Genomic DNA, 65,246 nt, shown 5'->3' on the forward strand with positions numbered 1-65,246 from the left:
GGAACTTTGTTACAATTCACGAACCAAAATTATTATAATTCTGTTATTCACCGTAGGAAAGATACTTTTTTGGTCCCCTCTCCTCTTCCTTTTGACACAGGAAAGTTTGAGATCGATCCGCTGCCTGGGGGGCACTAGGGAGCCAAGGAGAGCTCTGGAGCAGGGGAGTTCGGGCTCAGGGCAAATTCGAGATCCCAGAGGTTCACTTTGGGTGAAGGCTGCAAGACTGAAGTCGAGGGTCGCCTGCAAAGCGGGGGGCCATGCACGAGCTCCGGGGTCTTCGGGAAGGGACGGGGGTCGTGCATGTGTCTCTGGCCTGGGCGACCCGGGATCGGGGGTGGGGTGGGGGGGTGGAGTGTCGCTGAAGGTCCCGCCCCCCACCTGCCGCGCCAGGACCCGGATGTGCAGCGCGCGCGGGGCGCCGGGGTCCGCTGGGTCGGCCCCACGCTGCGCTGCACGCCCCGGCGACCGCTGCAGTGGAGCAGCCGCCCCTCTCCCCACGCCGCCGGGCGTCCGGGCGCGCACGTAGCGGCCGCCCAGCACGGGAGCCGCAGCACCTGGTTGCATTGTCGCCGGCCCCGCCGCCACCCCCCGGCTCGGTGTCCCTTCCCGGGACCTACCACCCGGCCCCGACCTGTGCGGGGCTCGTGTTTCTTTAAGAAGCCAGACGCAGCCCGGGGGTGGGCGGGGTCGCCGCGAGCAAAGGGGAGGAGGTGGGGGCGGCCGCGGGCCACCCTGATTGGCCCGAGGCCCGGGCGGCGGCCGCGCGCGCCTGCGCAGAGCGCCGAAGCGCGAGCCCGTGGGGGGAGGCGGGCGCGTGGGCGCTAATTGGCCGCGGCGGCGGCCCCGCCCGCGGGTGGCGGGCGGTCACGTGACGCGACGGCTGGGGGCTCCCGGCGCGGGGGACGCTGGTGGCCAAGATGGCGGCGGAGCTGGTGGAGGCCAAAGTGAGTGAGCGGCGGCGGCGCCGGCCCGGGCGGGCGGACGAGGGGGCGGGGGCGCGGGGCGGGCCGGGAGGGCCGAGGCCTGCGCCTTCCGCCCGGGGGCCCCGGGCGCGACGCGCTCGAGGCTTCGGCGCGGCGGGCCCGGGCCCCGGGGCTCGGGGTGCGGGCGGGGGGGCGGGGAGGCCGGGGGCGGGGCCCCGACACCTCGCCCCGTCGTCGCGCCGGGGGGTCCGGCCCCCCGGTTTGAGGCAGGGACCCCCTTAACCAACCACGAGCGGCCGGAGTCCGGGTCTCCCCGAACCCTAGGGGCCGGGCCGCGCCTCCCCGGCTGAGGCAGCGTCTCCCCGGACGGCGTGCCGGTTCGGGCTTCTCATCCCCTCCGTCTTCCGAGCTGGTGTCGGTGCCCTTTGACCCGGGCTGGGGGGACAGTGTCGGCGCCCCCGCCTTCCGCGGCCTCTGGGGCTTTCCCCTCCGCGCCCAGGAGATCGGGCTGGGGTTGGCGACTCCCGCCACCGGACCGCCCACCGCCATCGGGGGCCCCGGGGGAGCCCCCAAACCGCGTGTGTCCGCCGACGGGGTGCTCCCCAGATCTGGAGCCCCTCTTCAGCACCTGCGGTAGTCCACGGGCCCCGCCCCCCTCCTGACACCCTCTCCCAGCCCCGGAGTGGCCTGGGGCCACCCCTCTGCCCTCATCCCTCTGCCTACCTTCTGCCCCCTTTTCAGTCCTGGGTACTGAGCTTTGCTTCCCTCCTTTTTATTCTCTCTCCTGCCAGCATCCTGGAGCCCATGGGCTGGCTTCTGGGGGCCCTAAACTCCCCACATGCAGGATCAGATCCCACTTCTGCACCTTGGCTGCTTCCCAATACTCCGCTCCCTAGTGAGCCTACTACTTAGGTTAGAGCTCTGGGTTTAGATCTCTTTATGGACCCCCAGGTCTGGCTTCTGAGTCCCTTCCTTTTCTGTCTGATCCCCTCTTTCCATTCTTGAAGGATCTCTAACTGTCTTCAGGATAGGCCTTTTTCTTTAGAGAGCTCCTGCTACTTCTCCCCTGGACTGTAAGTCAAGAGGCTTCTCCGCATTTGTCCCAGGGAAGTTACTTTCCTTTAGATGAGCCTTGTCAACGGTGAGGATCCCCAAACCCTTGTCTCTCACCAGGGTTCCTCTGCCCTTAGAAGTTCACTCACGGCCATTGCTCCCAGGGTGGGGTAGGGACCCCGGCTTTCCTAGGACTGAAACACTGCCGTCCCCTCCCCAGGGTCTTGACCTGTAAATGCTTGCTTTCTTCTCTCCCCTGGCTCTCTTCTCCCTTCCCACTGGGATCTGGCACGCGGCCCTCAAGGTTCCAAGATTATAACATGTGTCCCCCAAGATCCCACCCCCAATTTACCCATGTCATGCACACTCCTGCCCTCTCTAGGGTTTTGAGAAATTGCCGGTCTGCTCTGGAGCTGTGGAGACTGGACTCCGCAAGCCCAAAGCGGCAGCCTCCCCATTCCAAGTCCCCTGGAGCCCTGAAACTCAACCTCCTTGCAGAGCTGTGACTCTGGGCCTCCACCCCCAGGCCCGATGGAGGAGGGTAGGGTCTGTCCCTTTTTTTTTTTTCATACTGTCCAGTGCCTTGAAATGTGATCTCATGAACTCTACTTGACCCGACGGTGGCTGGGGCCCCCCCACCCCATTTAAATCAAGTTGACCCTTCTTTCAAGTTCTATAGTCCATCAGCCTCCATTCCAGCAGATGCAGAACAGCAGTCAAACCTCCCCCAATCCCAGGGAGCCTTTTTGCCTCCACTCTACAGTGCCTTAAACGTAATTGAAACAGCCCTCCTTTTGTCAGGCGTTTTGGGGCTCCTGAGATTTCGCCCCTCTTTTCCCAGCGCCTTGCATTTGGATCTGGAGGTTTGCCTGTTGGGGTGCAAAAGAGAGAACGTGGGGTCTCGGTCGATTGACTCTGAAATCTGAGTCTTAACTTGAGGACCACAAGGTGGGTTAGGGGAGGAAGTCCATGAGCTCCCCGAGCTCGTGTGCAGCATTTTGCGCAGCCCTCTATTTTTCTGGGCAGAGGGGCCTTCGTTTTCCTCCCGTTCTCAGATGGTGTGATGGAGAAGAGGTTAAGTTCAGCTGCTCCGGGCCGGTGTGTCTCCAGTGCAGAGTTGAAACTCTGCTCTGGGGGCCGTTGGGCCAAAGCTGTCGGGGGCCCACAGCTGTTTATAAACACTCAGGATGCAGCCACGGCAGGAAGTGATCTCCATAGCATTTGGGGCTTCTTCCTGAATGTTCATTTACCACCCCGCTCACCCCCACCCCACCAGTGTCAAGGGCAGACTGCTTGGTGGTGGCAGCTGCTGAGAAATTTGAGTCGTGAACATATGGCAGCTTGAGGGGTGTGCCCCTGGATGCCTGTGCGGCAGCTCCCCACGTCCCACCTGGCCAGAGGGGCTAGGCCTGGTTGGGGGTGAGGGCCGGGGCTCCCAGGCACCAGCTGATGTCGGCAGATCCCCTGTGGTCAGACCCCGAGTAGCCGAGCCCACCTGCCTTCAGCTCCATAGCGGTTATTAAGCTTCCACATGACACCGCGTCGCCCTCGAAGGGCTTGGGCCTCTTCCAGAAGAACCATCTTGTCCACAGCCTTTTTTCCCCTCAAGGTAGGAAGGCAGGCTGAGGGGGGCGAAGCCGCTTTGTTTGCAGAGGCATCCTGGACTCTTTGAAAGCCAGCAGGCCTCATGGGTCCCCAGGCATGGGGTGTGCCAGTGAGAGAGGGTCCCGCAGTGTCCCCAGGCAGGTGGAGGTGAGTAGAGGAAGGAAAACGCCCTGGAGAGCCTGATGAAGTGAGCGCGACTGCCCGCCCTGCCACTGACGACTTGGGAGGCCTTGGGGCAGCCTGTCCCCCTCTCTGAGCCCCAGTGTCCTCACCTGCCTCACGGGTGTGGGTTGCCTTGAGATTCGTGGCGTTGAAAGGCTCTTCCTGATGTCTGGAGCAGAGTAGACACTCTGGGTCCTAGCCCTCCATGGAGATTTGGGATTGTACAAGGATGGGAGTCGAAGGATAGCCTTACAGAGGGAAAAGCCTCCCTGTCTCGTGTCTCCCTGTTGCTTTGAGACCAGACAGCCGCCTCCACCTTAGGCAGGATCCTGGCCTTGTAGAGCCAAAAGGATTCTTAGTGCGTTCCTGTCTCATGCTGACAGACGAAGAGACCGAAGGTCAGAGAGGCCTGACCGCTGGCCCAGTGTCGCCCAGAGGTTGAGAGTGGAGCCTGGATTTGCACCCAGGGCTCCTCCTGACTCCCTGGGCCTTCGTCAGGCTCCGAGCCAGAACATGCTGCCCAAGCCCCTTCGCCTTGCTTTTAAACAGCCAGGAAACTGGAAACCCCAGAGCTTTCTGGTGTTGAGACTGCTAAATAAACACCCTAGCGGGTTTACCGCCCAGCTCTGACTGTCAGGAGCTTTCAGGTTGAGCTTAAGCAATTTATTGGTTTCTTTGGGTGATGTCCTGCCCTGCGCTTGCCAGCTTTCCATATCCACCCTTGTCACTTGTACTTTTTTTTTCCCGTTCCCCCCTGGAGGTTTCTTTTTCACACCACATTTCATTCATCAGAGGGCAGCCTCAGGGCTCACCATGGGTGGCCGAAACCCCACAGGCCCGGCCCCTGTGGCCACTTCCCTTACGAAGCCAACCGGGGAGCCCTTACTCCCCTGGTTTCCCAGCATCTTGGGGAGGCCAGGCCACCACCAGACAGCCCCAAATAAAACACTGGGATCAACCAAGCTCTTCTGTTTGGTTTGATTCTGTCTGAGAGGGACCCTGCCAAGCCCTGTTCGTCGCTTTGCTGCAGCTCTGCAAACAGCCTCTCCAGCTGCTGGGTTCCCAATGGCTTCCCTCGGGCCAGCGGTGCTTAGCCAGGGCCGACTCTGCCTCCCAGGGACACCAGGCAATGTCCGGGGACGTTTGGTTGTCCCAGCTCTGGGGCTGCTACTGGCACCCAGTGAGTGGACGCCAGGGCCGCGGACACTGCCCAGCATCCTATTATGAGCAGGACGGTCCCCACTGCAGAGACTGTCCCTGAGCACGATGTCATTTGTGCCAAGGAGAGATGAGCAGACATTCCAGAAGTGTCAGCAGTGCCCGGGGTCACGTAGTGGAACGGATCCCCCTCTAGCTTCAGAGACGGGCCTGGGTTCAAATCTTGGCGTCATCTTCCAGAACCTGCATTTCCTCTTCTGTAAAGCGGAGCTAACGCCAACCTTGCAGAGGTGTTTCAAGGATGGACTTGTATATAATCACGTGGCTGGCGCAGTTCCTGACAGGTGGTTGGTATTTGGTCCATTGTGGCATCCATCTTTTCTACCAAAGGGAAGAAACTTTTGTGGCTGGTATTGAGCACCCGCTCTACCAAGTGCTTTATGTGGTCACCTCATCTGGTCCTTCCAACGTCCCAACAAGGGGGATACCCTTGTCATCTCCACGCAGCTGACGCAGAGACTGAGGGTCAGAGAGGCTCTCAGCATTGGCCGTTAGGAAGCAGCAGACATTGTTTTACGGGTAAAGCAAGATTCCCAGTTCCTGCCCGGGAGATGCTTTCGGGCTTGAAGAGGGGAAGGGAGCACTTAAAATAGAAGGCAGCAAGGTGGCAGTCAGAGGAGCAGGCTTTTGTTGCATTGGTGTTGCCAGAGGAAGGCTCGATGGGGTGGAGGAGGCGGAGGGTGGGGCTTGAGCATCCCTGTAGAAAGAAAGGTGAGCCGGGGCCAAGGCTTGGAACCGGGACCCTGCCCAGGCCCATCTGCCTGCAGGAGGTCTCCTCCTCCCCCTGGGCTCCCCAAGAAGCCAAGGGGGCGTGGGGGCGGGGGTTCCTGCCAAGTAGGTGTGACTCTGGATGGCTCCACTTGTGATGGTCCCCCAATCCGGGGACTGGGGAAGCAGCCACGTCCCCGTGGTGTCTCCTGGCCCCGGCGGCTCTCCCAGTCACATGCCCGTGTGTGTGGTTGCTCTCCCACAGAACATGGTGATGAGTTTTCGAGTCTCCGACCTTCAGATGCTCCTGGGTTTCGTCGGCCGGAGTAAGAGCGGACTTAAGCACGAACTCGTCACCCGGGCCCTGCAGCTGGTCCAGTTTGACTGTAGCCCTGAGCTGTTCAAGAAGATCAAGGAGCTCTACGAGACCCGCTACGCCAAGAAGAACCCAGAGCCTGTGCTCCAGCCCCACCGGCCCCTGGACCCCCTGACCATGCCCTCAGCCTACGACCGTGCGGGCGTGGTGCCCAGGACTCCCCTCTCGGGCCCCAACATTGACTACCCCGTGCTCTACGGGAAGTATTTAAACGGACTGGGACGGTTGCCCACCAAGGCCCTCAAGCCAGAAGTCCGCCTGGTGAAGCTGCCCTTCTTCAACATGCTGGATGAGCTGCTGAAGCCAACCGAGTTAGGTGAGTCGGCCGCTCCCCGGCGGGGAGTCCTGGCTTCTCGGTTCTCCCTGAGTAGCTGCCAGACAGCCACATGATCGACCTTGGGGGATGTTTTCCGGAAAGGGTGGCAGGGGTTGGTGAGGGGTTTCCTTCCCGGGCAGCCAGGGGCCCGCCTTCGGGTCTTCGTATCAGCTGCCTATCGCTGTGTAACAAACGGGCCCCAAACTCAGCAGCTTAAAACAACAGACATTTACGATCTCCCCGTTTCTGTGGGTCGGGAACTCAGGAGCGGCTTGGCTGGGGGGGGCGGGTGTTCCTACTCAGGCTCCCTCGGGAGGTTACGCGTCCGGACATCGGCTGGGTCTGAGGTCATCCGGAGGCCCAGCGGGGGGCCAGGTGTCCCCGGGGCAAGTGATCCGAGAGGAGGGGGAAGGACCGTGAGCACGCACTCATGGGTGCTTGTTGGGAGAGGATTTTGTCCAGTGGACGCCCCTGGGCAGGCTGGTCTAGGTGTTTCCTGGTCGCTCGTGCCGTGGGCTCCCAAGAAGTCAGGGGCGGTCAGGGATGGAGGAATTAATCACGCTCCGGGGTTCTGCCCTTTACTCATTTACCTGTTCCCACACATTGACTGGGCCCCCCTGTGTGCTGGGACTGCGACATACAAGGCAGGGTAGGGTGAGCCCCCTTGGCCCCTTCCCTGGCAGTCTCAGGTCTGGTCTCAGCCTGACCCCCTGCTGCTTCCCTGGTGGAGAAGGTGTCGGGCGTCCAGGACCCCCAGAGAGCCGGTGGTTCACGGGACCCCTTGTCGGCCTGTGTCCAGGCCCTCAGATTTTGCCAGGCTCCTGCTTGTTCCTGGGCCTGCCTCCTTTGTCCCCCAGCCCAGGCTCCACTCACCCCTGCCTTCAGGCACCACCTGTTGCAGTGCCCACTGGTGCCAGGCGCTGTTCAGGCTCTGGGGATGAAGCGGGGACTTGAGGGTACCCTGCAGCCCCGATTCAACCACCCACATCTTTCTTGAGTCGCCAGACCCGGGGCCCAGGCACGAGTTGGCACCCCTAAGCATTCATGGCTGGGTGCTGTGGCCAGTGGCCCAGCTCTCACCATTCCGCGGGCCTGGAAACCAAAGCCCTCCTAACGCTGGCCCAGCAGCCTGCCTTGTGAGACCCCAAAGTCCTCAGGGCCCCCCTCCGCCAAGGGCTCTGTGGCATGCAGTCTGCAGCGCCAGCCAAGGCCCCTCCCTAGCAGGGAGACGGGGCCGCCTCCCCCCCCCCCCCCCCCAGCCCACGGGCTGCCTGAGGTGACCGCAGGGGCCGTGGGTCCTGGGGGGCTTGGCTCAGGCAGCCAAGCGCAGGGCTCTCACCCCGTGGTGGGCGGGTGTGGCAGACTTCCCAGGGGAAAGTGGGGTGGCCCAGTAGCACCTGCCCAGGGACTGCAGGGCCTGTGTTCAGTTCTCTCAGATGACTGCTTGTGCGTTCCTCCCCCAAGTCCGTCTCTAGACTCGGGGCGCCTGTCTGTTTCTGGGCTCCCCAGCTGGCTGGCACTGGAGGTCGGCCTGAGTTTTGAGGCTCTTGAGAGCTGAGTAAGGGCCCGTGGGAGGGGAGGCCGGGCTGCCACCAGGAAGCGGGGGGCAGGCAGGGCCTCACCTTCTCCGCCCACGAGCACTTCCTTCCTGCCCAGTGGGCGCAGAGTGGCTCCCGCCCCACAATGCATCACTCGGCCCCGAGCCCCCAGGGACCCCGTCACCTGATCTCCCGGAGCCTGCTCCCCATCGTCTACACCAGGAACGACTCTGCCAGCTCAGAACAAAGGCGCCAACCCCACCCTGCTTTCCTCCTCCATCTGAAGGCCTGGGCGGGGGGCTGTCACAGGGTGCACCCGCTTCCCCAGATCCACCTGGAAGGGCCCAGCTCCCCAGGAGAGCTGCCAGCAAGCACAGACTCAGGCCCGGAGGGGTGGCGAGTAAAGCCAGCAGACCAGGGGTGCCCGCTGGGGGTGTCGCGGCTGGCTGGGGGCTGCCCTTCTCACCCGGGGCCCATCTCATGGGGATCTGCTCTCCCCAGTGTCTCTTTGCCCCCGGCCATGACCCATCCATCCACATGAGGCTCAAACGCTCGGTCAGTTTCCCCGGAAGAGCCGCCAGCCGCCTCTGGGACGGAGACCGCGCCAGGGACGGGCATAAATCACAGGGAATGGAATGCTGGGGCGGGGGAGGGGCGGGATGAAAGCGCCACGGGCTGCGGGGGCTGCCAGGGCCCTGGGAGGGAGCAAGGGGTCCCCTGCAGCCGGTGGGGGCCGTGCGGGGGGACAGGAGGCCAGGGGGCCTGCCCAGGACCCAGCGTCCCAGCTCGGGGCCTCAGGGCCATGTGCTCTCCTTCTCCCGCCTGCCCTCCCTGGGACTGGGCCAGCCTACTGACCCCCACCCCGTTTCTGGGGCCCAGCTAGGCCTGGACCCCCTTGCTGTGTGCACCTGCACACCAGAGGGGAGACATCAACTCAGAACCCGTCCGAGGTGCTGGGCTCCCGCCATCCTCTTGCCTGGGGAGCCCGGATGCCCTCGTGTTCCCAGCTGGGAGAGGCTCCAGTGGCTGGAAGGCCCAGCTTCCCAGCCCCGGCAGCATCTGGGGGAGCCAGGAGCACAGGATGGGGTCAGAGCGCCTCAGCCCAGGCCCCCCAGCCCGAGCACCTCCGCTGTCTGGCGCCCCCCCTGGGCAGCAGTGGGCAGAGTTGGCCCGGGGGGGCCCGGCCAGGCCCACGGGGAGATGGGCAGCTGTCACGAGGCACGCTGGCGGAAGGAAGGAAGCGCGGGTCTGGCCCGCTGCTTCTCCACGGAGGCCCCCTGGCACTGTGCAGCCAGCTCTCGTGGTCAGGGGCTCCCGCCAACTGAGATGCCGAGCACACCCCAGCTGACACCCACATCCAAACCCCCAGGGGTCTCTGGATGCCCCCAAAACTGGTCGGTGCCGATGCCGGTCGAGAACCACTGCTGTGACAGCTGCTCTGCTGCGGGGACCACTGAGCGCTCTTGTCAAGCCCCTCGGCCCTTTGCTGGCCTCGCCCAGTGACAAAGTGACTGTAGTGGTCCCTGCCCCACGTGCTGTGCCAGGCGGGGGCCTGGGAGGCAATTTGGCAGTGCTGGGAGATGCCTGTTCCCCTCGGGAAGGATGGGGCTCCCAGGGGCTGTCAGTCACAGGAGCTCCTTAGCGCATGGCAGCAGGAGGGCTTCCTGGAGGCGGCAACATTCCGGTCCGGACTCGTGGACGGGTCGTCATGAGCCAGGCAGACAGGAGGGGGCGGGGGGTTCCAGGCGAGGGGCCAGCAGGCGCAGAGCCTGGTGGTGAGAGCGGCCCATTCACAGGCCTGAAAAGGGGCCATTGTGACGGGGTGGGGTGGCCGGGAGGGGGGACAGAGGGGCCTGGAAGTGGGCGCAGAGGCCGGGAGCCATGAGACGCTGTGGGCCCCGCCAGGGAATGGGGACAGCCTCTCCCTAGGGGTGTGGAGGCCCCAAGCGCCAGTGAGCTCTTTGTGGGCTTATCTGGTTCATCTCTCTTTGGAGGTACACATTACCCCTTGATTGTCAGCGAGGAAACTGGGGCGCAGAGGCGGCAGGACGGGCCTAGGTGGGCCCGGGGCCTCCTGGGTCCCCACCTCCTCGCTCCAGCTGCTTCACGGGCCCCGACCCCCCCCACCACCCCGTGACCTGCCAGGGGGCCTGCAGGTGGTTCTGCCCCCTTCTCTGCCTCCTCCACCAGCCCTCTGCTACCTGCCCGGCCTCCTTCCGGTCTCCCTGCTGCCAGTCCTCTCCACCGTGGTGGTCTGCTCTGCCCGTGGCAGCCAGGGGGGCTTTTAAAAGAGACGCCGGCCATGTTCGCCCTTCCTCCGCCAGAGCCTCCTCTACCTGGGCCCCGTCCCCTCCCGGCCCTCCCCTCCTCCCGCTCTCCCCCTGGCTCCCTCCGCTCCAGCCCCACGCCAGGCTCGGTCCTGCCCCAGGGCCTTTGCACAGTGGTTCCTGCTGTCCACGCGCCCTCTCTAGACACCCCCGTGCCGGCTCCCTTGCCGCCTCCCAGTCTCGGCTCCCGTGCCGCTTCCTCCGAGAGGCCTCCCCGGTGGCTTGGTTTGGGGAGCCTCCCTCTCACCCCCTCTCCTCCTCCTGCCACCCTCTCACTCTCCACAGCCCGGCACTGACAGCTGATGTCGTTGGTTAATTTGTACGTTTTCTCATTTAACAACCGGACCTGGGGCTGGCGGCTCCCCGGCGGCATCCCTGGCTCGGTGGAGGGCACGGCGTCGCCGCCTGGGCAGAGGCTCGGGGCTGAGGCCTGCGGGGGCTGCGGTGAGAACTGCAAGGAGGCGGCGTCCCCTGAGCCCTCCCACCACGTGACTGTTTTTTCCCGACAGCCACCTGCCCGCAGTCACGAGCCTTAGGGTGGAGGCGGAACCCCAGCTTCTGAGACCAGAGCCCCCAGATGGGGCTGGTAGTGCCACCCCCGCCCAGGCCCGATCGCCCCGTGTCCCTCTCTGCTAAGGGGGTCGGAGCTGCCGCATCGACCCCGTGCCCAGCTGGGGCTCTCGCCTGGTTTCCCCACCTTTTCAGGGTTCCCCAGTCCCACCAGCCCTTAGACCCTGACCCCTGCTGCCCTGACTCAGTCTGGGGGAACCGCTCAGGGCCCTAGTCCGGCGGCCCAGGGTGGCCCACTGGTGGTGGTGGCTGGGGTGGGGGCAGTGCCAGGATCTCCCGAATAGGTCACCGCCAGGCAGCGGGGTCGTGCCCAGGCCCATGAAGACAGGCAGGAGTGGGAGCCAGAAAACCTTGGGGATGGGCTGGGCGCCAGCCTGAGGAGGGGTCCCTGTCTGTCTCCACCTTGTCACAGCCAGGGCAGTGGCCAGCCGGGCCTGGGGCCTGAGGGGGCAGGAATCTGCCAGCAGACACCCTGGGGTCCCTGGGACGGGAAGCCCCCCACGCAGTCAACCCTTTTCTCCTTCTTTAGTTCTTTTCATTTAAACTTTCGTGAGATCACGTGCTCATCCCACAAGTTACAAGTTAACAGCAAAGAAGCCCCCTGTTAATTCCCCCAGAGCTGGCCCCTTTAAGTGATTTGGGACCCTCCTGCCTGCCTCTCTGCATGTGCAATCGGACAAGCCCGTGGGGGGGTCCTGCCTGCTGCCCCCTCGCTGGACACACCTTTGCTGAGGGCATTTCTGAGGCCCCCCAGCTCCCAGGAGCAGACAAAGGGATGGGGCCCCTTGGCGGTTCCTCGAATCGTCTCTCGAGTCCACTCGCTGCTCCTTGAAGTCCTGCCACTCGGAGTGGGGATCCCTCCCTCTCCCCTGCGCCCCGGAGGAGCCCCTTGTCCCAGCAGGCTCCCCTTGGCCACCCCGCCCCACCGTCGGGATCCCCAAAGCCGGGTGGCACCAGAAGGGCTTGGTTCTCCTTGCCCAGTGGCCGGCTTAACTGTTACCCTCCTTCAGTTTGCATAAATATCGTTTTTAGGCCTGCCCGCTTAGAACACATTTTGTCTTGTTTTTAAAATTTTTTATTTTGAAATAACAGCAGACTTCTAGGAAAGCTGCAAACGCGACAGAAAGCAACACAGAGAAGTCCTGTGTACCCCCACCCAGATACCCAGATGGACCAGTTTTTTAAATTCTGCCACGCTTGTTGTACCATTCCTTCTGTCTGTCATCCGTCGTCACGTGCATCTACGTCGTGGACGCTTGAGGGCGGGCTTTCTGCCTCATGTTCCTTCACCGGTTAACGCTGCCGCCGACGTGACCCGAGAGCAGGAAGCCACGGTGAATGCAGTTAACGGGTTCCGGGAATTTAACACTGATGTAAAGCATATGGTCTAGATGCAGCTTTCTCACTTGTCCCAGCAGGGTTCTTCTGGGCCTTTTCTCCACCGTTACCAGATCTGGCCCAGGAGGACGTTTTGGTTGACGACTTAGCCGCCATCGTGGGCCTGCCATGGGGGCCAGAACAGGGAAGGAGATCTGGAGATGGCGTCCAGTCGTAGAAGAGGTGGGGAACAGGCAAGCAGGGAGGCTTCGTTCCAGTAGCATCCACAGAGGCTGAGAGGACGGGGGCGGAGTGTTCCGGAAGCTGGCCCGTCGTGGGCAAAGGCCCCGAGGCGGGTTGTGCTTGGCGGGCGAGGAACTCGAGGCGGCCAGGAGCCACTGTGGGTCAAGGCCACCGGGTCCCACCTCCTCAGGCCCCGTGTTACCCGGGGACCCCTGGAGGGGGGTGGCCCACCGAGGAACGGGGTTCCAGGGTAGCCTGAGGGGTTCAGTCCTGGGCCAGGGACACCTCCCAGATTCTGGCCCCGAACAGCTGCGAAGATGCGCTGCCCATGCTGGGTGGGGGGGCTTAGGTTTCGGGGAGACTCACAGCCACCCCCTGGCCAGCTGGGGGGCTCCTGTGTCCCCTGCCAGGGACCCTGGGCATCTGTGACCCCCACCCTGTCTCTGCACCCAGCTCGGGTGTCGGCTCCTGAGAGGCCTCCCTGCTCCCCGCCCCACCCCCTAATAATTGCTCCCTGGGCACCTCGGGCAGGCCTCAGCGTGTCTGAGGTCACCTCCGTGGGCTCCCCTCACCCCAATTAGGCACCTTCCTCAGGGGACCAGCGGGCTCTCGGCGAACAAGGACAGCTCGCCGGCCGCAGGGGCAGCGTGGGCAGCTGCTGCCTCGTCCTCCTCGCCCCGTGCTGATGCCCCATTCTCAGGGCCAGGCCTGCCCGGCAGCGCCCCGAGGAGTGGGTTCTAGAAGGACGTGGGCCAGCCGTGGCAGTGCTGGGAGAGGACCTGGTCCCGTGGCTCGGCACACTGGGGCCTGAGGGCCAAATCCCTGTGGCTGCCTCTCTCGGTAAACAGTTTTGTTGTGCGCAGCCACGCATCGCAGTTGTCGCCCGTGGCTGCTCTCACACCACGGAGGACAGACTGGACTCATCATGACAGGGTGTCCCAGACATAAACTCGCCACTCCCTGGCCCTTTACAGGAAAAGTTGGCTGGCCTCTGTTCTGGGGTTCTCTAGATAAAGCAGGACCCTTCCTGCCCGTCCCCAGCCACTTGGGGCCACACCTGTGGCGGATTCTCGTGTCTCCTTCCAGAGAAACTTTCTGGGGCACATAGAAGCCAGTTTGCATCAGTACAGCCTCACTCCCTTCCCTTGTTTACACAAGTAGCGTAACATTCAGGCTGCCATGTACCTGCCCTCACTTCAACGCAGCGTGGAGATTACTCCTTCAGCAGAACCTGAAGAGTTTTCTGGTTCTTTATCATCTGAGGTTGTGTCTACGTAGTTCTCCCTTGTATGACATCCCGGGGTGCAGTTAACTGGCCCACCATGAGTGAGCCACGACACGCACAATCACGCAGATGCATCGCAGCCGTGTGAGTGTGAACGTGTGTATGCCATGCGCACATGAGTGCATCTGCACGGTGTGCGAGTGTGAACGTGCCTTTGCCACGTGCGTGTGTGTGTGGCTGGAGTTGGGGGTCCCCAAACATGGCTGTGCTTCTGGGGCTGCGACTTGGTAAGCGGAGAGCTGGTTGCTGGCTGCTGTTCCCAGGGGTTCCCGGTCCTACAAGCGACCCCCCCATCCCTCTTTATCCAACTTTGTTTCTTCCGTTCCCCCAATCTTGGCTTCTCTGCAGTTTTTTAAAATGTTAAGTTATACACAATGAAATACACAGATTTTAAGTGTATAGTTTGAGTTTTAAGAAACAAATGTACCCCAATAACCCAGCCCCCCGACAAAATAACATTGCCACCACGGAAAGTTCCCTTGTGCTCCTTCCAGTTCAGTCCTCGTCCCCCCACCCTCCCCGAGGCAACACTGTTCCGTTCTCTATCACCGTAGAGAAGTTTTGCTTGTTCTGGAACGTGCCGCGGAGGCACAGGCAACGTGTCCGCCTTTCCGTCTGGCTCCCTTCGCTCAGCACGGTGCCTTCGCGATGCGTCTGCGTGGTTGTGCGTGTCGTCGTCTGTGCACTCTGTGTACGCAATGCCACCGCTTGCTCGTCCAGCCTTCTGTGGATGGCCGTTCGGGTCCGTCTGTGAATTGGCTGTAAGCGTTCTCCTGCGTTCCCTTCATTATAGACACGTTTCCGTTCATTATTCTGTTCTAAATACTTAGCGGGCGCACGCGTAACGGGGTAGGAAACTGCTCGGCGGTTCTCCATCGTGGCTGTGGCACCAGCGTGCGCTCCCGCCAGCCGCGGGTGAGGGCCCCAGTGGCCCCGTGTCTTCCCAGCACCCGGAGCGGCCAGTCTTTTCCACACGAGTTCGAGTGGGAGTGTAGACCACAACCGCGCGTTCCTGGGACGAGCCCTCGGCCACGACTTGGTGCTCTTTCGCTGGGTTTGATTGGCTCGCGTTTTGTAGAGAATTTTTGTTATCTGTTTTAACAAGGGATGCTTATTTACCTGTAATTTAATTTTCTTGACGTCTCTGTTAGCGTGTGCTGGCCTCACAGGAGTGAGACATCCTCTTCCTCCCCCGTTTCCTGGAAGTGTCTGTGTGAAGCATGTGTGGTTCCTTCCTTAAATGTCTGATAGACGTCATTGGTCCAGGACTGAAATTTTCTTTCTGGGAAGGTTTTTAGTTGTGGATTCAAATTTTTTCAACAGATAAAGAGCTGTTCAAATTTTGTTTCAGTTGCATCTTTGACAGAATTTATCTGTCACATCTGAGTTGCTGATTTACTGGCATGAAGCACTTCTTCTCATCCCCCAGTTTGAGCCCAAAGCCTCTAGGATCTGTAGTGATGTCTCCTTCCAGTTCTGATATTGGGAATTTGTGTTTTTGTGTGGTCTTATTTTTATCATTCAGTATAGCTAGGTATTTATCAGAGAGCAAAGTTTAGGCTCTGTTGATTTTCTCTGTTGTTCCATTTATGTCTATTATTTTCTGCCTTCTAATAACTTTTTTCATTGTTTTTTTTAACTTTATCAAAAAATTAAAAAACAAACTAAAAAAAAATTTAAAACAAAACCAAAACAAAGGAATAAGAAAAAACAACCTAAAATAACTACATTGCTTCCAACATATTCCTTCCATTCCCCAAGAAAATGAACAAACCACAGTTGTTCCTGAGCATTCCCGTAACATTGTCAACCCCCCATAACTTATCTGTTCTTACTAGATTATCGTTCTCCCTTCACTATTTGCTGTCTATCACTAGGTTCTCTACGTTCTGCAATATAAACATATAAACAATATAAATATTTTACGTTTTCCATGGTGTTCACATTAGTGGTAATACACAATATTTCTCTCTCTGTGCCTGGCTTATTTCGCTCAGCAGTATGTCCTTAAGATTCATCCATGTTGTCATACGTTTCACGACCTCATTCCTTCTTACTCTTCTAATAACTTTGGCTTTAATTTGCTGTTTTCTTTCTAGCATCTTATGGAGGAAGTTTAAACCATTCTTTTTACTTTTTCTTCTTCTTTATAAGCACTTAAAGCCGTAACTTTCCCTCTGAGCACCGTGTTGGCTGCCTCGCACCAACTTGGGAATGTTGTGTGTTATTGTTTGGTGGAAAGCAGGTTCTGGCTGCCCTTGGGATTCTTGGAGGCGCGGTGGGGATTGAGTGAAGAGCCCAGACTTGTAACTGCTTTGGCCCCAACTCCTCGCAGAGCCCCCCGCCTGCTTTGCAGCTGCTGCATGTTCTCCTGGATCCCGCTCCCCTCCCCCTCTCCCTGGGCCGCCCCCCAGTGGGGGGTGGGGAGCCCTTTCTCATGGCTCCTGGTTTCACCCCCAGTCCTCCCGGGCCACTTCCTTACCCCCTGAGCTGGCCTGTGAGGGCACCAGCACCCGAGCCCCTGCCTGGCATTTGCCGTGTCACCCCCGGCCTGTGTGCTGAGCCGCTCACACATGAGCACAACCACTCAGTCTCCAGCAGAGCACTTGTCTGGGGCATGAGCAGGCTCAGGGCACCAAGGGGTTGGTGCAGGGCATGCAGAGGGCACGGGGCAGGCAGGCGGGCACCCTGCCGGCTGGGCCCTTCTTCCTGAGGGCTGTGAGCCTGCGAGGAGGAGGGGGTCACGACCCCTGAGCCCTGGCAGGACCTGGGTCCCGTTTCCTGTCTCCAGGGCAGCCATGGAGATGGCCACGGGCAGCATGTGCGTCAGTGACCAGACAGGACCTGACTCCTTGCTTGTCTTCAGTTCCACAGAACAACGAGAAGCTGCAGGAGAGCCCGTGCATCTTTGCGCTGACACCAAGACAGGTGGAGCTGATCCGGAACTCCAGGTAGGCGGGGACCGGGCCCCCATGCAGAGGGATCCGTGGCCCAGGCGGGGGGCATGGCTGTGTCCATCCTGAGGCCCAGTTAGAGTGGCTGGGCCTGGTGCGCGCAGGTGCGCCCCGAGCAGGGATTCTCCGCCATGGCACTGCTGACGTTGGGGCTGGATTGTGGGGGTGCCTGGGCCATCGGGGAGTGTGCCGTGCCTCCCTCCCCACCCCTGGTCACAACAACCGCAGACGTCCCTCAGAATGTGGTCTCCCAGGCGAGGACCCCTGACCCACGTGGCAGCTGTGCCCTGGCCGTGGCTCACGGAAGCTGCCCCCCACCCCCGACGCCTCAGAAGTCGCCTTGCTTTAGGCCCCCGGCGTGTGCCTTGTGCCCAGGAACCTGTGGTGTCCCCCAGCAGCCCCAGGGCTTCCCAGAGTGGGCACTGGGGAGCCATCGGCAGGGCTGGGGTTGAGCCCGTCTCTGACCCCCACACGCCCTCTGCCTTGCTGTGGCCCCCACGGGAACATGGCCTGGACCCAGGACCATGGGGCTCTGATTTCAGAACGGTGGCCCCAGACCATGCGCTCGGCCTGCGTGACCCCAGATGGGTGACCCCACCTTTCCCAGCCGGGTTCTCCTCATCCCTAAACCTCTGGGTGTCGGGAGGTTCAAAGCCATCCTCGTTCAGAGACCTCGGTGCCCAGACGGGTGCTGCAGGGGTTCCCAGGGCCCCCGAGGGCCTTCCCCCAGCCCCAGCTCTCCTCTGCTGCCCCCGGCACCGTTCCGCTGCTTCTACAAACGGGGGGTACCCATCCCTGTGGATGGCTGGCCCGCCTGCCTCTGGCCGTCGGTGTTTGGTTCTGTCTCCACACGGCCCTTGCACGTTCCTTTCTTCTTGTTTTTAAAAATTGAAATGTTTTCCACACCCACGAGATTCTCTTTTTGAAAAATGCATGCAGTTCAGTGGTTTTTAGTGTATTCACGAGGGTGTGCAACTAGCATCACCAAAGAAATTCTAGAATGTTCCGTTTCCCCAAAAAGTAAACCCGTCCCTGTTAGCAGTCACCTTCCTCCCTGAGGCCCTGGACGCCACGGATCAACTTCTTGCCTCTCTGGACTTGCCTCTTCCGGGCGTTTCCTATCGGTGGATCATGTGACATCTGTCCTTTTGCGCCCAGCTTCTTTGCTGGGTGTCACGTCCTCACGGTTCACCCCCATCAAGGCGCGAGTCATGCTTCATTCCTTCCGATGGCTGGATTCCAGCTCCAGGTCCAGCAGGCCATATTCTGTTTCTCCTGTCATTGCGGACAGATGTCCAGGTGGCTTCTGCTCGGGGGCAGCACGGCCAGGGCCGTGGTGAACCTCCACGTGCAGGCCTTTGCGTGGGTCCGTTTCTCCTCACAGCCCCCCCAAGGGCTCCGTGGTTCCCGCTGCTGGGAACTGGGCGGCTGACGGTAGTGGGTGCGTCCATAGCCCCATTCATTCTGTAAATCCTGCGAGCTCCTCCAGGCACTTTCCTGCCTTCTCTCATCCTAGAGCTTTTGTGACCAACTTGTGCATTTTCCAAGGAGGCAGGTCCCTTCCCAGCAGCCCCACAGATCCCCCGGTCTCACCCAGCCTGCACAAAAGGTGCTCGGGCCTCAGTTTCCCTGGCTGAGAGGAGGGGCGCCTTGTCCAGCTGAGCCCTCACCCCTTCTTGGACCCAGGCTGAGCTCTGGTGCCACTCTGGGGGCACATGAGGCCGGAGCGGCCCCACCGCAGGCCTGCGCCCCACAGTGGGACCAGGGCTGGGCTGGCAGCCTGGGGCGCACGGCCAGTGGGTGCCTCTACCTGTCGGTGCTTTGCTCTCCCCATCTGTGGGGGCCAGTGGCCAGCCTCTGCTTGCTGGCCTTGGCGACTGGTGCCATCAGTGCAGGTGAGAGTGTTCTGGGTGGTGCCCTTGGGCCTCCGGCTGCCGAGGCGGCCACATGCTGTGTCTGGGCTCACCTGGAGAGGCCCTCGGTGCCCCTGGGCGCAGCGGCCACGCGGCCCAGAGCTCGCTGTCCTCACCAGCTCCTCTCCTCAACTTCCGCAGGGAGCTCCAGCCCGGGGTTAAAGCCGTGCAGGTCGTGCTCAGGTAAGCCCTGGGGCTGGCCCGTGGTCCCCTCCGCCTGCCCTGCAGGTGACCCCTTCGCTGGAGGCCGCAGCCCCCCACGTCCCACCCCAGACCCCAGAGCCAGCTCCTCGGCTGCCCCTCACAGAGCCCTTGGCGGCCCCTTCTCCTGTTCTGCCATCTGTCCTCTGCTGTCCTCCGTCCACCCACTTGCGCAGCCTGGGGACCCGGGGTCTCCCCAGATTGCCTGTGTCCAAGCCAGCATCAGCCGCTTCTCACACCCTCCGTTGCCCCTGTCACCCCAACCTGGTCCCCCAGCTCCTGCCCATCTCCCCTCTGCCCACGGCCCACCAGGGCTGCCGCCCATCTCAGGGTAAAAGCCCCTGTGCTCCCCACGGCCCACCAGGCCCCGCGTGCCCTGCCCAGTGCCCAGTCCCTCAGCCAGTCGGGAGGCCCCTCCTCTGCCCCCAGCTACCCCCGGTCTGGCCCCTTTGCCTCACGAGCACAGCCCCTGGCCCTGCCCTTGCCCCCCCACACTGTCCCCCCACGGTGGTCAGGGGGTCCCTGCTCTGCCTGAGCCCCCCACGCTCTCCCTTGTCCTTGCAGAATCTGCTACTCCGATGCCAGCTGCCCCCAGGAGGACCAGTACCCGCCCAACATCGCCGTGAAGGTCAACCACAGCTACTGCTCCGTCCCGGTGAGCCCGTGCGGGGGGCAGGGCCGGCCCGGGACCTGCTGTGGCTCCCCCAGGCTGGCATGGCGGCCCCAGGCCTGTGGGTGACCCGCGTGTCTGTCCCAGGGCTACTACCCCTCAAACAAGCCCGGAGTGGAGCCCAAGAGGCCCTGCCGCCCCATCAACCTCACCCACCTCATGTACCTGTCCTCAGCCACCAACCGCATCACCGTCACCTGGGGGAATTACGGCAAGGTGAGCGGCCCGGCTGCTGCGTGTCTGTCCTCCCTCCCGCGTGCCCCTCCAGGCCTGGCCCAACGTGCGCCCCTGCTCTGTCCCCAGAGCTACTCCGTGGCCTTGTACCTGGTGCGGCAGCTGACTTCCTCAGAGCTGCTGCAGCGGTTGAAGACCATCGGCATCAAGCACCCGGAGCTGTGCAAGGCGCTGGGTAAGCGGGGCCCGGGTCAGCCCGCGGGCGGAGGCCTGGGATCTGCTCCAGGGCAGGCTGCCTCCGTCCTCGGTTCTCCGGGCGGCTGCAGCCCACCAGGCCTGTCGTCCGGGGAGCAGCCCGGCGTGGACACGGGCCTCCCGGGGGCCCAGCTGGGGGACCCTGGGCACGGCTGGGCACGCCCACCCCAGGGCAGCACCCGCCAGGTATCAGGGTGCCAGGCGGAATGGGGTAGGTTTCCGGAGGAGGGAACTGCAGGCGCAGAGGCCCGAGGCAGGGGTGGTGTGGACGGGTGTCGAAAGGCCTGTGGGCAGCCAGCGAGACCCAGGCGCCTGGCAGAGCAGCAGGGCCTCCTTCGGCAGGGAGTGGGGAGCTGCGGGGGAGCCCAGGGGCGATGGAGACTCCGAGCAGGTCCTCTGGCTGCGGCCGTGCTGAGAGCGGGGGCGTGTGGGGGCGGCAGGGTGATGACAGAAGATCTGACCCTGACGTAGGGGGCCGCTGTTGCATTTATTTTATTTTTAACAACTGAGAAAGACCAGAAACGGTGACCCCTGCCCTACGGGGCCCAGGCCAGCCCCCTGAGGGGTGCACACCAGGGGTGGGGGACACTTCTGGCTCCTTCTCCCTCCCACCCAGCACCCCCTCAAGGCCCTCCCGTGGGGGCCCCGCTTTCCAGTGCCCTAGAGGAACTGAGGCACAGAGAGGCCAGGCTCGGAGAATCCCATCCTCAGGCTCCCACGCCCACCCGCCCGTCCCCGTCCCGGCCTGCTCTCAGGGTCTGCCGTTGGCCTGGGCAGCTGAGTGGCCTGAGGTGGCCATGGGGGCAGGGCTGACCTCCGCCCCAGCAGGCCGCAGGCTGGGGAGGTGTCTGCTGGGGTCGGGACTCAGTCCCCCGGGTCCTCTTGGCTGGGGCCGGGGTGTGTCCACAAGGTCTGAGGTCCACTCCAGGGCCGGGCACACGGGTGTCCTCTCTGAGGCAGGCCCAGCTCCGGCCCCTGTGCGTCTGGGTTTCTCTCTAGGTGCCTCCAGGAAGTCCTAGTCCCTGTCTCGCTTGAACACTTCCTGCTGCACCTGTCCTCCCTCCACCCGGGGGAAGGAGCAAGACCCCGTTTTAAAGCCAGTTCAGCTGCTCTGGGTCCTCCCGACTGACCAAGGCCCCGGGGTTCGCCATTCACACTCGTCAGCCAGAGAGTGGGGCCCGCGGGGTGGGAATTCGTCCTGAGGCGCGAGCGGCTGATGTGGCCTTGGCCGCCAGGAGGAGGCTGGACCATGGGGGTGTTGGGGGTGCTGCAGGAGGGGAGGCGGGCACCGGGGGGCTGTCCTCTCTCCCTCTGGATGGTGGCTCGCTCTACGCGAAGGCAGGTCCCCTCGGCCTGCCCCACACAGCTCGCTCACACTCAGGGTGGGGTGTGGAGCCCACCAGGCTGGGGATCACATGAGACAGTGCAGCGGGGGGCCTGGCTGGGCCCCGAGCCAGGGTGGGCTCTGCTCTGTGGGGGTCCCTTCCCTGCCTACCCCCACGGCCCCCAGTGGCTCCAGGCCACCCCTGTTCCCGAGGCTCTCCCAGAACCCAGAGGGTGCCCTGGCCCCATGTCCCCCACTCTGTGAGCAGAACCCGCCAGGAAGCCGCAGGGGGAGCTGGGGTTTCCCAGCCAGTGGGGTTCGTGGTGGAGAAGAGGCTGCGTCTCCCTCGGGCCCCTTCGTGTCCCGTCATGAGCCTTTGTTGGTGGCACTTGGAGCGCCACGGCCCCATCTTTTCCTTTATCGTAGCTGTCGGTTCAGCGTGCGAGGAGGATGTGCTCGCGGTCGGTGAACCTGTCCTGGGCAGCAGCTAGAGTCGGGGGGCAGCGGGGAGCGGTTCCATCCGTCACTGTGGAGGGGGCCGTGGGAAGCTCTGGGCCTGTGTTTGGCTTCTGCGTTCCCAGCGGATCCCTCAGGCATGGTTCCTGGTGGTGGAACTCAGAGGCTCGGCTGCCTGAGCCTTTCCAGAACAATCTGTGGGTCGTGATGGGCTGCGTGGGCCGCCTGCTCCTGGGTGGGGCCTGTGGGTGCTGCCAGGTTGTCAGAAGTCACGGGTTCTGCCAGGGTCTCCTGGAGAAAGAGCCCTGGGCCCAGAGCGTCCCACTCTGGGGGCATTGCCTCCTGTCCTGGGAGATGAATGTCAGGGGGCCGGGTGGGGTCTTTCCACCTTGGCAACGTGAGCACAATGAAGGCCAGAGCTTAGAGCCAGGGAGCCATCTTCATGGCCACCCTCACCAGCCCGGAACCTTCTGCCCCTTCCCCTCTCATGAGCCCGTCCCTCTTCTGCAGTCAAAGAGAAGCTGCGCCTGGACCCAGACAGCGAGATCGCCACCACCGGCGTGCGGGTGTCCCTCATCTGCCCCGTGAGTCAGGGGCCCTCCCCTCGGCCTGCCCTGTCGTCCTCCCCGAGCCATCTGTCGACCTCGACGTGCTCCCGTCCAGCTGGGCCCCCAGCCTCGGTGGCCCCTGTCCCTGCCGGGTCATGCCGGGTCGGGTGCCTGTTCCTAATCACCGAGTTGCCAAGGGCAGGGGTGGGCTGGGCCAGGGTCCCCCGGCGTCCCCAGTGCCTGGCACAGGTGGGTGTGCCCCGGGAGGGTGGGCAGCTGTCGACACCTGCTCACACCTGCTCACATCTGCCCCCGCCCCCAGCTGGTGAAGATGCGGCTGTCAGTGCCCTGCCGGGCGGAGACCTGCGCCCACCTGCAGTGCTTCGACGCCGTCTTCTACCTCCAGATGAATGAGAAGAAGCCCACCTGGATGTGCCCGGTGTGCGACAAGCCGGCCCCCTACGACCAGCTCATCATCGACGGGTGAGGGGCTGAGAGGGACTCGGGGCCAGGCCCTGGGTTCGAGCCGCCCCGCTGTGTGCAGACAGAGCCGGACAGCCTCCGCGTCACATGGGGCACGGTGGGCAGGAGGCTCGTAGGTGGGCATGGGGGGGCCAGGCCTCAAGATGCAGCTGCTTCCCTGCAGGCCTCATCAGAGCCTTCACCATGTCTGAGCAGTGGGAGAGGCACAGGCGCAGGTGCAGAAGCAGGCCTGGGGTCTCAGTTTCCCCACGTAAACGGGGTCGTGAGAGCCCGGCCGTGCCAGGCCATCCAGAGTAACATGGCCGTAGCTGTTCCTTCCATGTAGAAGTGGAAAGGCGGCCCTTCGCCAAAGTTCTGGTTGTGCCCACTCATGCTCCTCTTGGTGACGCCGCCCAGGCCAGGCCAGCGCCACGCCAGAGGGGACACGGGAAAATGTCCTTTCTGCCTGAAAGGAGACTGGGTCTTGGGTTTAAGTTTCCAGAAACCAAGCTCTGCCATCTGTGGCACCTGCCCCAGCCCCTGCAGGAGCCGGCCACACCCACCCATGTCACCGGTCAGCCGTGTGCTGGGGGGAGCTGTGTGCTGTGCAAGGTGGCTGCCAGCCCTGTGCGCATGGGAGCTGCAGGGATGCAAGAGGCTTCCTAACCCGGAGGCCGGGCCTTGTCATGCCGTGGGTCCTCAGGTCCCCCCAGTGCAGTGCCCAGTGGGCTGTGGGCTCATCAGGCCTTCCCAGGCGGCGGCTCTGATCGCTCCACAGAGGGCAAAGCCGAGGCCCAGGGGCAGCCGCCCGCCCGGGGTCTCCCGGCTTGCAGGTGGCCAGGTGGGACATGAACCCAGGTCCGGCCGGCTCTGTCTGGGCCCTCCCGAGAAGGGCAAGGCTCCGCCCCCAGCCGTGGGGCTTAGGGTGCGGCGAGGAGCCCCCGGAGCCAGGCGTGAGGGACAGGCCTGAATGGCTGCTTTGTTCCCTGCCTGGCTGCTGTGTGGCCTCCCCCTGCACACACAGACCGGAGCAGGCTGCTGGGCACAGGGCTGCAGCAGGGGTGGCTCTGACGGCTCGAGGGGCAGGGGGCCTGGGGCAAGCAGGGGTCTTCCTGGAGGAGGGATTCTCAGGTCAGGGCGTTAATCTCACATGAGCTCTACTCCTGTGTCCATTCTTACCTTGAGCTGGGTAACTTGGGGTCCCCAGGCCTGTACGCCAGACCCTCTCTTGACCAGGGAAGAAGAGCGGTGGTGGTGTGTAGAGCTGGACCCATTGTGATGGCTGCTGTCTTGGGGAGGCAGGGCAAGGGCACTGCAGGCTGGGGCCTTGGAGGGTGGGTAGGAGTTTCCCAGGAGGGGATGTGTGTGGCAGGCGGAAGAGCTAGGTCGCCACCCAGGGGGCCCGTGGCTCTGTGGGTGCAAGGATGGAGAGGAGGCCTCCAGCGGGGCGGGGGCTGGCGGGTGGGAGAGGACCGGACCAGGCCGGCCGAGTCGGGGGGAGCCAGTGCCAGTGCGCTGCCCAGCAGACCCGAGGGGCGTGTCAGTAGGGAGAGCACCTGGTCACTTCTCTGGGGACAGTGGACGCTGCACCTGCCGCCTCCGTGGAGGGGTAAACCGAGGCAGGGGCTTGGGGTCAGCTGCCCGCTGTGCGGGGGTCCGGCCTGCTCCAGCTCCGCTCTTGGAAGTGGTGGTGGGCGAGGCGGCCTGTCTTTGTGGCTGCGCCTTCCAGTCGCCTGGAGAGGGCTGACGGTCCCTCTGCAGCACAGCTCCGGGCAGAGCAGGTTGCGGGGCCCCGGCCCCCAGCGTGTGCCACTGTTGGTGGCGGACAGGGGCTCCTCAGGTGTGAGACAGCCTCTTTCCCACTCCCGGCTCTGCCCTGCGGCTGGAGCGCGCCAACCCCTTCCACCCCGGGCCTCAGTGTCCTCGGAGGCCCTCGTCCCAGGGTCACCCCTCAGGCCTCAGCAGAGAATCTGGGGGGGGGCAGCTGTCCCAGCAAGGGACACCGCTGGCTGCGCCACCCTATCGGTCTCTCAGAGCCAGGCCCCAGGACTGGGGGCCAGAGGTTTAGGAACAGGCACAGGCAGCCCAGCCCCCTTAGGAGCCCTGCGTGTCTGTGTACATGTGTGCGTGTACGTGTGTGTGTGTGTGTGTGTGTGTGTGTGTGTGCTTGAAGCTGGTTTGGAGGGAGCTTGGATGGTGTTTGGCACGTGTCTCTGCCCGACCTTCGGTGCAGTTAATCGGGGTTTGGGGAGGGCGGGGCCCGGGGCGGGGGGTACAGGCCTCAGCCCTGCCCGCCTCATCCCCAGGCTCCTCTCCAAGATCCTGAGCGAGTGTGAGGACGCCGACGAGATCGAGTTCCTGGCTGACGGCTCGTGGTGTCCGGTCCGCGCCGAGAAGGAGCGGAGCTGCAGCCCGCAGTGCCCTGTCCTCGTCCTCGGTGAGCACCCAGGCCTGGGGGCCACCCGGAGGTCCCTCCAGGTCCCACAGGCCGCCCGGTGGCCTTGCCTCTGGGTCCGTGCCGCGTGCTTCTGCGTGTTGGTAGATGTGCCACCCTGGGGGAACGGGCTCGCTGGGACGGGGGCACCTCGGGGCTCAGGCTTGGGGGTGTCCCTGTGCGTGTGCCTGTGTGCAGGGCCCTCCCTGCCACCAGCCGTGTCCTGAGGTCCCGCGCCCTTGCCCGTCACCCGCAGGCACCTCGGATGCCAACGGGCTCCTGGCCACCCCCAGCGTCAATGGCGGCGGCAGTGCGGGCAGTGGCCCGGGCAGCGGGGCCGGCGCGGGCAGCAGCATGGAGAATGGGAAGCCGGGCGCGGACGTGGTGGACCTCACGCTGGACAGCTCATCCTCGGAGGAGGAGGAGGAGGAGGACGAGGACGAGGAGGAGGACGAGGAGGAGGACGGTCCCCGGCCAAAGCGCCGCTGCCCCTTCCAGAAGGGCCTGGTGTCGGCCTGCTGACCGCCGCCGGACATGCAGCCTCGGGGAGGAGTGCTTTCTCTTTTCTTTTCACTGTTGTTCATTTTGTTTTCCACCCCCGCCCCCGGCTCCCAGCACTTGTACCTCTGGACACTCCTATCAGAGGATTAAAAAAGTAAAATGACAAAACCCCCCCCCCCCAAAAAAAGTTGAAAAAAAAAAGCCCACAGGAAAAAAAAAACAGAAAAAAGAAAAAAAGAAAGAAAAACGAAACACACACAAAAATCAAACTCTTACCAACGAGGCGAACCCCCCTCGGAGCCGCTTCTCCTGCAGTGTCCCGGCCCAAGACTGCGCCAACCCCGGCCGGGGGGCGGCCAGGACCCCGGGGAGCCACCGCCGCCACCTCCAAACCCGCTTCCGACGACATTCCAGCTGGAGCACGGGGGACCCGGGGCGGGCGGCCCCATGGACGGCGACCACGGCGTCCCCGTGCGTCTGTCCCTTTGCTTTTCTCTCTCTGCAAACGCGTCCTCTCGCCCGGAGCCCCCCGAACGCGCCGAGCCGCGAGCTGTCTCGGCCAAGAAGCCATGGGGAGGGGATTTGGGGGTGGGGGGCGGAGCGGCCCGGGAGGGCGTAGCCACAGATGCGTTGTATTTTTCGAAAGTGCAATAACTTGGAATCCCGGAGGCCTGGTGTGGGCGTGGGGGGGGGGGGTCTCGGTTTTTTAGCCAGCTACCTCGGTAAATCCAATTCAGGTTAACTTCCCCGCGGAGCGGGCTGGGGGCTTGCCGCCAGCCCCCCTGCCCACCCCGGGGCCGGCGGGGCTCTCCATTTGGGTGGGCTTGTTTTCGTTCTCGCTCTTGGGTTTTCAGACGGGTACGAGGTCTGCCCGGCACCCCCTCCCCTGGGGGCCGTGCTCTCGTCTTCCAACAGGACCTGGGGGGACCGTCCCCCGGCCACCCACCAGCCCGGCCCCCGGCGGCCCCCTGGCCATGCCCCAGCACCCCCTTGCCCCCCAGAGCCCGGGGTGGGGAGGGCAAGACGGCTCCCCTGGGATCCCCAAACCACCTGTGCCCACCCTTTCGTCTTGTTTTGCTTTTTCTCTTCCCTGACCCCGGAATGATTTTCCTTTGTATCCACAGAACTCTCCTAGTCAGGAAGCAATATTATTTCAGGTTTCAAGAAGAAAGGGAAACAAGATCTGGTAGAGGGCAAATTCAGTTTCACTGTATAAACGCAGTCGTGCAGCTCGGCCCTCTCCGTCTGCACTGGCAGCCGGGGGCCGCAGTTTTCTAATATTTGTATTCTAATTTAATTGTTTTTTAAAAATGCAAATAAAAACGGTCAAGGCAAAGCTGCTGCGGCGCCCTGCTTTCCTGTCCGTGCCTTTTTTCGTTGTGAAGCATGTCGGGGCATCAGCCCGTGGGTGCCACTTTCTTCTTCCCCTTTGTTCCTCGAGGTTCGAGACTCAAAAGGTGATGCATTTTGTCAAAGGAGAAAAATTCTGTGACTGCCCAGACTCTTGCTGGGCTTGGGAGGGTTTGGGCCGGCAGAGACTTCACCATCAACTCTGTCTGCCTGGCAGAGTGGCCAAGCCATGCTCTGAAAAGCAAAAAGACGCCCTGCATCATTAGCCACTAGGGAAACGCGAAGCCAGGCAGGAGTGAGACCTGCACCTGCGCCGGCGTGGCTGACCAGGAGCCCCCGTACCTCGCTGGCGGGAACGTAAAACGGGGCGGCCCCTGGAGAACAGTGTGGCAGTTCCTCAGAAGGTTGAACAGAACTGCCATACGGCCTGGCCACCCCACTCCTGGAGACCTACCTGAGAGAAATGAGAACAGACACACGTAAAAAGCTGTGTGCGTGCGTGACTGATGATAGCCGAGAGAGGAAATAACCCAAGTGCCCGGCATCAGAAGAACAGAGACACACAAGTAATCTGGCCGTGCCGTGGAGTACTAGCCAGCTGTGGCAAAGAAGGACGTTCTGACATGGGCGACGTGGATGGACCCTGATGATGACATGGTGAGTAGCCCAACGCAAAAGGCCACCCCACTGGTGTGAACCGCCTGGAGACAGGAAGTGGATCTGTGGCTGCCAGGGGCTGGGGAACGACAGCTAATGGGGACAGGGTCTTTTTTGGGGGAGATGAGAATGTTCTGGAATTTGTGGCGATGGTCGTATAACCTTGTGAACAGCCCGAAACCCACTGGGCTGTACTTTAACTGGGTGAAAGGTATCTTGGGAAGAAAGCATCTCTCCCAGGGTGCTGGACGCCCAAAGCTGGGTGGCGGCTGCACCTGCTTCCTTCCCGGTTTCTGGTCTCGGAGGCCTGGGTCTCCCGGTGACCTGGGCCCTGCACACGGCATGGCCTCTGGCCGGCATCTGTGACGGGGGTGTTCAGGGCAGTGAGCAGCGTCGAACACACCCAGAAGTCAAGACCCAGGCCACTGTGGGACACTGAGGTTCAAATCCCATGACTGCCTCTCTGCTCCATCACGGCCACCCTGGAGGTCAGGGCTCCCTGGTGGGCTTGGTGGTTTAGGGCTGAGTGGGGCCCCACCAGTTCCCTGGGGCTGCTCTCAGGAGCCCAATACCCAGAAGAGGAAACTGAGGTTCCGAGTGGATCCAGCCATGGAGTGGGGTGGCCGCAGGCACCAGGCCTATGGGCTGAGTCTAGCAGGGGCCCAGAAGGGAGGAGGGGGCTGTGTTTGGTTTGGGGGTCTGCAGTCCAAGCCTCCCCTCCCCAGTGGGGCTGGGGTGGGGGGTAGGTGGCAGCTCTGACTTCTTGCCCCAGGTCTTTGATTGTTTTCATGGGGCCTGGCGGCGGGCAGCCCCTTGGGGACATCAGCTGGGCTGGGGCACCCAGGGGCCTCCGGAAAGGGTTTGGAGGTGTTGGAAGCCGAAGCCTGGCGCCAGCCATGACCTTGGTCACAACCTGCCGGGCTGGTTTACCCGTCCGCCCCTTCCTGGTGCCGCTGCTTGCACCTGCCCAGCGGGACGCCCCCAGCCACCCGCAGCCGGAGGGCCCCAGGCCGGGCACACAGTGTGCGGGCTAAGTTTGGGGTCCTTTCCTGGGCACCCAAAGACCCCCCGAGTCAAGCAGACGAGGGACCCAAGCCCCAGGGACTGGGCAGCCCCGAATCCTCGACCGGGGAACAGAAGGGGTCCCCCCAAACCCCCAAACCCTCCAACCCCACTCCCCAGCCTCCCCCCAGCAAAACACACAAAAAACATCAAAATCAGGCACGGGAGGCGGCCACGGTCGTAACAGGCTGCGTTTAGTGGTTTTTTTATGTACAAGAAAAATGATATTTTTTTTCCGGTTTTTCATCATCTTTTGTCTCTTTTTGTTTTTGTTTTATTACTTTTTAAAGCTTCCCCCCCAACCGCCAAAAAGTGCATTTTTTTGTCCATTTATGTATTCATTTTTTATCTCCCACACTTTTTATAAAGACTCTCAAATACAGTCCGTGGAATGTGTCTGTGCTGTGTGCCCCGCGGGCACTTCTCCCCATCCCCCCAAAATCCAAGGCACCTCGTGTCCGGCCCCGGCCGCGGGATGGGGTCTCCCGGCCCCCTCTACCTCCTGGCCCCGTCCTCCCCCCCCAACCCCCCCGTAAATCCATATATTTAGTGCGAGATAGTCTCATCTTGGAGGTGGTGGCTCCTGGGGTGCCGACCCCCCAGGTTCCTGACCCGTCCTTTGCCAGCCACCCCACCCCCCCACCACCACCTCCGGGAAGGCTGCTTCCTCAGCTTAAATAACTTTTTAAAATAAAACTGCAAATATAAATATCTTTCTTTCTCAAAAAATAGGACTTTTTGCTTCTCTTTTTTTTGTTATTGGTTTTTTTTGTTTTTTTTTTTCTCGTTTTTCTCCTTTTTAATTTTTTTTTCCTTTCAGCCGTGGAGGAGGCTTGGTCTCCCACAGTCCCAGCTGCCTGAACTAGCTCGGTCTTGGGGGGCCCCTGGCGGGGTGGGGGGGACGGAACTTTAGAGTGCAAAGAACCCCCACACCCCACCCTCCTCCGGGGAAGGCCCTGAACGAAGCCGGGAGCCCCGCTGGGCCCCCGAAACAAAGCAGAGGAACAGATACTACAAACAGGGTTACGAGACTAGTGGCCTTGCGGGGTCCCCCGGCAGAAGCCACGCGGGGAGCAGGCTTTGGTTTCACCTGCTGGAGCCCCGTGGGTTTACATTCACTGGTTTGCTTTTTTTTTAATTAAAAAAATTTTTTTTTGCCTCCCCCCCACCAAACCCCCAAATCTCAAAAAAGGCGGCGGGGTGGGGGTGGCTCGGCAAGGACAAGCAGCAGCTCTCTGTAGCTAAGGTGTCACGCTCCCTTGCTCCTGGGCCCCCAGGCTGGTGACGGCCACAGATGGGGGCTCCCTGGGGCTTCTCTGGGCCGAGACACCCCCCGACACCCGGAGCCCCACCTGAAGCCTGGGCCGGGCCCGGGCGTCACTCACCCTCTCTCACACACACACACCCGGCCACACAACTTCACACTGATGCAAATAACAATTTCGCTTTGTCTTTTTTTTTTTTTCTATTTTTTTGTACCAGGCAGTTAAAAAAAAAAAACACCCCCCCCAAAAAAAAACACAAAAAAAACCCCAAACAACCAAACAAAAAAAGCTTTAGCTCTGTCCTTTCTGACGAGTCGGCACGACCCTCCTCGAATCATTTTTGTTTGTTTGTTTGTTTTCCTGAAAAGCGAGAATTCAGCAGTATCTTTGGCAACACTTCATCACGACCTTAATTTAAAGAATAAAAATAAAATTGATCCACGTCTATATACAGTATGTGATGGCGTGGGGGGGAGCGGCGGCGGGGCGGGGGGCAGGCCCGGCTCTGGGCCCATGCGGACGCACGCGAGCGGCAGGAGGGAGGTTAAGGCAAAATGGGGGGGCAGGGGGGCGCGACTAGCTGAAGCTGAGCTCAGGAGCTAGGGGGCCGGGGGTTTAGTGCAATTCCCGAGGAGGAGGTGGGTGTTAAAAAAGAGCGTTGCCCGGTCGGTTTCAGAACCCCAGAAAGTCCGGCCGCTGCCCCCCCGGCCCCGCTGGCTAGGACGACATCTGTGATTTTTGTTTTTCAATTGGTTTTATTGCGAGGGGACCTTGGGGACGGGGGGTCCGGGGCCCGGGCAGGACCCCGCCATGTGCTCCCGAAATCACCTCGCGCCGCAAGGAGCAGGTGCGCGGAGGCTGCCAGTTCACTGCCCCGGTCCCCCAAGTGGATCCTGAGACATCTGCGGGGGGGGGGGGATTGACAGCTGACAGGCTGGGGAGAGGAAAAGAAATCTACCCTACGGGAAAGATGGTGGCAACTGCCTTCTTAAAAAGCTTCCCTTTAAAAAAAAACAAGGAAAAAAAAAGACGCGTGGGTCACAGAGGGCACCGGGGAGACCGGCCAACGGCTGGGGTGGGAGTGCGGCGAGCAGAGATCACACCCCCACACACACACCCCACCCCAAGCTTTGCATATGCAGGAGGGAGTCGGGGTGGGGGCCCCCCAACCCTGGTCCCAGTCCGTGGCCTGAGGCCCGGTCAACGCCGGGCCTTTGGGGAGCCAGAGGTTGGGGGAAGCAGGTACCAGCCCCTGGGTTACAGTCAGTGCCTTTGAGTAAAAAGAGGGGCGCCTGGGCCGGGGGGGGGTTGTTGGTTGTAAGGCCCTGGAAGTGGGGCTCCATGGATGGGGGCGTCCAAGATGGCGGCCGCTCGGTGGCCACACATGTTGGGGGACAGGTCCTGAGGGGGGAGGCCCGGAAGTGGGCAAAGGTGGGGGGGGGGCTGGGGGGGAGTGGACGGGACGGCTCCGGCTCAGGCCCATCCCTCAGCTGGGGGGTAAGTTAAGGAAGGTGCCCCCAGATAGAGAGACAGCCCCTCGATGGCTAGCAGGCCGCGGGACACCGTTCCAATGGGGGAAGCCAAAAAACAAGAAAAGGACAGAAGGGGGGGGGGCACGGTACAATCACAGGGGAAAAAAAAAACAAAAAAAACCCCACAGCCCTGCCTTCGAGGGTCAAGTACAGATACTCCGGCCAACTTTCCGGGCCCTTCCGGAAGCCTACCTGGCCTGGGCTACCCCCCACCTCGGGGAACAGAAGTGGATTCTACGTTTGTGGTGGGTTGTTTTTTTTTATTATTTTGTACAAAAATAAATCGGCTTTTAGGAATTTCTTTTGCTCTCTCTCTCGCTCGCTCTCTCTCTCGCTCTATTTTTTTTTTTTTTGTCTTTTCAACTTTTCATAGAAGTTGGTTGCGACTTGTAAACATGTTTTTAAATTAAGAATTAAAGATAAAGTGTAGTACCCGTTCTCCTACAAAGTGCCAAGACATCAAATATGGTTGGTGATCTTTTGTTGTTGTTGTTGTTGTTTTTCTTTCGTTTTGTAAAATCTGGTTTTTTATTGCTTTTGTGATATTGGAACTTTGGACCCTCTCTCTCCCCATCTTCCCTGTGGCCCCTGGTCCTTCCCTGTGTGCGTGGCTGAAACGCCCTGGGGTCCCTCTGCTCTCGGCTGCAGCCCCCCCACACTGCTACCTGCTCCTCTGAGGAAAAGCATATTTTTATATATATATATCTATATATATCTATATATAAATTTTGTTTTTCAGGAGGAAAAGAGGGGGGAAAAAATCTAAAAAGTGCTTTTAAAAATGGGGAGAGGGTGAAAAGAAAAGTTTTCTATCTCCAGATTGTGGGGGTCTTGTGGGGATCCCCAGGCGGCCTGGGTCAGGGACGCAGGTGGGGGAGAGGGGCCCGCCCGAGGGTGTAAGTGCCATGAACGAAGGCGGTGGGGGCCCCTGGGAGGCAGCCCCGCGTGCCCCCCGCCCCCCACTGCTCCCCTACCCCCAGCACCCCAGTCTTCTCCCCTCTCTCCCAGCCTGGAAATAAATAGATTTGTGTCTCAGGAAGGGACGCCACAGGCAGGACTGGGAGGTGGGGAGGCCCTCCGGGAAACTGGGGTGGGGGGACCCCCCTTATAAGTGCCCTGAGGAAGGAGGGTGGGGGAGGGGCCCAGGACCATTTTTAACGTCCGCTCACAGCGGACAGAGATCATTTAGGGTCTTGTCTGAAAGACTCGTAGAAACCAGCGAGAGGAGGAAAACGAAAGCCCACGCGGCCCCGGCAACCCCCGTGTCCGCCCTCGCCTCAGCCGGGGGTCTCCTTGCCTCCAGACCCCAGATGGAGCCCCGAAACCCAGCGCCGAGGAGGGGAGGGGGCAGGAGGGGGGACAGGGCGGGTGCAGGGCCCTGCGGAGGGAGAAGACATCGAAAAGGATGAAAAAAAAAAAACCTAAGAAAAGCGGCTACCCTAGATTCTAAGACGCTTCATATATATATATCTGTATATATATATATATATATAGATATAGATATCTGTATATAGATAGATTTTCTTTTTTTGTGTTTTTTCGGGGGGTGGTGGGTGATTTTCTCTCTCTCGCTCGCTGGCTCCCGCTCTCGGGTTTCGGGGTGCTCTTTTTTTTTGGTATCTAGGCAAGTCCGGGGGCGAAGTTACCGTCTGTGGCGCTGCCACCGCTGCCACCATCGCCACCGCCCGCTACATTCACCCGGCCCTCGGCCTCGTCCTCGTCCTCGTCCTTAAAGTGCTTCTCCTGGCCGTTGCGCGGGGCGTCGGGGGCGCCGGCGGGTGGGCCGGCGGGGGCCCCCGGGGTGGGCTCGGGCCCGCCGCCCCCGCCGAGACCCCCGCCCCGGACGCGGGGCTTGCGGCCGCGGCGCGAGGGGACGCCGTTGCAGCCGTCCTTCTTGAGGTGCCTGTGCAGGTGGTCGGAGCGCACGAAAGTCTTGCAGCAGCTGTCGCACTGGTAGGGGCGCAGGCCCGTGTGCACGCGCATGTGGTTCTTCAGGTCGTAGTTGTGGGCGAAGGCCGCCCCGCACTGCTGGCACTGGTAGGGCTTCTCGCCCGTGTGCTTCCGCATGTGCACCTTCAGCTTGTCCTGCCTGCGGGGTGGGGCGGGGCGTCAGCCAGGGCCCCCCAACACCAGACACCAGGGCCCCCCACTTCCCAGCCCGCCCCCCCAACACCAGACACCAGGGCCCCCCCCAACACCAGACACCAGGGCCCCCCACTTCCCAGCCCACCCCCAACACCAGACACCAGGGCCCCCCACTTCCCAGCCCGCCCCCCCAACACCAGACACCAGGGCCCCCCACTTCCCAGCCCGCCCCCCCAACACCAGACACCAGGGCCCCCCCCAACACCAGACACCAGGGCCCCCCACTTCCCAGCCCGCCCCCCCCGAACACCAGACACCGGACGGTGGCCCCCCGCAGGGAAACGGCAGCACCTGCCAGCCCGCGGAACCTTCTGGAATTACTCTTGGTGGCACAAGAAAGGTGGGCCAGGATAGAATTTCCCACGGGGAGGCGGGAGGCCCAGTGCTCAAACCCGGACAGACGCGGGCCACCAGCGTCCAAAAAGGGTTCACAGGGACATCAGCGGGTGGGGGGAGTGGGATCGATTAGGGGCCAGCATTAAGAAACGTAATTTTTACATCAGAAAAAAAAAAGGCACTACTGGGACACAGGAAAAAGCTGAAATATAGAATACACTTGATCAATGAGGACATTTTTGAACGTAGGATCTACCCTCAAAGGTTTAGAAAACTGACAGATGAATGGACAGATGGATGGATGAATGGTTAAAAAGACAGACGGATGGGTGGGTGGGTGGGTGGATGGAGGGATGGATGGTTGAAAAGATGGACGGATGGGTGGGTGGACGGATGGATGGACAGATGGATAACTAGATGGATGGATGGCTGGATGAAAGGATGATGGATAGAAGGATGGATGGTTGAATAGATGGATGGATGCATGGGTGGAAGGATGGATGGACAGATAGAAACTGGATGGATGGATGGATGGATGAAATATAGCAAATATGTAGCAAAATGTTAAAAGTTGGTAGACTGAGTTTCTGAAGAGGAGATATGGTGGAGTTGTCTGTCTGGGTTTTGTATTATTTTTGCAACGGTCCCATAAATTTGAAATTATTTCAAAATAAACACTTTTTAAAAAACAAATCCATACTACAGACCGTACGGCACTTAAAAAAACACAACAAAACAGCTGAGCCCCTCAGAGCCCCTCTTTGCTTATTCCAGAAGGAGGAAGGTGGCAGAGCTCTCACCCTGTTATTATTGAGTGTCTGCTGAATACTGGGCCCTGTTCCAGGTGCTGAAAATTCCACAGGGACCGGGGCGGGCAAACATCCCCACCCTCCCGGACTGGCCTCACCGGGGTGTGGTATCTGGAGGCTGACGGGGTGACCGACAGTTCCCAGACTGCCCGGGACTTCCCTGGTTTGTGCCCTTACAAGCCCCGTGTCCCAGGCTAACTGGGCCAGTTGGTTACCTTAGTAACAGAGGCCCCAGGTCATGTCCCCCAGCCCCAGCCAAGTCTCCCCTCAGCTGCCACAGCTTCCTGGAGGCAGAAGGGCATTTGATGTGAGGCTTTGCAGGATGAATAGGAGTTGGTTCTGAAGCAGGCTTTCAGTCTAGTTGAGACCTAGTGTGGCTTAGACGTGGGACATAAGAGGCAGCAGCCCCTGCCTGGTGGATTCCAGGGAGGGACCTGCCCCCATCAGTGTGGACCACTGCTTTACAGTCAAAATAATGTGCAAGCCACATCGCCCAAGTATGGGCTACCGCAGAGCCTTGGCATGGCTATCCCCCTCTACCCAGAACATTTTTCGCTCCCAGATCTTCACAGTCAGCTCAAATGTCACCTCCTTGATGAGGACACCCCCCTACCCACCGCGGTCTTCAGTGCTCAACCATCCAACTCTGCCATTTGTGCAGCATTTCCTGGTTTCTCATCTGTGCTCCCCTCACTTGACCGTGAGCCCTGAAATGGCGGTAACTGGGCATGACTCAGCCAACTGCTGCCCCAACGCCTAGGAAGCCCCCCAGGAGCCACCATGCCTGTTGGGGAGAAGTGGGAGGTCCGAGGAACCCTCCCTGCCTGGCTCACTCCACGGGACCTGGCAGGGACAGCCGCTGGCCACACGTGGTTCCCTGAGCCCTGGCAACACAGCTTGTTCAAATGGAGATATGCTGGCAGTTAATTTGTAAAAGCCCACGGAAAATAGCTCACTAATCATTCTGCCTATAGGATTACACATCGAAATGACTGGAGTTTAGATCTACTGGGTTACGTTAGATGTACAATTTTAAAATGAATTTCACTCCATTCTTTTCCTTTTTTTTTAAATGGCTGGCTGAAGATTTTAAAATCACATGATGTGGTTTGCATATTATCTTCACTGTAAAGCACTGGTGCATACTGATGGGGGCAGGCGTCCCCCTGGAATCCACCAGGCAGGGGCTGCTGCCTCTTAATGTCCCACGTCTAAGCCATAGTAGGTCTCAAACAGACTGAAAGCCTTCTGTAGGACCAACTCCTATTCATCCTGCAAAGCCCCACTTCAAATGCCCTTCTGCCTCCAGGAAGCCTTTCCCAAACCCCAAAGACCTGCGCTCCCACAATCCTAGGTTCCTCCCTCTGGAACAGCCCACAGACTTGGTGGCCCTGCTCACTCTTCCTTCTCCATAGCTCCCTATCACCCTCAGGATAAAGCTGCTGGGCCTGACAACAGAGGCCCTTTCAGACCCCTGCCTCACTCTCCAGCCCTGCTGCCCTTGCACGAGCCAATGGAACCCGGGCTGTGACGAAATCATCACCCCCTGGACGGGCGAGGACGGCACCCAGCCTCCAGGCCTTCCCACCCACCCCCTCCTGCAAAGACTCCTCAGCTTACAGAGGCTCAGAGAGGGGAAGTGCCTGGCTCGGAGTTGCACAGCGGGTCGGGGGCAGCACCGAGGCAGGGTGGGGGCGGAGGCAGCCCCAGTTTCGTCACCCCAAGCCTCAGCCCGGGTAATTATAGCCCCAGCCGCCACCGGCCTGGCTTACTCAACGCCCCGGTGTGAGTCAGAAGGGCCCCTGGGCCGGGAGGAAGGGGGTGGGGGCTGGAGCCCCGGGTGGGGGGCGAAGAGGAGCCCGAGTAGGGGTGTGGAGGGGATGAGGCCTTGCCAAGGGCTTCTCCATGCCTCGGTTTCCCCACCTGTCAAGCAGGATCGTCTCTGGGTTGGGAGCGGAGGTGCCAAGAGGGCTCTAGACTCAGCGTGAAACTGAGCTTCGGGCCTGGGGACGGGCTCTCTCTCGGCCTCTCCTGTCCCTAGATCCTGGTTCCGGAGCCTCGGCCAACAGCCCTGGCGAGCTGTCCCTCTGGGGCCCAGAGATCCCCCGGGAGCAGGGCTGGCAGCAACCTCACGACCCCTCCTGGAGTGGGGAGGGAGCCCCCAAGATCACTGTCACCCCGATCTCCCCATAGGGGCGGGCCTGCCAGCTACACCACCTTCCTCCCAGTCGCTGCCCTTTGCCCCCACCCGGCCCAGTCAGGCTCCGGAGTCCAGGGGTGCCCGGGGAGGGGGTCAGCCCCAGTTCCTGTCCCCACGGGGCGGGGCCGGGAAGCTGGGACAATGGCCTCTTTCTTTAGCCCGGGCGGGCGTGGCTGGGGGAACCCCAGGGCGGGTGAGGGGTGAGGGGTGATGCTGAGTCACCCAGCCTGGCCAGGCCCCTGCAGGCCACCCCCGGGCCGGCCCCTCCTGGGTCCGCTTGGCCCCATCAGCCGCCTCCGGACTCACTCCTTAGCACTGAATTGCAAACTCCCCCCAGCCTGGCCTCCACCTTCCTCACCAGCCAAGGGGACACGGTGCCCCCTCCTTGCTCCTTCCTCCTCTGGCCTCCGGATTCCCCAGGCTGGGCTGGCCTCAGGGTCCTTGCACTGGCTGTTCCCTCCACCTGGGACGCCCTTCCCCACATCCCCCCACAGCTCCCGGCCTCGCCTCCTTCAGGTCTCAGCTCAAACGTCACCACCTCAGTAAGGCCTCCTGCTTAAAACAGCAACATCCAACTCTGTTCCCTGCTCTTTTCCTTTTAGCACTTTCCTCGGATCAGTTTCATAAATGTGTGGCCCGTGGAACATCAGCCCCATGAGGACGGGGGTCTTGGTTTGTCTTTTCACTGCCACGTCCCTAGAACCGGGCCTGGTACACAGCAGGCACTCTATAAATGCAGGCGGAACAGAACAAACTACCCTGGCGCAACTCTAGCAGGCTCCCGGGAGACTGAGAACTGACCCAGCAGCCAGAGCTCCCTGCTCCCCCGGGGGGCAGCAAGGAGGCAGGCAGCACCCCACTTCCTGGAGCAAAAATCAGGCAGCCCCCATCCCCTTCCCTTCCACCTCTCGTCTTCACTGTCTGACAGGTTTTACGTTTTGGGGGTCACCCAGCACTGCACCTGTGCTCTCCCTCACAGGAATGGCAGCTCTGAGGGCAGGGGCTTGGCAGTTTTGTCCTCCACGGGCACAAGGGGGGCCCGAAAACGGACAAGCAATTCCACACCAGGGAACTGTCTACTTCTCCCCAAGGGGCAGTGCAGGGAGGGGAGAGGGAGGGTTGGGGGGCTGGGGTCCAGGGGTGGCTAGAAGTTGGGGCCACACAGCCCTGGATGCCCCCTTTCCTGCCAAGGCCACACCCCCACTGGCTTGACCCCACCCATACCACCTGGCCCCACCCCCTTGGGCCTAGACCTGCCCGCAGGATGACAGCCTGCCCTTCTCCTGGCTCCACCCACAGCACCTGGCCCCGCCCCCGCCAGACAGGCCTCACCCTCACAGCAGTGACACTTTCCTCTCCTGGCCCCACCCACAGCACTTGGCCCCACCCCTGCCAGACTGGCCCCGCCCTCAGCAATTGGCACTTTCCTCCTGGCCCCACCCACAGCACTTGGCCCCGCCCTTGCCAGGCTGGCCCCGCCCTCAGCAATTGGCACTTCTCTCTCCTGGCCCACCCACAGCACTTGGCCCCACCCCTGTCAGACTGGCCCCGCCCTCAGCAATTGGCACTTCTCTCTCCTGGCCCACCCACAGCACTTGGCCCCGCCCTCAGCGACTGGCACTTCCCTCTCCTGGCCCCACCCACAGCACTTGGCCCCACCCCTGTCAGACTGGCCCCGCCCTCAGCAATTGGCACTTCTCTCTCCTGGCCCACCCACAGCACTTGGCCCCGCCCTCAGCGACTGGCACTTCCCTCTCCTGGCCCCGCCCACAGCGCCTGGCCCCGCCCTCCCCCTCCAGGCCCCGCCCCCGCTCACCTGGTGAAGCGGACCTTGCAGATGTTGCACTCGTAGGGCTTCTCGCCCGTGTGCGTGCGGATGTGCCGCGGCAGCTTGCCGGCGCCCTGGATGACCTTCTCGCAGATGGGGCACTTCTGGAAGGCCTTGGCCCGGATCTTCTTCTCCACCTTCTGCGACCAGGCCGGGTAGACCTCGCCGTCGTGGCTGCCGCTGAAGTACTTCAGGTAGTAGTCCATGACGCCCTTGTCGTCCGCCCGCGACTCCTCGTCGCTGTCGCCCGCCGCCGCGCCCGCCCGGCCCACCGACGACATCATCTGCTGCAGCAGCGTGCTGGCCGCCAGCCCGTCCACCTCGGGCCCGTCCCCGTCCCCGTCCTCTGCCGGCCCCGACAGGAAGCCCGGTGAGTCGCCCGGCTCGGGGGCCGCCTCGGGCAGCGAGGACGCCTCCTCCTCGGCCCCGGCCCGGCCGTAGTGGCCGTTCTGCGTGGCAGCGGCGGCCGGCGCCGGGGGCCCGGTGGGCGGCGGGAAGAGGCCCCCAGCCTGGGAGTCCTCGGCACGCTCGGGCCACAGCCCCGGGTTGCTGTCACCCTCGTCCCCGTCGCCTGTGGGCGGCCGCTCGCCCGGGGGGCCTGGCCCGTAGAAGTCCAGGCCGTTGCAGTCGCCGGCGGCCACAGCAGCCACAGCGGCAGCCACGGCCTCCTTGGTGGCGTCCAGGTCGTCGTCAGAGGCACCAAAAGCAGACCACGGGAAGGAGGCGGCGGCGGCGGCGGGGGGCAGGCTGTTGATCGGGTTGCTCTGGAAGAACTCGAGGTACTCTTTGGCCCGCAGGAGGTTGCGCCGATCGAGCTGGTCCACGAGGTCCAGCTGCCCGGCATCGGCCCCGGCGTCGGCTGCCAGGATCTGGCGGTCCAGCAGGTCGGCACACACGTGGCTGACGGCGGGGATCTCCAGCAGGCGGGCGGCGCTGAGGATGTCACTGACGTTGGCCGTGCTGACGGTCAGCGTGGCCGTGTAGGCGAAGTCCATGAGTGCCGTCAGGGCCTCGGCGCTGACGAAGTCGATCTCGTAGACGTTCTGCTGGTCCACCACGGCGCCCGAGGTGAACAGCTTCTTGAAGTACTGGCTGCAGGCGGCCAGCACCGAGCGGTGCGTGGGGAACTCGCGGCCCTCCACCAGGATCACCACGTCGCACAGCAGGCCCTGCGTCCGCTGCTCGTTGAGCCCGCTCAGGATGTCACTGCTGTGGTCAGGGAACGGGATCCCGATGGGGCCGTCCACTCCGCCAGCCATCTTCCGCGCCGAGACCTGCCGGGCCGGAGGTGATGGGGAGGGGAGGAAGGTGGGCGTCAGGCGTTGGGGACGCCTGCCCCCCACCTCGGTTTCCCCGGCTGTGCTGGCCCCCTCCCTCCACAGTGGGACGCCGCCTCTGAGATGTCCCTGGGGCACACAGTAGGTGCTCAATAAATGTGGCCTGCTCCGAGTTGCTTTCCTTGGTGCATTGGGATGGCACCTTTTCTGGGTGTCTGTGGAGGGCCCGTTTGCAAAGCACCTACTGTATGCTGCTCACAGCGGGTCCCCTTTCCAGAAGGCCCCGTCTCCCTGGTGGAGATGAGGGGTCAAGGCTCGGAGATGCGAGCCCACGGTGAGGAAATGCTGGTGCCCAGGCCTCCCAGAGGAGCCAGGGCTCTGGGTCAGCTGGAAGGGGTGCAGTGGGGACCCATGAGCCTGGGGCCAGTGGTGACAGGGTCAGTGTGGGTGGGCCCTGCTTGCCCTGTGGAGCCCCCAGGACACATCTTGGTGCTGGGGACGGATCATTCCGGAAACCAGGCCGCCACTGCCGGCCGCTCCCTCTCCCCACCCAGCTGGCCAGCGCCCCCATAGAGAAGCGGGAACCTGGGGGAGTCTCGGGTCCGAGTGTCCCAGAAGGCCCTGGCACTCTCCAGGCCTCAGTCTCCCCATCTGTCAAATGGGCAGGGGCCTTGGGGAGAGGCAGGAGCTGGCAGAGGATTGGGGGGGGGGCTCGGTCTGCCAGTCCCGCCCCCCTCTCCCCACCCCCTCCTTTTTTCCGCCTTCCCCTCGGTGTGACTCATCCACCCACTCGGGTACTTGTGCAACCCTCTGGCTCCCGTCCCCACCCCTGTGCCCCCTCCAGGGGGCCCCGGCAGGCCCTGAGCTACCCCGCACGGCATGTCCTCCTCTGCACCTGGAGCTCGGTCAACGTCCCTGGGGGAGAAGCCCGAGCTTGGCCACTGCACCCCCACTCCCCCCTACACCCGTCACCCCCTGGTCCCCTCCCTGGCCCGGGCACTAACCCGGAGACCTCGCCCTCCGCCTCGGCACCCTGTGGACGCGCGGCTGCTTGGCCAGGGAGGGCGGCTGGGCCCAACGTCCCGACCGGGCTGTCCTGTCCCGGGGGCGGGGGGGGGATCCAGGCTGCGGGGCTGACACAGAGGCTTTTGTGCGGCCTGCTCGGGGACTACATTTCCCAGGATGCCTCTGGCGGCAGCGCCCCCCCACCTCACCCCCCCACCCCACTGCCTCCCGCCCGCCCTCCTTCCCGCTGCACCAGCTGCTCGGCTCCTGCTCGGCTCCCCCCGCTCCTGCTCCGGCCTGCAGTGCTGGGGAGGTGGGGGGAGCTCAGAAGCGGCTGCTGGGAGCGGGGTGGGGGGGTAGAGTGGGGGCAACGACCCCCACCGAGGTGCTGACCCTGGAAGCCCTGGACTCGCCCTTCCAGCAGTTTCCGCCCTCTGCCACCATCTGCCGTCTGGCCTCGAGGGCGAGCGGGCAGACGGGGTGTCGCGGATCAGACAGCCTGGGCCCCTCCTTGCCTCCCCACCCACCCACCCACCCCACAGCGCAGCAGGGAAGCGACCTCTGACCCGGGCCACCAACACCCCAAGATGGCCGCTGGGGCCTTGCCGGACGGCCTCAGGTGAACCAGGCCCCGTTTTAGGTGTTGGAGAAACGGGGGCTCGGGGAGCTGGGGCCGCTGGCCATAAGTCTCCCACCCTGGACCACCCCTGGGCCTCTCCTGGGGTCTCTAACCCCCTCCCCGCAAAGGGCGAGGCCTGGGGAGGCCCCAGACAAGGAAAGCCCCATGACAGCCTTGCGACTCCCACTTTACAGGCGAGGAAAGCAAAGCCCAGAGAGGGTCAGCACCCCAGCCAAGGACACACAGCACAGCTGGTCCCCCGGAGCCTGCCTCCCCCGTCCCTCCCTGCCCCAGGGGCCATCGCCGCCTCCCTCGCTCACACTCTGGAAACTTCACACTGGCCCCGCAGACTCCTGCCCCCCACACCCCCTCGCCGGGGACACTGGCCGCCGCCCCCACCCGGTCCTCCCCTCAGAAAACTGCAAACCCCCAAAGGCCGGGGAGGGAGGACAGGGGCCTAGCAACTAGCCTAGGCATTTATTGAGCGCCTGCTGTGTACCTGGCCAGGCTGGGCTATGACAGGAGCAAACTCGGGGCCTCTGCCCACAGTAGGGGCTTCCTAAGGGGCAGCTCGGCTAGGGGACAGGCACCCTCTCCCCCAGGAAGCCCCACACCTACCCTCTCCGCCAGGGTCCCCCACCCCGAGCCCTCGCAGCTCCGCCCCACGCTCGCCTCCGTGGGATTTCCGGGTGCTGACTCGGCGGCACAGGGGCAGGCCCCGGCAGGCCCCTTCTGGGCCGGAGGTGGGGCGCCCTCCTCCCTCCTCGGCCGCTCCCAGGCCCGCCCCGTGGCGCACAGTAGGGACGCAGGAGGCCACCGGATGAAGCAAAGTGCAGAGAACTGGGCCGGAGTGGGCCCACACCCAGCCCCACCCGCCCGGCTGACAGGCACACCCTGCGCTGGGGGATTGAACAGCCTGCCTGTCCCACCTCCCATCTAACCTAAGGTCACTTGCTGTAACTCCTTCCAAAGGCAACAGGATCCGGGCCTGCATGCCGTCCTCCCCTATCCCCAGCCTTTCTTTCTGGGGACCAGACCCTGAGCAGGGGGCCCCAGTGGGCCCCCCTCGTTTACAGCCTCATCACAGGCCTGGGTTGTCCAGACGAGGAAAGCTGCTGATCGGACCAGGCCAAGGTCACACAGCAAATGAGCGGCTGGCTGGCTGGGGACACCAGATGAGTGGGGGGTCCCTGGCGCTGCAGGTGTGACCCAGGAGGGCTCCCGGGAGGAAGCTGGTCTCGGCACTCAAGAGCCATGGGAAGGGCACTTGGGCCCCGGGGAACAGCAGACGTGAAGCCCTGGGTTAAGGTGCAGAGGAGAGGGGAGCAGGGGGGAAGGAGGCTGTCGCCGGGGAGACACAGGGGCCTCCCCAAGGTCACGGTGAGGGCCGGTCTGGGCCCCTCCCACCCACTCTGGGCAAAGGAGAAGGGCAGCTGGCAGGGAGCGGGTCGTGGGGGGAGAGGGGCGGGTAACTGGGGACAGCCTGATGAGAGAAGACAACAGAGGAAACACAGACTTCTTTATCATGCCTACTACGTGCCAAGCGGGGAGGCCTGGGTTCGAAACCCGGCTCCTCCATTTCCAAGCTGGGTGACCTTGGGCGAGAGGCAATGCTTCTCTGTGCCTCGGTTTCCCCGGGGAGGAGTGGGGGCAGGACAATGCCACGGACGGGGCTACTCCAGAGCCGGGGGGAGCACAGCCAGCCTCGCCCGAGCACCTACTGTGTGCTAGCACCAGCTCCCCAAGGTCCCACACGCCCCTTGCGGGCTCCCCGCTTTCTCAGCTCCGTTTTTTGCCTGTTATTCCAGGAATTCGGCTCTCTCCCCAGCTACTGAGTGTTGAGGAAGTGGGTGGCAGGGGCCCGAGGAGGAAGCTGGCGGAGCCATCGTCTGGAGGGAAAAACCGGGTCCAGAGAGGGGTCACACAGCGAGCCTGGCAAGCAGGTGCGGCCGCCGGGCCCTCCGCCTGCCAGCCTGTGTGACAAGGTCCGTCCCAACGGGTTACCCCACCCTCACCCGGTGCCAGCCCCCGCCTGGCCCGCACCCCAGGCTCGGGGTTAATGGGGCAGGAATGTGGAGCCCCAATCGGGGTGTTGGGGGGCCACCCACGGCCCGGGGCGGCTGCCAGCCTGCCCCCTGCCCGCCTGCCCTGGCGGGCCTCCCTCCCAACAAACAGGCCCTCGGCCATTTTCCGTGTCCATTTATTGCCCTAAATGGGGAGGGGCTTCCTGTTCGGGCCTTAAAGGGCCAGAAGCAGGAAGGCCGTGGGCCTAGTGGGAAGTACGTGCCTGCGTGTTCACGGGGAGGGGGGGGGCAGGGGGTGAGGAGGTTGTGGAGATCCCATCCGATCCCCAAAGTGAACCTCAGCCTTCCTCTGGGGATAGCCATGCCCAGCCCTGAGACTAAGGCCTGGCTCACAAGAAGCCTCAGGAAGCCAGGCCCATCCATGGTGAAGGTGGAAGGAGTGAGCTCCCCGTCCCCGGGGGTAAGCAAAGCCAGGCTCCACAGAATTCTATCCCTGCCCAGCCTGCCCTGGGCTCAGGCTGCACCTGCTCATTCTCCATTGTCCATCAGGGGCCAACGGCGAGTTCTGAGAGCCTCCGCCCCCTCCTTTCTGTCCCTCCCCGGGCCTGCTTGTCACCTGGTGGCACCCGCACCCCTCCAATCTGAGAAGCCCCAGATGAAGGTGGCAGCCCGGCCAGGAGGCCGGAGGGGCTGGTGCCCACAGAACCCGGCCAAAGCCTCCCATGAAATGCTCCCCGATGGAGGGGTAGGACTGGGCCTTCTTTTCCGGTCAAACCAGAAATGTGTGGGTGGGGACACCTGCACCGAGTGGCCATCCACGGCCTGCTGGGGGGACAGATGGAGGGGCTGGTCCTTTGGCCAGCCTCCCCCCGGGTGCCAGATTCTCCACAGGGCACCTGCTGTGCCTTGGCGCTCCCCATTCCCGAGGGCAGGGGGTGGGAGGGGTGGCAAGGACTCCTCAACCAGACTGGGGGACCCTGGCCTCAAGGGTCAAAGAGAGAAGCCCCTCACACACACTCAAACCACTGATCCTCGCAGCTCGGGGAGGCAGGCTCTGGAATCGCTGGACTGCTGGAAAACTGGGGCCCAGAGAGGGAAGGCGACTTGCCCAGGGTCACACAGCAGAGGCTGGATCTGGATGCAGGCTGGACACCTAGTCCCTGCCCACGAGGCCTCCCTGGACCCCTTTCCCCATGACACTGCCCGGAAGGCTGACCGCCCCCGTCACAGCCCCCGGATGCCAACAGGAGACCGAATGCCGCCACCATGGGGTCGTCGGAACCACCTTCCAGGAACTGGTGGTGGCCCAGAAGGCGCTCCCCAATCGTTCCTGGCTGAAGCCCCGAGACGATGCCCGGGGGCTGCGGGCAAGCTCCCCGTGGCACCGATGGGCAGACCGAGTTGGCAGAGAGGAGGGGACCTACCCCAGGTGGCCCGCAGGTGGGGCCGAGGGCCGGGCTGGGATTGGACCACGCTGGCCCCCACCCAAGCCTGCTCCTCCAGTCCCCACCGTAGGGAGGTTTATGGTCTCAGGTGCCTGGAGCTCAAGGTGACAGCTGGGGGTGGGGCCAGGTGGGAGGGGGTACTGCCACCCCCGCCTGGCACTCGGGCACAACCCCAGCCGGGCCCAGAGCTTCCTCCCCAGTGGAGGGAGAGAAAGAGAAGGCAGGTGGGGACCCCCACAACAAACCCATCCTCCAAAAGGGGGGCGCCCCGGCGGTGCCAAGAGATCAAGGGGTTTGTTGTAGGTAGGTCTCGGAGCGGCGGGCCAGGGTTTGAACCCCAGGGCAACCTCTTCCCTGAAGCCAGCGCCGCTTCAGGGGGGCTGCCTCTGAGCCTCCGCCTCGGGGTGCCAGTGACTGTCCCCCTCGTTTTGCTGGGTCTAATGGGGTTATAAAACCCAGAGCCCTGCCCCATTCCGAAGGCTAAGGAGCGGGACTGTGGCTCGGAAGGGGCAGGGGAGGGAAAGTCTTTGCAGCCCATAAAAGTGAGGCTGGGCAGCGGGAGGCCTGGGGCTGGGCGCTGTGTGACCTTGGGAGCCTGGCTGTCCCTCTCTGAGCCCCGGAGAGGCTCTGGTGAGCTGGCAGGGCTGGGCACAATGGGCAGGTGCCTGCCGTGGAGGCCGTATCCCTGACCTCCGGTCCCTCTCGCAAACAGGTGGGCAGGTGCCCCCCGGGCCCGCGACGCAAGGAGGACTTTGTACGGGTCCTGGCTGGGATTGTGCCGGAGTGGTCAGATTCAGCTTCAGCCAGGTGACCTTGGGCTGCAAAAAACTTCCTTCCAGGCCTCAGTCTCCCCTGCCCTGCCTGGCACCTGCTCTGGAGCTGGCTCCAGACACCTTCTACCCCCTCTTCCAGGAGCCTTGCCTCCTGCCACCCTTATGGGCCTCAGTTTCCCCCTCTGGCAACAGGAACCATATCACCCACCAGGCCAAGCTACGGAAGACAGCGAGGGCCTCGAGGGAAAGAAAATAACAACTCCAGGACTTGCGAGTCCCCCAGGAACACAGCCCACCGGGCCCAGGCTGGGTACGGTTCGGCGTGCCTCAGTCTCCCCCACGGAGGAAAACCTGTGTCCGCTCCCTGCAGCTGCCAGCTCCCAGGAGGGCCCTCCTCCTTGGGGCGCCCGGCCCGGCCAGGGTGCTGACTGGTCACCCCACAGCCAATCAGAACTGAATAATACATGCCCCCCTCGAGTGACCCACGAATTAAAATTTCAGTGTCCCCGTTGGCTCCTCTTTCCTCTAGCAGGCCCGCGAATCCCACGGCTCAGCTTCTCCGGCACCCAGCTCCTGCCCCCCCTTCTCCCCCAGGCTCGTCTCCACAGTGATGGCTGGCGGTAAACAGAGCCCCGAGCCCAGCATGCTCAGGGGTGGCCCTGGGAGGGGGTGGGAGGGGGAGTCAGGGATGACCCCTTGCTTAGATCCCCTAGGCTGAGGCCCCTACCCCGACTGCCAGGCCAGGGGGACCCTGGGATTCTCCGAGACCTCTCCCACACAAGCTCTGCCAATAGGAAGTGATCGCCGGTAGTGGGGAGCCCCCCCCCCAACCAGTGGGGGAGCGGCAGTCTCAGGGTTACGCCCTGGCCCTGCTGGGGAGGGGGGGTGCTGCTGACATGGAATCCCGGACGCCCTCTCCTCCAGCTCCTGCTCCGGGAGGCAGCTGGCAGGGTGGGGGGGGGGAGCCCAGCGGGCCTCCCGTGGGTGAGCCAGGTGGGCACCGCTGCCCCGGGGGCATCGACACCTCTCTCACTTCCGCAGGCTGCCTTGGTGTGGGGGGGGGGGGAGTTGCCTGCCTCCCCCTGCCGCGCCACCAACTCCCGGCTTCATTCCCCCAAACATTTCGGGGGCGCCCACCGAGTGCCCAGGCCTGGCTGGACAGCACCCTGCTACTGCAGCTCCCCCCCCACCCTGGACTGGGGCTCCCCCACCCCCACCCCACCTCCAGCGCTTCCCAGGAACCCGCAGAGGCTTGGGCCCTTCGGGGTGCACCGGCTCCCCGGCTCGGCTCAGCCCCCCGCCTGGTTCCCAGGCCCGGGCTGGTGGGGGGCGGCGGGAGAGAGGGAGCCGGATCCCCCCAGCTCTCCCCCTCCCCTGCCCCGCTCTGGAGTCGCACGTGGTGGTGGCGTCAAGGGGAAGGGAGAGGGGAGGGGGGTCCGGGCCAGAGGAGACGGGGTCACGCGCTCTGGGGGGCGGCCCACGCCCCGCGTCCCCCGGCGGAGCGGGACCCGGCGGCCGCGCGGGCAGGACGAGGGGCCGGGCCGGTCCCCCCACCCGGGGCTGAGTCAGGCCCGGGGCGGGGGCAGGAAGCGGCCCCCTCCCCCGCCCCGACCGCAGCGCGCGGCCCCCGCCCCGGCCCGCGGGGGCCCCCTGGGCGCCGCCCGCGCGGGGGGCTCCTACCTCCTTCCCGGGGCAGCGGCGAGGGGGCCCGGGGCCCCGGCGGCGGCGGTGGCGGCGGCTGCGGCTGGGCTGGCTCCCTCCGAGGGGCCGGGAGGCGGCAGTGAGCCTGGCCCCGCGCCACCCCCCGCCGCCGGCGGCCAATCCCCACCCGGGCTGGGGGGAGGGCGATGCAAATTACCCCGGATCTGGGTCCGCCCGCCCGCCTCCCCCACGCCCGGGCCCGGCCCGCACCAGGCCGCGCATCCCCGGGCTCGCCTGCGCCGCGTGGCCGCCCGGGCCGCCGCCCTCCCCGGGGAGCGCCGGGAGGCCGACCCCCCCGGCACCACCCTCACCCCAAACCCGGGGCGGGGGGCCGAGGGGAGCCGGGGGGTGCTGGGGACGGTTACACAACCAGGCGGGGAGGGGCCCCGGGGCGGGGAGGGGGGCCGGGCCGCGGGCCGCGCAGCCGGAAGCCGGGGACCGCCACCGGCCCCCGGCGAGGGGAGCCCGGCTCCACGCCCCGCCCCCGCGGCCGCCGGCCCCGCCCCCGCGCCGCGCCGCGCGATCGGCCCGCGCCCATTGGCTCGCCGGCCCGCCGCTCACCGCCCCTCCTCCGCAGCGCTCCTCCCCGCGGGCCGCGGAGGGCCGCCGGCGCGGGGCGTCCTGGGACTTGGAGTCCGAGCCGCCTGCCACCTGCCCGGCGCCGGCGGCGGGGGGACTACGCAGCCCAGAAGCCCCCGCGGCCCGCCCGCCCACCCGGACACCCCACCCCTTCCCCCTCCTTTGCAAAGCCCCCCTCCCTGTTTTTTCAGCCCCCTCCCCCATGGAGCTCAATCCTGGCGGACTCCAACGTATGCACGCAGCACCAAATAGGCCCCCGTGGGGCGAGAACGCCCCCCGCACCCGGCTGCAAACTTAGCACCCTCTGTGTCCCCACGCCGGCTCCCCCCCACCCTCAATGCAGACCCGCTTCCCCTCCCCCGCTCCCCGCGCGCCTGGGAGCCCCGAAAAGCCATGCACCCGGGTGGAGGGGGGAGGGTGCTGGCGCCCAAACCCATGCTCTTCGCCCCCTGAGCCCTCCGCTCCCGGGCGGCGCCCCCTGCCCGCGCTCGGGACCCGGGGCGCCTCCAGCCTCCCGGCAGCTGCCAAGCACCCCCTCCTCTCAAACTTGGGGAACGTCCCCGGCTCCCCGGGTCTCCGCGGCCCGAGCGGCCAGGGGTGGGCGCAGCGCCCCCGGCCTGTCCCCGCCCTGCAGCCGGTCCTGGGTGGGGGCTAAGGTGGGGCGGGGGGGCCCGCGCCGGGCGCTCACTTACCTCGCGGGGCCGGGCCGGGGCCGGGGCCCGGAGTTGGCTCTGGGCTCCTGGCCGCTCGCTCGCTCGCTCCGGGGTCCGCGGCGCTCGCTCTGCCCCCCCACCCGGCGCTCGCGCTCCCCTCGCCCGCGCTCCCTCGCTCCGGCGGCGGCGGCGTCACTGCCCCTACAGTAACTACAGTACAGCCAAAGCCCCGTATGATGCTCGCGACTCCCTTCCTGGTTTCTCCGAGGGCAAGAGGGGTCCTCCCTTGTCTTAAAGGTGCCGCAGCCGCCGGGTCCCCCCCCCCACGCCCTGCCCGCCCCCCCCACCCCGGCCTCGGAGGCTGGAACAGGCTCGGCAGGTCCCCTCTTGCCACGTCTCTGCCCTCCCGTGGGGCTTCGCCCGCTGCCCCGGGGAGACCGGGCTGTTATTAGGTTTTGTGAAGTTGGGGGGGGGTCCAGCCCCCCCCGGCGCGCCCCCCCCTCTGACCTCTCCGCCCCGCTCCGCGGCGCCGTGCCAGCCTGCCAGCTTATCTGGCCCCAGAGCTCCCCGGGGCGTGGGGGGAGCGGGCCCCCCGGGGTGGAGGGGGGTGGGGGCCTCCAGATAAACAGGCCCCCAGCCTCTGCGGAGGGCGGGGTGCCGGGGGGGTGCGCGGGCTGTGCCCCCGACGCCTGGGGCGTGGCAGGATGGCAGCGGGGGCGGGGAGGGCTGTGCGGCCGGCGAGGACGCGCGCGGGCGTGGGTCGCGGGCGCCCCGGCGGCTGGGGTGGGAAGGAGGGTGGGGGGGGTAATGGGGGGGGAGACCCCCGGGCCTCAGTATGGGCCCAGACGCGGGGCGAGCTCTCAGTGACGGCTCGGGCTTGGCTGCCCTCGTCCCTAAATGCCACTGCCAACCTGTCCTCCCGCGATTATATAAAGGAGTCGTCTCCACCCGCTGCGCCAGGGGCGTCGCGGGGCGCGGGGCTGGCGAGGGGCGGGGAGGGCTGTGGTTGTCCCGCTTCTTCTCCAAGTTCCCCCCCACACCTCCCTCCTACCCGCAACCGCGGGCCGCTGGGCGGGACGGGGACCCGAATCCGGGACGCCAGGGTCCGCGTGGCTGGGGAGGGGCGGCGGTGGGGAGTGGGGCAGTCGGCTCGGCCCAACTCGTTTTTGTTTTTTTTTTTTTTCCCCTGTCCATTTTCTCCCACTTCCTCCCCGGTGGTGGGAGAGGGCCGGCGGGGGACGGGGGAGGGGACAAGCGGTGAGAACAGCGTGATCCCGGGCGGCCGGCGGCCCGCTGCGCACAGTAGGCGGGAGCCCTCAGCTCCCCGGGGAGGGGCGCCCTGCCTCAGTTTCCCCTTCCTTGCCCGAGAGGGCCCGCACCGCTTTAGCGGCGCATTGGTGAGTAGCTGGCTCTGTCCGGGGTCCTGTTTACCTCCGTCTAACATCGACTCCCATTGGCATCGTTATTATTATTATTATTGTTATTATTATTATTATTATTATATTTATTATTATTATTCTTTTACTTTACTGCCACGGGTGACATCTACCCAGCCTGTCCGACTTCAAAGCCTCCCTCTTTCCCCTCTGTGCTTTATTGCTTCCCCGGCACAACATTTTAAACGCAACTTTCAAGTCCCAGACAGGTTGAATTGGCTTTTGTGACCGTAATTTGGCTTCAAGGGGAAACGGGGGAGGCCCCGAGAGGGGAAGTGACAGGCCCCGGGAGTTGGAGCCTGAAACCAGGGCCCGGTGGGTTGGGAAGAGGGCCCGGGGGTGGGTGGGGCCGCCTGAGACTTTGCCCTAAGGGCCCTGCCCCCCCACCCCCCGGGGCTCCAAGCCCTTCTTCCTCAAACCACTTGCCACCAGCCTTGGGAACAGGAGGCCAAACAGAAGCCGGATTCTGGGGTCCAGCACTTGCACCTCGATTCCTGCAGATAATTTGAGGCTCACTCCTTTTTAAGCCTGAGTGATCTGGCTTCCACAGGGAGCTGCCGCTTTGCACTTTGGCGGCTCAGCCAGAGCAGTCGGGTGACTCAGTTTCCCCTGCTGCACCACCCAGCCTCAGATATTCGGTGCAAAAGGATCTAAGTTTCCCTGACCTGCCCCAGAAGGGGAGGGAATTCCTATGCAATGAGCAGAATGTTGATCTAATCTTCACTCCGCCCTTAGAAGCAGGGGTGAGGATGCCCAGCTTACATTTGGGGAAACTGAGGCCTGGGGAGGGAGAGTGAGCAAGGCTGTCCAGTCCAGCACACCCCTGGCTCTGGATCCTGCCACAGGGGGTGGGGCTCGGTAAAAGGTCCTTCAGGAAATTCCATGCCATCCCTCTTCCTGCAGTGAAAACAGAATGAGGGGGAAAAAACTGTCCTGCCCCCCGCATACCTCATGCCCCACTCCCTCCTCTACTCCTCCCACCCACACACACCCCAAAAAACACCCAGAGAAATACTCTTTTAAAACCCAGTGAAGTATAAAAGATTGCATTGCTGTGTGACTTCGGGCAGGTTACTTGACGTGGCTGATCTTCAGAGGCCTTTGGAAAAAATCACGGCAGAACCTCCCTGGAATGGGAACGAGGGGGAAGGCAAGATGGTGCATGTGATTTCGCTCCCACATCACAGCGCCCACACGAGGCAATGCCTCACTACGTGATCGATGTGATATGATGCATCACGCCCCCTTCCCACATTCCTGGTGAAAGCAGAGAAGAAACCCACATCTTTCCAAAGAGGCGATGCCCGTAAGATGCTTGTTCACAGGGTTTGGGGAATGTATCGGGGCCACCGCCCTCTTAGCAATAAAACAGTATAAAACTTATTAAATAGTGGGCACTAAGTCCACTAAGTTGTAATAACAGCTCCTGTTTTCTGAGATGCACCTTTTTGTGTTCCTTTAGCTTACCATGTAACAGGAGTTATCATCCTTGATTTAGAGATGAGGGAACAGAGACTCAGAGAGGGCAAGTAACTTGCCAAAGACACACAGCAAGGGAGTGGGGAAATGGAAATTCAAGTTGGGTCAACCCTATTGTTAACCCCATACCCTTTGTATCTTCTGAATTTGGTGTGGTGCATATATCACTCATAATAAAATTTAAAACTGTTTAAAAGATGGTCACTTAATTTTTGCATTATAAAGGACATCATCAAGAAAATGGAAGAACCAAGCACAAAATAGGAGAAGCTATTTACAAATCATATATCCAGTAAAGTACGTGGATGAGAATATAAAACAAGCTCTTACAAGTCAACAATAAAAACAAATAACCCAATTTAATAAATAGGCAAAGGATGTTTCAAAAAAAAAAAAAAAAAAAAGAATCTACACATGACCGATAAGCCCATGAAAAGATGCTCAACATCAGTAGTCATTAGGGAAATGGAAAACAAAACCATACTGAGATATCCCTTCACCCCCACTTGGGTGGCTGGAATCCAAAAGACTTTCCACAGAGGCTGCCCCATTTGTTGTGTCCTAACAAATGGGGTAGCCTCTGGTGGAGAGCCATCCAGCAGTTCCTCAAATGGTTAAACATACACGTACCATCTGACCCAGCACTTCTACTCCTAAGTATATTTGCAAGAGAAATGAAAGCATGCAACCCCTCCAAAAAACTTATTCATAGTGGTGTTATTTATAATACCCCCAAAGTGGAAACAACCCAAACGTCCTTCAACTGGTGAATGGAGCCACAAATGTGGTATCTCCCTAAGATGGAATATTGTTTGGCCATAAAAAAGGAACGAAGTTTTGATCCACACTACAATGTGCTCAGTGAAAGAAGCCAGACCCCAAAAGACCACATCTTGTATGATTCCATTCATATGAAATGTGTAGAATAAGCACATTTGTAGAGACAAAAGCAGTTTAGTGGTTAGTGCCTGCCTGGGGCAAGGATGGGGGGTGATAGCTAATGAGCAGAGGTTTCTTTTTGGAGGATGATGGAAATGTTCTGCCATTCGAGAGTAGTGATGGTGGCACAACCTTGTGAATATCTTAAAAACCATTGATTTTATACCTAAAAGGGTGAACCATATGGTATGGGACCCAAATCGCAATAAAAAGTAAAAATATATAAAATCCAGAAATACACTTAGAAATGTCACTACTTTATAGCTTACGGCATACAAAATCCTGATACATTCCAGGGGTTCCTGTCTACCTTCTGCCCCAGACCCCAGCTCCTGGCAGCCCCTGGGGGTGACTGGCTGAACCCCTAAAGAGCCAGGCATGAAGCTAGCATTTCATAAAACCACTCCTTCATTCTAATCCTGTGGCCTGCCCAGGCTATTTTCCCTTTCCAGGCCTCAGTTTACCCGTGGGGCATGCTGTAACTCCCAGGGTGTGATTTGGGTGGCTTTAGGTTTTTCAGCTGGGATTGACTGTCCCCAACCATACCCCAGGAGAGTGGGGGATACGGAGCCTTCCCTGGCTGCCATCTGTGCATTGGGGGGCTGCAGACCCAGGTGCCCTATGCCCCAAGTTGTTAAGAGAGTTTGCACACAAGCTTTGGGAATCAGAGACAGTATTCCTGGAGGAATTACCAGGAGAGAGAGAGTCAAGGGTAAGCATTTACCCAGTTTAGAAAAAGGACGGATGGAGACAGATTCTAGAACCCAGGGGCCACTGAGCTGGTTGTGGACTCTGAGGCCATTCTAGAACATTCTGTTCAGCCAGCAGTTGGGCTGCCTGGAAGCCCACAGAACCAGCCCACTCCTTTGCAACAGGTGGCCCAAGTCACCGAGGAGGTCTCCGTGACTCCTCAGGTAAGGGAACGTCCTCCACTACTTCCCATCTCATTTGGGAAAAAATGGATGGGGCACCACCCTTGGGTCAAGTTTCTACCCTTTAAATCACGTTCCAGTGGGGGATAAAGATAATAGGCGAGCACACAAACAAGTGCAAAGGGCTCAGATGGTAGTCAGGGCAATGGAGGAAATAAGCCATTGGAATGGAACAGACAGAGTGGGACCTGGGGCTATTTTCTTTTTTAATGAATGAAGGAACTGGTAAGATGTTACAGCTGGTTCCAAGGGAAATTTGAAGCACCATTCCTATAGGCAAATAAACGCTGGGATGAATTTACAAATAGAAACAAAATGGGACCGTACACGGGCCTGATGAATTGCAATCCACTGGATCTGATCGATTTGAATTTCTATGGACAAAGATTATTGCCATTATTATCAGTTTGCTACAAATTTGCAGAGTTGTAAAATAGCTCAAAGATGGCAAAATGACACGGAGACCCCATAGAATCAGACAACCAGGAAACACTGGGCTTTGCCTCAGGTTACTTTTGAGACGATATCTGAAAGAGCAGACATTTGTCCTGGATCTGGGGAAGAATTCCAGGTCTGAGGTATGGTGAGGACAAAGGCCCTGAGTTGGGACTGAGCTTCATGTCCAAGAAAGAGCGGGAAGGCTGGAGCACAGTGAGCCTGAGGAAGTCAAGGGCCAGTGTTCAGACTTGATTTAACATTTATGGATTCAGCCATAAAAAGCAACAACATTCGGATACACACTACAAGTTCTGATCCTCAAAGGCTTGATGCTTGGTGAAAGAAGCCAGATAAAAAAGGCCACGTACTATCTGATTCCATTGATATGACTTGTCCAGAACAGGCAAATCCAAGGATACGGAAAGTGGATTAGTAGTTGCCTAGTGCTTGGAGGGGTAGACCTGCTAATGAGTATGGGTTCCTATTTTTTTTCCCCCAAACAAAAGGCCTCACATATATATTACTGAACCAACTTATTTATGCAGAAGCATAAAAATAAAGAAAAACCAAGTTTTCCCCCAATAAAATAAGTCCAACTGTTCAGAAAGGGGTACTTTTTCAAATTGAAGGTGCTGGTGAACTTGGTACAGAACCAACATGTGTGCCAACACTTGCCATTCCTTACAAACCCAGCTTCATTCTTCTCCAATGTCTCCTCTTGGAGTTGTACCTGATTTTATTGCCAGTTTTCATTCAAATCCACTGAAGAATGGGATGATTCTGTTTTTGTTTCTTGGCCAGGAATCACTTGATTCTGAAAGTCTGATGAGAAGACGCGGCAAAGATGACAGACAAAGGCCCCCAAAGTGATGGCAGATGAAGAGAGAGAAAGAGCTGGGGATTCTTTTTGAGGTGATGAAAATGTTCTAAAAGTAGAGAGTGGTGATGGTCGCTCAACTTTTGTGACCACTGAATTGTACATTTTAAAGGATAAATATTGTTTTTAATTTTTAATTTTGAAATAATTTCAGACAGTTGCAAAAATAATACAAAACCCACACAGAGAACTCTAACAAACACTCCACCAAGATACTCAGATCCACCAGCTTTTAACATTTTGCCACATTTTGCGATATCACTCCATCCATCCATCCATCCATTCATCCATCCATCCATCATCTATGTATCACTTTGGAGAGTGAATATTCTTGTATGTGAATTGCATCTCGATTTTTTTTAAAGGAAAGGAAAAAAAAGAAACAACATGGAATGGTTTTGAGGTTGGCAAAGTGCAATCTGATTCCAAAATTTGAGAAGCTGTACAGTGTCCAATGCATGTACACATTTTATTCTTAAATGTGGTTATTTAAGAATAAAAGAAAAACATCTTTTTCTTTCAAAAAAGAAAAAATTATAAAATAAAACCATCCCCATGAAAGTGTGAGAGAAGGCTGGAAGCATGGTTTACGCAGATGAGAGCTAAGATCTGCTTTATGTTTAAAAAAAAAAAAAAAGAAAGAAAGAAAAGAGAAAAGAAATCACTACCATGACTAACAAATGGATTAGGGCAAGAAAACAAGCAGAAGAAAGACTGCTTAGGCTAGTAAATCAGAAGGCTAGTTAGTGTCTTTAGTTCTAGGTACATGTTTTCCTTTGGCTCATCAAGTATCTTCAGGAGCATGGACTCAACAAGCTTTGATTAGTAAAGCCAACTTCTGGATTTCCTCAAGGATGGTTTCTGTCATTTTATCTTGTTCCTTTCCATAAACTACCCTTTCTTGTCTCTTTGTGGTGCTGTGCAGGTGAGCGTAGATGGTGATAACAGTGGGGAAGGAAGGAAATGACAGCTTCAGCCCTCGTTGGGGAGATCAAGTGGTCAGGACCGGTGCTGGGTCAGTAAGGGCTCAAAATGGAGACCCAGTTTTCCCTGGGTGCACCAGGGTGCTATCAAGAGTTGAGGAAGACAGGTGGGGTGGACATGGAAATCAAGAGGTCTGTTTTTGCCCCATTATGATGAGAGGCTCACCAAACAGGCCATAGAGAAGATGAGTGGGCAGATGGATGATGAGCTGACAGTGTCAGGGGACAGCGTCAGCTTGGAGCTATGCGGCGGTCTTCCCGCACTCCCTAGCTCTAAGACAGAGAGCTGACTCTGGGGTACTCCAAAGTGGGGGCCCCAAGAAGGAAGCCTGGCAACCTAAGACAGAACTGATGACATCTTTCTCCTGATTGTTGAGACCAATTTGCGTGGTCTTCAAAGCACTTATAACTCTTGACATGCCCTTGTTCACCTTCTCTCTCCTTGCTCCAGAGTGCCAGCTCCTTGAGAAAGACAAACGGGCCCGTGTGTTTGCTACTTGAGTCCCCAGGGCTCAGAAGGTTGTCCCAAATCCTAGCACCCAATAAAGATTTGTTTAAAGAATGAGCATTTGCCTGAAACTGTTGAACTGCAATGCAGTAGCCTTGACTCTTGAAGACGACTAGATAGCAATGTAGCTATGTACATGGTGTGAGGGTGTGATTGTGAAAACCTTGTGGCTCCCACTCCCTTTATCCAGTGTATGGACAGAAGAGTGGAAAAATGGGGACAAAAACTAAATGAATAATGGGGGTGATGGGGTAGATGGAATGCTTTGGGTGTTCTTTTTTACTTGTCTTTTTATCCTTATTTTAATTTTTTTGGAGTAATGAAAATGTTCAAAAATTGTGTTGAATGCACAACTATATGATGGTACTGTGAACAATTGATTGAAAACTGCGGATGATTGTAGGGTATGTGAATATATCTCAATAAAACTGAATTTAAAAAAAAAGTATGAGTATTTGTCTCTAAACAATCAGAAAAGAAAATAGAGGGTTCCCTAGACTTAAGTCACACCCGTGGGATCTTCTTTTGCTTTTCCGGACAGAAAAATTGAGAATGATAGACAGAGGGTGTCTGACTTTCAGCCAAATTTGTGGACTGGATGATGCAGGTAAACTTCGAAGAGAAATTCCTAAGGAATGTCAATAATCAAATAGATTGTGGTTCAAAATGGATTGTTCCTAGACCCGCTGGAGAGATACATTATGTACCTATGTATATTATATATGCATCCACGTATGTACATGTCAATGTGTGTGGGCATATACATGTGTACTTGATTCATAGAGCTATTGTCGGGGATCTGATCACATCCCTCACAGAAAACAAGCTCAAGGCTTTCTTCATCCCTGCTCCTGTGGGTGTGAACTTATTTGCAAATAGGAACTTTGAAGACATTTATTATTCATTAATGGATAGACTCGTTTGTGAAAACAATCTTCAAAGATGCTATTTAGAGGAGGCCAAGTTGAATCAGGATGGGCCTTGAGCTGTAAGACTGGAGGCCTTAGAAGAAGAGAAAATTCAGACACAGCCCGTCAGTAGAAGCCAGATGTCAGAAGATGCCGGAGAATGTGGCTGATCACCCAGTGACGGAGGCTGGGATGCAAAGCCAAGGAACCCCAAGGACCGCGGCCAGCCAGCACCAGAAAGCTACAGACTCTGGGAGAGAATACGGCTGTCGAGGACTTGATATCAGACGTCCAGCTTCCAAAGCCAAGAGACAACAAATTCCCATCATTTACACCAACCGGTGCGTGGTGTTTGTCATAGCTTCCCTGGCAAACTAAGACTGTCTATCTATCTGTCTATTTATCTATCTATCTATCTTTCTATCTATCTGATCAGTGACTCAGTTAAAGATGTTCAATGGAGTACACGCTAGGGAGGATGGAGATACATTCAACTGTCAGTCTTGGATTCAAGATGAACCAAAACAAACACACAAATAGTTTCTCCAGGAAAGCTGTAAACTTCTGTCGATTCTCTTAAAAGTCAATTGACCAAAAGGTGGAAGCAACCCAAGTGTCCGTCAACAGATGAATGAAGAAACAAAAGATGGTCCATCCAGACAATGGAATATTATTCAGCTGTAAAAAGAAGTAAAGTTCTGGTTCATGAGTTGATGTGGATGAAATCTGAAGACATCATATTGGGCAAAAAAAGCCAGACATGAAAGGACAAATATTTTATGGTTGCTCTTAGATGAAATTCTTGGAATAAGCAAATTCATAGAGAAGGAAAGCAGAAAAATGGTGACCAGGGGTGGCAGGAGGAAGGAATGGGGAGTTATGGCTAAATGGGTGTGAGTTTTGGTTTAGGATGATGAAAATAATCTAGAAATAGATCTATCTATTTCACCACTATCTATTAGTGAAAATTCCACAGTCTCGTCAATGTACTGAATGTCAAAGAATTGTCTGCTTACGATGCCTAAAATGGTTTTTAGGTTACATAGGTTTTACCAGAATTAAAAATAAAATTAAAAATAAATAAATTTTTTATAAAGTCAATTAACAAGGGAGAGAGAAATGGGATGTCTGCTTTGTGAGAATGGGGCTTTCAACTGGGGTGATGAAAATGTTTTAGAACTAGATAGAGGTGGCGTTTGCACAATATGGTGAATGCGCTAAATTCCACTGATTGAACACTTTAAAATAGTTAAATTTTCTGTTATATGTATCTCACTTCCATTAAAAATAAAAAAGTCAATTGACTAAATGCAAGATGGGTCCTGGATTGGATCTTGAAACAGAACATTTGTGGAAAAACTGCTGAAATCCAAATAAAGCCTGGAACTTGATAAATAGTATTCTGTAAACATTGGTGCCTGAGCTGTGACAATGTACTGTGGCAGTGTTAAAATGCTAACCTCGGGGGAAGCTGGGTGAAGGGCTGTAGTATTTTTGCAGTTTTTCTGTAAATTTCAAATTATTCCAAAATAGAAACTTTATTTTTATTTTAAGTCACAAACTGAGGTTATGTGGGTAACCAAATTTGCCTTTTGTCAAAACTCGTTGAACCATATACTGAATATCTGTGCGTTGGACTGTATGCAAACCATACATCAATTTAAATAAAACACAAAAACCCTGCCCTCCAGAAAGAAAACAAATCACTTGACCAAATGGTCATTAGTCCCTAAAAAATACATGTCACTTTTGACCCAGACATTCCATATCTAGAAATTTATCCAAAAACAATAATTAAAGGTGCTCCAAGAAAGCTTTAGCTGCAAGGATATCTAATCTGGTGTGTTCGTAAAAGCAAAATTTGGAAAACATCCCAAATGTCCTGGTTTGGGAAAATAAATGATCTTGTAGATGGATACATACTGAAGTGGGGAGATGGTCCCCCAAACCAGGACATAAAAAAATGTCCCCATTATTATTAAAAATATAAAACCTCCCAGGATCTATAGTGGTATCCCAGAGTGAAGTGATAAGGATTTTTTTTTTCACTTCTCTAAATAGTTACAATTTTCTTCAATGAATTTGTATATTGCTTTTCTTATAAGAAAAATAAAAGTGATTGCATTCAATAGGAAAGACGAGATCTTATGTAGGTTTTGTACAAGTTTCTCTATGGGCTGCTGTGCCAGTTTGGATGTGTTATGTCCCCCAAAATGCCATAATCTTCGATGCAATCTTGTGTGAGCAGATGTATTAGTGTTGATTAGATTGGAATTTTTTTAGTGTTTCCATGGAGATGTGCCCCACCCAACTGTGGGTGATGACTCTGATTGGATAATTTCCATGGAGGTGTGGCCCCACCCATTCATCATGGGCCTTGATGAGTTTACTGGAGCACTATATAAGCTCAGACAGAAGGAGTGAGCTTGCTACAGCCAAGAGGGGCCCTTTGAAAAACACACAGGAGCTGAGAGAGGAGCTGCAGCTTACAGAGACATTTTGGAGACGGCCTTTGAAAGCAAACTTTTGCTCTGGAGAAGCTAAGACAGGACAGATGCCCTAAGAGCCTCTAAAAGTGACATTTTTGAGGAGCTGCAGCCTAGAGAGGAACATCCTGGGAGAAAGCCATTTTGAAACCAGAACTTTGGAGCAGACGCTAGCCACGTGCCTTCCCAGCTAACAGAGGTTTTCCGGATGCCATTGGCCATCCTCCAGTGAAGGTACCCAATTGTCGATGCCTTACTTTGGACACTTTATGGCCTTCAGACTGGAACTGTGTAACCAAATAAACCCCCTTTATAAAAGCCGATCCATTTCTGGTGTTTTGCAAAAAGGCAGCATTAGCAAACCAGAACAGCTGCTGTAACAAATGACCGCAAAGTTGGTGGCTAGAATTAACACAAATGTATTATCTTATAGCTCCGGAGGTCAGAAGTACAAAATGGGCCTTACAGGCTAAAATGAAGGCATCAGTAGGATTGTGCTCCTTTGGGAGGCTCTAGGGAAGAATCCGTTCCCCGGCTTTTTCCGGCTTCTGGAGGCCGCCCATGTACCTGGCTGTGTGGCCCCCTCCTCCATTTTCAAAGCCAGCAGCAGAGCACCTTCCAGTCTCTGTGAACCTCCTGATTCCCTCCTCTTGTCAAAACCTGTATAAGATTGGAGTCTACCCAGATAATCCAGGCTAATTTCCCCATCTCAAAATCCTTAACTTAATCCCACTTGCAGAATCCTTTTTGCCATAGTCAGGGATTCCACAGGTCTGAGTGGCTGAACCAGGCAATACATAGTTGCCAGAGGGCTTCTGAAAAAGCTAATGTCATATCAGGCCACATTACGAGAGGTCTACAAGCCAGATCCAGGGAGGTGATGGTCTTGCCAAAGTCTTCCAGGGATGAGGTTGGGATACAAAGGGGATAAGGAAGCCTCATCTTAAGAGAAAAGACAGACAGATGGACAGCCAGGCCTGGCTCATAGGAGCCCACCCCCTGACTGCCCTGTGCAAGATGGAATTGATTCTGGAAGCTTCTGAGCGCAGGATGTCAGACCCTGTCTTGTTCCTTTCTGAGTCCCCACTCCACAGTGGGCTCAGTCAACCCACGGTGCACTCAAGTCCCAGGGAGGCAGATCAGTGCAATATGGGGAGAACCTTCTGGAAGCCCCACAAGGGGTCCTTTCATGGACTCATTAGTGAGCTGCAGGATTCGAACCGGCTACGGTGGCCTCAGTCAGAGATTCCGTGGCACCATCCAATTCCTAAAACTGTACTGGGGGTGTGGGGAAGGGGAAAAACTTCTGACCCACCTTCCATCTACCACCACACAGAGAAGGCCTGGCCTGGCCTTCCAAAATGTGCTCTCGGGCAGAGCTAACTTTTAACCAGAACACCCCACCAGGGCCCAAGCAGATGTTTAAGCATCGAAATACTTAAACCCTGCAGCCCAGAGCATACTGAGGCTCCCCCTGCCCCCAAGTCCCCAGGTCTCCACTAGGAAACATTTTCTGATCAGCAGATAGCTGAAGTTCCCGTGAATTCACAGTGGTTGGGTTGTTGTCCGCTGGAGCTGTACATGGAGGGCTCAGGCAACTCGTTTAAGAGGCTACTGAGTCCTGGTCCAGAAAGCAAAAGAAGGGGGCACTGACCTGACGAGGCCATGGCCCCTCGCTTTACTCCAGAGCTCAGTTTCCCCATCTGTCCAGTGGATCCTTCCAGCCGGAAGATCCCTGCTCACCCAGCCCTGGCCCCCAACTCCCCCAAATGCTGGAGCCCTGGAGCCTCTCACTTCCAGCAAGGGGTTCCCCCCTCCCCACCCTGAAGGCGATTCTGCCCCCAGGGGCTCCAGGCATCTAGTTGGGGGAGCCCAGGGGTGCACCTCAAACTCCTACAACAACCACCCAGATGTCAGAAGACAGGGAAATCCCTTCTTGGGTCTAACTTCAGTCCTGCTTGCTGCAGAGCACGTCTGCTCGCTTCTCCCCTCTCGCCTCCGAGGGGCCCTGCGCTTTCCTCCTCTGGGGTGACTGATGATGGAGCCCATGGGGTCCTGCTCCCCCGCCCCACCCCAACCCTGCAGCAGCTGCTCCCCTGGAGAGAAAGCCGCCTGGGTGGGGGGGACCCGCAGCCCCAGGGAAGGGGTGCAGGAGAGCGTGGCAGCACTTTAGGACCGGCCGGCGCCCCTGGATCCTTGCTTTTTTTTAAAATCACCACAATTTCAAGAGCTGGCTCCTCCCCGCGACCTGCCACGTGGGTCCCCGGGCCTGGGCGTCAGGCGGCGGCTTTGGTTTCACTTCGGAGTCGCCGCGGGTTTCGCTTTCGGACTTGGGGGGATGAAGGGGTGAGGGAGAGCCGGGGAGAGGGGCGGCCAGCGGGCAGGGGGATGCGGAGGTGGGGGGGGCGGCCCCTCCTGCCCCCTCTCCTGACCTCCCTTGGACCTGGGGTTCCTTGGAGTCAAGTTCAGGGAGTCAAGGTCAAGTTGGACTTGCGTGACCTTGGACCGGGCCAGCGATCTGCTCCCTCTGGCTTCATTTCCCCGCCTTCCTATAAAGTGGGGGGCTAAGGATCACATCTACCCCACGGGGTGCCGGGTGGGCGGTGGCGCCGAGGGCCATGCAGGCTGTGTAGACGGTCCCACGATGTCCCTGGGGGGCGGGCGCAGGCTGGAGGAAGGAAGGAGCCTCGGAGGGGCCTGAGACAGAAGCAAGGGGAACCGTGTCCCCGAGACCCCCAGTTTCGGCCCCTGCGGGATAGGCCTCGGCTGGGGGGCTAGGGGCTGTCTTCTGAGGTGCCCGGGGGTCCCCTTTCCGATGCCCATAGAACAACTCATAGAGATGTGAGAAGGTGGGTTTTTTTTTTCCTAAACAGCTTTATTGAGATATAACTTTTATCCCACATGATTCACCGATTTAAAGCCCGCAATTCCACGGTTTCGGTTATATTTACACAGTTGCGTAGCCATCGCCATGAAAAATTTTAGAATATTTTCATCGTCCCCAAGAGCAGCCCCTAGCTGGCAGCAGTCATTCCCCAACCCCCTCCCCTGGCAACCCCCAATCCGCTTCCGTCTCTACGGCATTGAGCCTTCACGGCTCGGTCCATATGGTGGATCGGAAGCTCAGTCCTTTTTCGGGCTGTGTAATATTCCACTGCCTAGACCCCATTTTGATTCTCCATTAATCTGATGGTGGCTTTCACTTCGGGGGCGATTTTACAAATGATGCGGCCGGGGCCGAGGGTGAGTTTTAAGGTAACCACGTCACCTTCTTCAGCAATAAGTTCTGCGTTGGGGCTCTGCGTTTTCTGGGGGTAAAAAAATACACTCTCAAGTGTGTCTACAGAGGGCAGTCGGCAGCATCTGTGCCAGGCTCCTCGGGAAAACCTTCCTCCACCCACCCAAGTTGGCCCAATCGGGAACCCGGCAGTCTCCGGAAGGTTCTGGAATATCAGGGGCTGATGGCTGGGTTTGAGGAGGGGGCTGCTGAGACCCAGGGAGGAGAGGGCGGGGAACACCAGCCCCTGGCGCAGGGTCCCTTCACTTTAAGGAGGAAAAGAGCTGGGTGGGAGGAGGGGGAGGGGAGAGGAGGACAGGGAAGGAGTAGGAAGGAGGGAGATCAGAGTTGAAAGGAAGGAGGAGAGCAGGAGGGAGGGGAGGGGAGGGAGGAGGAGGATGGGGAGGAGGGAGATCAGAGTTGAAAGGAAGGAGAAGAGCAGGAGGGAGGGGAGGGGAGGGAGGAGGAGGATGGGGAGGAGGGAGATCAGAGTTGAAAGGAAGGAGAAGAGTGAGAGGGGAGGGGAAAGGAAGGAGGAGGACAGGGAGGAGGGAGATCAGAGTTGAAAGGAGGGAGGAGGAGTGGGGAGGAGGGAGATCAGAGTTGAAAGAAGGGAGGAGAGCAGGAGGGAGGGGAGGGAGGGAGGAGGGAGGACGGGGAGGAGGGAGATCATAGTTGAAAGAAGGGAGGAGGAGTGGGGAGGAGGGAGATCAGAGTTGAAAGGAGAGAAGAGAGCAGGAGGGAGGAGAGGGGAGGGAGGAGGAGGACGGGGAGGAGGGAGATCAGAGTTGAAAGGAAGGAGAAGAGTGAGAGGGGAGGGGAAAGGAAGGAGGAGGAGGACAGGGAAGAGGGAGATCAGAGTTGAAAGGAGGGAGGAGGAGTGGGGAGGAGGGAGATCAGAGTTGAAAGAAGGGAGGAGAGCAGGAGGGAGGGGAGGGGAGGGAGGAGGAGGATGGGGAGGAGGGAGATCAGAGTTGAAAGAAGGGAGGAGGAGTGGGGAGGAGGGAGATCAGAGTTGAAAGGAGAGAAGAGAGCAGGAGGGAGGAGAGGGGAGGGAGGAGGAGGACGGGGAGGAGGGAGATCATAGTTGAAAGAAGGGAGGAGGAGTGGGGAGGAGGGAGATCAGAGTTGAAAGAAGGGAGGAGAGCAGGAGGGAGGGGAGGGGAGGGAGGAGGAGGACGGGGAGGAAGGAGATCATAGTTGAAAGAAGGGAGGAGGAGTGGGGAGGAGGGAGATCAGAGTTGAAAGGAGAGAAGAGAGCAGGAGGGAGGGGAGGGGAGGGAGGAGGAGGACAGGGGAGGAGGGAGATCAGAGTTGAAAGAAGGGAGGAGAGCAGGAGGGAGGGGAGGGGAGGGAGGAGGAGGACAGGGGAGGAGGGAGATCAGAGTTGAAAGAAGGGAGGAGAGCGGGACAGAGGGTAGCAGGAGCCTCCACCGTCCTCCTGGGGCCTCCTCTTGCACAGGGGCGGGCTGGCGGCGTTTCTGCACCCCGTTCCCTTGCCCTTGGGCAGGGAGCACCCAGGGCAGAGAGAGGAGGGGGGAGGCACCCAGCAGCCACTTCCTCCTTTCTGATGTGAGGTGACAATGCCCCCTCACCCATGCTCCCACCACACCCCGAACCCGGACAGATGTCTTTTCTCTCCTCTGCCCTCAGGGGGCTTGGGGTCCCAGGAGAAGAACCCACCCTTCTAGAATTCCAGCTCAGGTCCCGGGTCCATCCAACCGACCCCACAAGGCAGGGCCCAGCCGGGGCCACCTCCCGGTGCTGAGCTCGGCGGGCGCAGCAGGGAGACAGGGCAGGGGAGGTGTCCGGGACCCTCGTTGTCTGCCCCTCTCCCGGGACCCCCGCTCGGCTCTGCCCTTCTACCCAAAGCCTCTTCTGAGGACCCCACGTCCAGTGCTGGGGGGGGCGGTTGGGCTATTTTTTCATGTGCTTATTGGCTGTTTGCACCCCTTCTTCGGAGAGTATCAATTCAAGCCATGGCCTGTTTTTTAAAAATGCAATTTTATTGAGATATATTCACATACCCTACAATCAACCAAAGTGTACAATCAGTTGTTCACAGTATCATCACATAGTTGTACATTCTTCATCACAATCAATTTTTTGAACATTTTCATTACTCAAAAAAAAAAAAGAAAAAGAAAAGTAAAAACGAACACCCAGAACATCTCATACTCTCCCCCA

The 65,246-nt window shown here is 59.9% G+C and overlaps 3 protein-coding genes across 5 annotated transcripts; 2 read left to right on the plus strand and 1 right to left on the minus strand.

The window, feature by feature from the left end:
• The first annotated feature begins 840 nt into the window (after positions 1–840).
• PIAS4 (protein inhibitor of activated STAT 4) lies at positions 841–26,893 on the plus strand. Of its 2 annotated transcripts, none has more exons than XM_037823818.1 (11): positions 841–947; positions 5,938–6,364; positions 16,436–16,595; positions 18,653–18,694; positions 19,277–19,367; positions 19,470–19,598; positions 19,686–19,791; positions 22,102–22,175; positions 22,462–22,622; positions 24,908–25,038; positions 25,292–26,893. In XM_037823818.1, the coding sequence occupies exons 1-11, from the start codon at positions 921–923 to the stop codon at positions 25,555–25,557; spliced, it is 1,614 nt and encodes a 537-aa protein (XP_037679746.1). In that variant the 5' UTR covers positions 841–920; the 3' UTR covers positions 25,558–26,893. The 2 variants fall into 2 exon arrangements, with proteins under 2 accessions (XP_037679746.1, XP_037679747.1); XM_037823819.1 differs by having other exon boundaries at positions 16,511–16,595.
• Positions 26,894–29,308: 2,415 nt separating this feature from the next.
• ZBTB7A (zinc finger and BTB domain containing 7A) lies at positions 29,309–48,966 on the minus strand. Of its 2 annotated transcripts, none has more exons than XM_037823816.1 (3): positions 48,836–48,966; positions 38,709–39,994; positions 29,309–33,491 (listed from the first exon to the last, which is right to left on the minus strand). In XM_037823816.1, the coding sequence occupies exons 2-3, from the start codon at positions 39,977–39,979 to the stop codon at positions 33,023–33,025; spliced, it is 1,740 nt and encodes a 579-aa protein (XP_037679744.1). In that variant the 5' UTR covers positions 39,980–39,994; positions 48,836–48,966; the 3' UTR covers positions 29,309–33,022. The 2 variants fall into 2 exon arrangements, with proteins under 2 accessions (XP_037679744.1, XP_037679745.1); XM_037823817.1 differs by lacking the exon at positions 48,836–48,966 and adding an exon at positions 47,544–48,028.
• On the plus strand, positions 44,839–49,006 carry LOC119525295 (basic proline-rich protein-like). Its single transcript, XM_037823986.1, has 7 exons — positions 44,839–45,156; positions 45,803–45,897; positions 46,003–46,173; positions 46,458–46,483; positions 46,698–46,843; positions 46,905–48,373; positions 48,487–49,006. Exons 1-7 carry the CDS (start codon positions 44,839–44,841, stop codon positions 49,004–49,006), a joined length of 2,745 nt encoding a protein of 914 aa, XP_037679914.1.
• The last annotated feature ends 16,240 nt before the right edge of the window (positions 49,007–65,246 follow it).

Source organism: Choloepus didactylus, assembly GCF_015220235.1.
Source record: "Choloepus didactylus isolate mChoDid1 chromosome 25 unlocalized genomic scaffold, mChoDid1.pri SUPER_25_unloc1, whole genome shotgun sequence".
Taxonomy (NCBI): Eukaryota; Metazoa; Chordata; class Mammalia; order Pilosa; family Megalonychidae; genus Choloepus; species Choloepus didactylus.

Excerpts from the sequence above, each read along its gene's own strand:
- PIAS4 (XM_037823818.1), top strand. The coding sequence starts at position 921 with ATGGCGGCGGAGCTGGTGGAGGCCAAA. Across the intron at positions 19,368-19,469 it reads ACAGCTACTGCTCCGTCCCG|GGCTACTACCCCTCAAACAA; the intron begins GTGAGCCCGTGC and ends TGTCTGTCCCAG. Across the intron at positions 19,599-19,685 it reads CCTGGGGGAATTACGGCAAG|AGCTACTCCGTGGCCTTGTA; the intron begins GTGAGCGGCCCG and ends CTCTGTCCCCAG.
- ZBTB7A (XM_037823816.1), bottom strand. The coding sequence starts at position 39,979 with ATGGCTGGCGGAGTGGACGGCCCCATCGGGATCCCGTTCCCTGACCAC. Across the intron at positions 33,492-38,708 it reads TGCAAGGTCCGCTTCACCAG|GCAGGACAAGCTGAAGGTGC; the intron begins GTGAGCGGGGGC and ends CCCACCCCGCAG.
- LOC119525295 (XM_037823986.1), top strand. The coding sequence starts at position 44,839 with ATGACACTGCCCGGAAGGCTGACCGCCCCCGTCACAGCCCCCGGATGC. Across the intron at positions 45,157-45,802 it reads CTGCTCCTCCAGTCCCCACC|GTGGGCAGGTGCCCCCCGGG; the intron begins GTAGGGAGGTTT and ends TCTCGCAAACAG. Across the intron at positions 46,484-46,697 it reads CTCCACAGTGATGGCTGGCG|TGGGGGAGCGGCAGTCTCAG; the intron begins GTAAACAGAGCC and ends CCCCCCAACCAG.